Below are 72,089 nucleotides of genomic sequence, written 5' to 3' on the forward strand. Positions count from 1 at the left end.
TCATCTCACACTCATGGGACAGAATACTGAAGGTCCTTCCACTCATGCCAGCCTCTAGTCCAAGGCCGAGTCAGCTGACAGTAGGAGATGAGGTGCTGAGGTGTAGCGGGGGCTAGCAGTGCAGCACAGCAAAGCCTCAAGGTGTGGCGATGCAAAGCGGCTGGTGGGAGGGGTGGCGTCTGAAGCGGTGGCAAGATGAGCAGATTCAGTCCGCAGGAAGCAGACACGGCAAGGTGGAGCAGCACCATGGCGGTGTGGAAGAGCAGGGTACAGCAACGGGTTTCACCAAGGTCCACGGGTTGGCTCGGCCCATGGGTAGCACACTACACGTGTAGAGACAGGCCAGGTCACTCAGGCAGCACTCTCGTCTGACCACCAGGGAAAAAGTGGAAGGGGCTGGCCCCAAAGAGCCATTTATCTCATTCGTACCTCCAAAAGAGGTCATCAAGCTGCAACTTGATTGACAGACTAGATTCCACCCATATATTCCTATGTGTGCCATGTTGGCACAAGAAAACTAACCATCCCAGAAGTTTCCCTGCCCTTGCTTTGGTATCTCGAGTTACCAAAGAACCCTGCTTCTGTCCAGGTGAGAGACCCTGCTGCTGGTGCACAGGTAGAAGTCCAAACCCACCAGTTGTTCCATGCGGAAAGGTCTGGCATTCTGCCTCACTGAAGGTGTAGCCCCTCTGGGGCAGTTCCAGCCAGCCGTGTGGAGTGGCCGCATGGTATTGACTTGACAATATCTAACAACAGTACTAAGGACACACCTCGCCTCCATCAATGCCCCGGGTACCTGGCCAGCCCAATGGTTATACCTTCTGGCTGGTGGTATTTGGATTCATGATCTCAACAGGTGGACTCATGAAGTGGGGGGGGGGGGTAGGTGTGGAGGCCTTGAGTACAACCTGTCTCCAGCAGAGCACGGCCCCTTATTGGACACTCATGACGAGTGGTCAACCAACAGGGAGGCATCCTCTGAGGCGGCATTGATTTGGGGCCACATGTTCCGGGGTCATCAAGCTCGGGCCCACTCTGGGCTGGGGACCACACAGCCACTCAGTGAACAGACCATGTGTGACAGCTCTGGTTGCTAGATAGTTCTCTCTGTAGGTACCCAGATGTGTGACCCTGTGGATTCCAGTGAGTGGTGGCCGGTTCGATCTCTGTAGCTCCTGGATCAGCCTGCTTCCTCTTCAACTTGACGCACTTCCTGATGCTCAGCCTCACCTCCCTTGCTTTTGCGACAGTTCCTCCTTTGCTTTTGCGACAGTTCCTATGCATTGGTTTAGAGACCGACGCTCTTCTTGCCAGTCCCAGATGTCCTTAAACAGAATAAAGTTTAGACTGGTGAGCTGGTAGTCTTCAGATCTCTTGCAGGTCAGTCCTGTGGATTACATAAATTTCACTTCGTTCTATTTGTGCCCCATGTCCCTGTGTATACGTGGGCGTGTGGGGGTGTATGACAGCCTCTGATGTCACAAAGGAGATGGAGACGCAAGCTCCCATCCACTCCTCCCCCCAGGTAGGCCGATTCCTATGAGGCTGAGCTCAGACCTGCTTGCTTCCACTCTCCAACCTTCCAGCCAGCCTTGCACCAACCACCCTCCCGCAGCACGCTCTCCAGCCTCAAGAATTCATTGCGATGGTCATGCCGAACTCACAGACAGTACTTGAGATTATGGGGTTTATTAGGGAAGTTGACAGATTAACTTGTTCACAATCAGATATGCTTAGCACATGTTTTAATTAGGACAGCTTCTTTTCACCCAAGCCCCTCAGCTCTGACTGTACCCCCAAAACAAACAAACAAACAAACAAACAAGCAAACAAACACAAACCCGTGGCCATTACTTTGATGCTGACTCGAGGTGATCCTAGAAGGACAAGGTAGAACAGCCTTTGTGGGTTTCAGAGACTGTCACAGCTGACAGCCCCTTATTTCCCGAGACTAACACACTAGTTCATAGTTCAAGCCCAGAACATGAATGTCCCTCAGAAACTGGGGTGTCAATGAAGACCCTATCAATCCAGGGGCCAGCTCTTTCCTGACTCTCATCTCTTGGAGACACAGAGACCAGATGGCCAGGTCAGCTTCTTGGGCTGTGCCAGTCCCACCCAGCAGGGACTCCCTGAGGAAGAGAGAGGTGGGATTGGTTGCTAAGAGTCCCTGAAGACCCCCCTCTCACCTACAGGCACCTGGGCTTGCATCACCAATAAAGATGAGGTCAGACCAACCATGTGTACCTGTGGGAACACAAAACCAGTGTTCAAAGGCTTAATGGAGGATGATGCGATGTGTCCCTTCCCACCCAAGATACCAGACTCGTTTTCACTGGTGCAAAATATCTCCACTAAACTTTGGTCACAGTTTTATTCAAGCCATAAGCGACAGTTGGAAAGTAAACAGCTGCCATTTATGTACAAATATAACCCAATGAAGGACTGTAGTCGGCGAGGGAGTGAAATAGTTTAACAACGGGGTCGTGGCCCTAATGACCCTGTTAAGCATAAAGAAGACAAACTGAAAAGTAGTTTATTGTTTCATACATCTCATGCTTAAATAAGGACAATCAAAGAAGCACACAATACTAGACCACTGAGGTAGTTTATTGTGCCAGTCTGGCCGATAAACACAAGTGGGATTAATTGAAGGGCGGAGAGATAAATGGCTTGGTAGCCTCACCTTTCTTGTCTCTCACTCTTAATCATCGGACCATGTGCAGCTGCCTTGCTTGTTCTGTGCCTCAATTTAAAGCCACACTACCTGTGGGTCGCCAAGCCTGTGGACTGTGTCGCTGTAAGTTGAAGTCCCTTTAAGGCCACTCAAATGAAATTTACATCTCGGGAGCTGAGGACTGACAGTAGGTGACCTGGATGATGGTTGGGTGACCTGCCTTGCTGTTTGCTGCCTGGGCTGGGACAGCATAGCTCTCTCTCGACAGAGGACTACCTGACGGCCCTTAAGACAAGAAGGACTGCCAGTGTCTCACAACTCTCTCACGGGAGTGAATTGCACTGAGCCACTTTTACTGCTTTATAATTTAACTGCTCATTTCTTGTATATATATCTATCTATATGTTTATAATTTAACTTAATTTCTTGTATTATATATCTATCTATCTGTATATAATTTAACAGTTCATACCCTGTGTTATATATCTTTATATATATATATAAAATTATCAGCAATCTGGTTTTATCTCTCTAGAGAACCCTATCTAATGCAATTACATTGTAAGAGGGTGGGGGAGGGTGGGGGGGAATGAGGAGCTGATCTCAAGGGCTCAAGTGCTGTTGGGGGGGCAGCCCCCCACCACTAATTGTGGGTTTAATTAGCACAATTGTACCATTGAGATTTATAAATATTATATTGAAGTCATCAAAAGCATTAGAGATAAAAGAGATATTAAAATAATGGAGTTAGACACATTTCATGGTAGCATGCTCACCTCAGCCTCACTTGGTGGTCCATGTGGAGAGAGGGGGAAGGGAAGGAGGACAAGGGGAAAGGGAGCAGGGGAGCGAGGACAGGAGAGGAGAGGGGGAGCCAACGAGGGGTCAAGGGAGGAGCCGAGAGCCAGGGGGCTCTCTCTATTGCTAACCCAGGCCTATGTACCTTTTGGGGCGTGCAAGCCCACTAATTACAGGTAAAGACATACGCCACAGGAGGGGGTTGCCCTATAGGTGCAATGAGAGGGGGACAATCTAGGGGCATACATGCAATAGGAAGAGGAGGGGTTGGGGGTACACATGTGACAAGATGGGCGAATCCTAGAGTCAGGATGGCAGCTTAACTTTGGATGTGCGGGAGTGAGTTTGATCTGTTCTCAGGATCTCCATAGGAAACATTATCAGTAGGGTGTACACCCCACCTACAGGAACCAAATCAATGACCTCAGGCCTGTCCATTGTCCTTAACAGCAGGGAACGGGGCCTACCATAGTCTGGTGACTGGCTGTCTTCAGAGAGGAGGTCTGTAAGCATCTGATCTCCCCCCACACTCAAGTAGAAAGAAAACGCTTTGAAAATGATGGCAGCATACGTGCAAATGTGCTTGACACACTGGATGGATGTCTGGATTGTGATAGATGTAAGAGCCCCCAATAAAAGCATTTAATAAGTTCTAAAATATTAACAAAAAATGTTAAATAATACCTGACAAAAAGCAATAAAGCTGTCATTTAAGTTATTTCTGCGTTCCTTCTTGGTTGGCGTCCTCACTTGCTATATTCTCCCCTCTTATCTGGGCACCATGGGCTGTGTGATTGGTCCCTCATGGTCTTCTCCCTGTTGCAGGAGGCTCCCCGCCCTTTAGCAGTCAGCCAGCTGGACCACAGTCATCGGGCTTGATATCTTAGAGGCAGTTAGGCAACTTCTCTCCTCTCAGCATATTATGTTCATCTTTGAAAAACCCCTTTCTGCTTCTGCTGAACTTACAAAAGCTGTGCTGACACTATTTTTTAGCTCTTAAGCACTTTCAGGAATTTCATAATTCGCTTATAATATCTCGTGGGAATTGGGGGCTTTACAGACATCTGAAACGAATGACAGCCTGTCACCCTCTGGTTGTTTGGAGTTTTTTCTCCTTACGTTTTATGCTTATTAACTGAAGTCACCAACAGAAGGGAATAAACATGCAGTATGCCGTCAAAGTGTCATGCGTTTGATGGAATGAATAAGCAAATATACCACGTGGTTCTGTCTAACCTACAGACTTGTGAATGGAATGAGCATCACAACTGCACGCACTTAGAATAAATACACCGCTGAGCGGAGGGGCACTGAAAAAGAGTAAGGAATACACATTTGTCATTTCCACATTGGGTGGCCGCCCAGCCTCCCACTTTAGAGAGAACCCTGATTCCAAGAGCCACGTTAACCACCTGTTTCCTGAACTCAACATAAACTCAGGTATCGGTTCTACCGAACCTGTGGGAACCAGCTGAATCCCACCACTGATTACAGCTCTTGGAAAGAAGAGCGAGGCAGCCGGTCTTCAAGAGAGGGGTTGATGGGAGACTCCTGTAGCTAAGCTCCTACCTTCTCAATTGGAGGACTGGTGGTGGCAGGCTCCAGAGGTACCTTGGCGCAAACTCCTGGTGACCTGCTTCCCAAAGGTCACAGCCTGGGAAACCCTGTGGAGCAGTCCTAGCTGCACACAGGTACAGGGTCACACTGGTGACCCAGAGCAACCACACTGCAGACAATGAGCCAACCTCAGTCTTCCTCCTGGATCTTCAGCCAGCACGGCCTGAACCGATTCCCCTTCTGACCCCATCCCCCTCTGCTCTCCCAGTGGTGTTCTCTGCAGACGACTGTATACTCTTCTCCACTCTCCCTCATTCACCTGCCTTGACTTGAAATTCTGCAGCATGGCTTTGAACCCTGGTTTCCGCACTAGTTGGGCGGCCTCTGGAAAATGACTCAGCCCCTGTTGGCCTCCGACGACTCATTCAATGAGTTTGGGGAAGACACAGCACCTTGCGCTCTGATCACCTCCTCTTTGTCCTGTTGGTGGAGGAAAGACCCCATCCCCCACAACCACCACCAGGTGTACTGGGAGATGGCCACACAGAGCACCTGATGGTGGATGATGAGATGGACAGCACCTGTATTCACACCAGTGGGGCACTGGTGGCTTAATGGGGATGGATTGAATGGATAAGCACAAGGTCAGTGGTTCAGGCTCACCAGCTGCCCTACAGAGGGCAGATGAGGCTGTGCATTCCCCTAAAGATTTCAAGCCTTGGAAACTCAAGGCAGGCAACTGTCCTGTCTTACACTGTCCCCCTGAGTGGGTCCTGACTCAATGGCAGTAAATGGGCATCCACAGCTGACTTCACGCTAGTTTCAGTTACTCTTCAATTGCTCCTCTTCTCCTCTGAACAGAGGACCTTTGCAGCAGGGAATGAATCTGACGTTTCTGTCCACTAAGCCTTGGGCTTCTGATGACACGCTCAGGTGTTCGAACCCCCAGCTGCTCTCAGGAGAAAGAGGTGGCTATCTGCTCTTGATTTCAGGAGAGACCCAGAGAAGCAGATGGTGCATGGTCAAGCAGAGGAGCAGTGAGAAAGAGGAGAGCTCCGACAAGATGGATGGACACGTGACTGCAACCATGGGCTCTGACACCGGCACAACTGTGAGGGTGGTGCAGGACCAGGCAGTGTTTCATTCTCTTGTGTATCAGGGCACTATGAGTCCAAACTTACTGGATGGCCCTTAAAAACATCTGCTCCTGTAAAGACTTACAGCTCCAAAAATACGATAGAGCTGGAGAGGGTCCCTGTGAGTGGCAATGGCCTTAGTGGCCGTGGTTTTTTGGCAGAGAAGCAAAGGCACACGATGCATTCATTATCTGATAGGAGGCTTCAAAGGGAGGGTGGTGGATGCAGGGATCCCTTGGCCTGAAAGCTCCCTGCTAGGTGCCTACAGGGTCTCAGTGTCTCCTGAGCACCACCTAGTGTTGAGCGTCAACATTGCAGTAGCACTAATTAAAACACCTGTATGGAGCCCGCCCGGAACTGGCCACAGCTGTACTTCTTGGCATCCACCAGATGGATGCATTGCATCCACGATGTAATAATTAAGTATGATATTATGTCATTAAATTGGATAGTTATTAAATCTAATGGTCTAACAGTCAAGTATAAGTTATATATCTTTCAGCCTTTGCAGTGAATGAAATATTTGACCATCAGAGATTCCCAGAGGGTTTTGCAAGCTCCACCAGGCCCCTCCCCAGAGCAGGCGCACTTTCTCTGGCCTGTCTTGCTGGTGCCCTGTCTCCATAGACTGAAACATCTTTCCCCTAGCTCTCACAGCTCACAGACCCCCGGTGGGGCCAGAGCGGCCTGGCTATCACAGGGGTCACTCTCTCGATTGTAACGGCCCTCCCCCAGTTTCCTGATCAAACCTCCCTCTGTGCCAGCCACTGGAGAAAGGTGAGGTTTTCTCCTCCTGAAAAGACTTGCAGCCAAAATCCAACGGGGGACTTGGTATCCGAGTTGGAATTGTGAACGCCTTTGTTGCAGAAGGCGAAGGATGGCAATGGGTGACGGCGGAAAACCACAAGCCATTTGCAGCGTCCGCACACGGAGCACAGTCGAAGGGTGTGGGCAGTCTTGCTAGCAGACAGCGAGCACTGCACAGGTGAGCATGGCAGGCATCGTTAGGTTAAGATACCATCCCTTTTCATTTTGTCTGCCTCTTAACCCATTTTAAAGTTGCCTCTGTTTTTTATATTTTCTGCTTCAGTTTTGATTGAGGTTGTGCTCTTTTGTCTGGTCATTGTTGTTTTGTTTGTTTATTAGCTTCCTGTTTGTGTTTTGTTTTCTGAGATGAAATGCAGGATAGGTAGACCTATAGAGATGGTGACCTGGCGCCAGGCGGGGGGGATGGGAATGGGAGCTAATGACAGTGACTTTGAGGAGAACATGAGTCGCATTCTGAAATTGGTTGTGGTGGTGATGGCACAATGCTTCTTAATACAAGTGAGCGATAGAATTGTATGACCTGTGAAGTCTATGCCAATACACCTTTTTAAGAAAGAGTTACAGTCTCAGAAATCCACTGGGGCGGTTCTAGCTTCCCTGTATGGTCACGGTGAGTCGGAATGGACCCGATGGCAGTGAGTTTGGTTTCGGTTTTGTTTAGGAGAGCCAACAGCAGCCTTGGTGGCACAGTGACTAAGGCCTAGGCTGCTAGCGGAAAGGTTGGTAGTTCAAACCCAGTAGTCACTCTGGGAAAAAGATGTGGAGTCTGCTCCCATAAAAAATCCCATCCCGGGGAAGCTGTGGGGCAGCTCTGTCCTGTCCGAGAGACTCACTGTGTGTCAGAGTCCACTCTACAGCTGAGGAGGGGCGGCTCTGTCCTCTGGTCACTCTGACTCCATACCGACTCCCTCACAGAGAATTGGGCACAATTCTACAAGGAGTCTGGGTGGTGCACGGGTATAAGTGCCAGCAGCTCAGGCCAAGGCCAGTGGTCTGAGAACCCCCACCATTCCAAAGGACAGTGAGTTCCCCTAATGTTTCCAGTCTTGGGAAATGTTTGGGGTCCATTTTGCTCTGTTCCATGCAGTCACTCTGTGCTGGAATCAACTCCAGAGGAGTGAGTCTGGGCTTGCTTTTCCAGGTAAGCCTGAAATGGCTTTTGTGCTTCAGACAACAGGTCCTGTCTTGATCCACATGAGCAAAAACAAGCCATATACAAACCCAATAGGTGGAAGTTACATAATCTACTGTCAACTTAAATGAAGGGGTGAGTCTAGCCTGTTAACCAGGTCATAGACAATGAGGTCTTTGGGTGGGCATGCCCTTCTCCTGAGGATTCTGGGAAATCCTGTCTTCCTCCCTGGAGTCAGGACACACTCTTTCCCTGCAAGGCATTCTTGTTGACAAGCCACGTGGAGCTATGTGGATGACAGCCGGAGCACTGGAGCTGAAGGAGCCACATGGAGAGCCTTGCCAGTGCTGAGATTCTTCCTCTGCCACTGGATCCACCACTGGCCAGTGACCATCCTGCATTCAGCATCATTGCATGTGTTGTGTGAGTCTAAAGAGGAATTTATGGACTAGTATTGGATTTATTGGCTAATACTGAACTTATGGACTTGATCTGGACTGGACTGGGATGTTTTATTGATGCATAATTGCTTCTTGATATAAAGTTCTCTCTTATACATATATGTCTCTGGATTTGTTTCTCTAGTCAACCCGGACAAACACAGCATACAAGCCTCCTACAAGCACCATGCACAGTCCCCATACAAACATCATACAAGTCCCATAAAGGCCCAATTCAAGGCGTGGGCCAATGGACCCCCACATTTACCTCCCTAGCTGCAGACTTGGAAAACTGCAGGTTCGGGGTGTTAGGCATATCCTTCTTAACCAGGACTTTGCTTTACCAAAAAGACTGCTTCCTCCTGGTCCAGAAGCCCTGGGCTGGCTTCTTGTAATTGTTAGCCAAACATAAAACCAAGCTCCCTGTCAATTCTGACTCAGAGCAAACCTATAGGACAGGGTAGAACTGCCCCTGGGGGTTTCTGAGACTGTAATTCTTTGTGGGAGTTCAAAGCCCTATCTGTCTCATGTGGAGGGGCTGGTGGTTTTGAACTGCTGAACTTATGTCTTGCAGCTTAGCATGTAACCCTCTAAGCCACCACCCAGAGAAGCCCCTCATGAATCTCTGAAGGTGATGGTATAGCCCTCCACTTACTCCCCTGCTTTGGTGTCCCTGGTCATGCGGCATTTTCCTGTTCACGTTTCCAGGCGGGGCTACCCGAAACCCAGGGCCATCGATTTGGACTCATGTCGACCCCACAGGACAGAGCAGAGCTGCTGCGTAGGGTTTGGGGAGGCTGTGCATCTGTGGGGAGGCAGGAGATTGCATCCATATTCTCTTGCAGTGTGGCCGTAGGCTACAACCATCAGCCTCTCAGTTATCCGCCCCAGCGCTCGTTCCAAATGGCTGAGAGATCTAAAATGCCAGACGGACATAACTCATGGACCCCTGGTCTGGCCTCTTCCCCAGGTGGAGTTTCAAAGACATTTGACTGTTAGCAAGACACTGTCCTGCCACTTTGAGGCTTCCCAAAGGCCAGCCTTCAAAGGTATCTGAAGACCCCCATGGACAGGCCACCATCTTGACAGGCACAATCAGAGTCAGAATCGACGGGAGGGCAGCGAGTTTGGATTGTCCAGTTTCCCTGCCATGGCTGGGTGACCAGCGTCCTCTGTGGACTTTGCCTCCTGCTGACCTGCTGTGGGCAGAGCAGACCGGCATTCCATGTGGTTTGTTGTCATGGTTTCTTTGGTTGATTGTTCTCAGGATGATGTCCTACCCTGGTGGTCTGGTTCCCCTTACAGACCCATCCAGTGACAGACTGGAAATTGAGTCACGGTGGGTACTCAGAGACAGACCTGAAAGGCGGGTAAGGGTCATGGTCTTGGCATTTCCACCAGTCTCCCTCCACCTACTAAGCCTGGTAGCTTTGCTCCACAACTCCACAGGGTTTACAACGGCTGCTTTTTCTGTCCCTCCAAGGGGACTGGGAACCTGCAGCCCGTCAGCTAGTGGTGCAGCACACGCCTGGCCTGATTTATGATGTTGGGCTTGGCTCCACAACTGCACGGAGTTCTCACGGCTGATTTTCCCGGGGTCCCTCTAGTCTAAGTGGACTTGAACCTGCAGTCTGTCAGCTAGCAGTGGAGCACATTAACCATCTGTGTCTCCTGTGGCCTCCCATAAATCTGTGGAGTGGGTGCCATCATTGTTTTCCACTTAGCATCAGTGCGTGCCCAAGGCTGGCATTAGAGTCCTGCCTCCTGAGAGGAAGCGTCCATGACGGCCTCACGCAGGCTGGCTGGAAGAACCTGTAGAGAGGGAGACAGGAATGTAGCCATCAGAAACTACAAGGTGGCCGTGAGAAGAGGCACAGACTTTGGTGTCAAACAAACCCACGTCTCCTCTTTCTTTCACTTCCTGATAATGACCTTGGGCTAGGGGCTTTGCCTCACAGGGTTTCCATGAAAGTGACTAAGGGATCATTGAGGACCTGCCACCTCATCGCAGCTGTACGGGTGGTGGGATTCAGCTGGTTCACACTGTTTCGACAGAACCGATACTTAACTTGTTGAGTTCTGGAAGCTGGTGGTTAAAATGGCACTTGCAACAAGGTTAATTTGTTTCAGCTTCGTGCAATGCCCTAAGTTCCTATGGGATATTATGAGTGAATTATGCAATTCCAGAAAGTGTTTAAAAAGCTAAAAATAGAACCAAACCCTTGTTAGAACAATGACTGTAAGTCAAGCAGAAGCAGAAAGGGGTTTTTCAACATTGAATCTAATTTGTTAAGAGAAGAGCAGTCGCCTAGCTCTTTCTGATCTATCAAGGACGATGACCCTTGTCTAATTGGCCGACCTCTAAAGGACTGGATCCCACTCCTGCAGTGAAACGATGGCGTGGGCTAAACCTCGCAGCCCATGAGGCTCGGAGGCAAGAGGGAATACTGGCAGCGAGGGTCTGAGCAAGAAGCAATATGGAAATAACAGTTTTATTGATTTACTTCAGGTATTATGAACATTTTTCCCCATTACTATTTTAAAACTCTTATAACAGAATCTAGTTTTGTGTACCTCTTTTATTGCTCTTCTTTAAGCATCAGCTGTATGAAATAACGCCCTTCCTTTCAGCATGTTGGTTTTTAATCATTCAACCAGTCACTAGGGCTGTGGACAGCCTGTGAGATACTCCGAATCCCACTACTGCCCAGCCCACCAGCTACAGGGGCTAACAGGCACGTCACTCCAGAACAGGGATCCTCAAACTACCGCCCGTGGGCCACATGCAGCCCACTGAGGACATTTATCTGGCCTCCCCGTGTGTTTTTGCAGCCCCTGCCTGTCCTGCTTAGCAGCTGCCTCGACCCGGGCCTACAGTGCGCATGTGTGGAATATGTGCCCTACTCTCCGACTCCCCTCCTTCGCTCTGTCCCCTGGCTCCTCCTCTCAGTCTCCAGTGTGACAGGGCGAGTCATGAGCTTGCCTGTGCAGAACCTGCTGCTGCCTGAGGACCGAGGTAAAAACAAGTTAGAATTTATTATTTTTTCTGGAGTTAGGAGGTCTTCTTTTAATGTTGGTTAGTGGGTTGGGGGTGGTTTCAAGGGGGCTTGCATCACAGAGATAAAGCAAATAGACAGTGCTCAGTGCTAATGCAAATGGTCAGTGCTCAGAAGTAATGCAAATGGTCAGCGCTCAGTGGTCATGATAATTGTCAGTGCTCAGTGTCATCGCAAATGGTCAGCGGTCAGTGTTATCGCATGGGGGCCCCAAACTGGTCCTCTGTCGAGGGCCCATGGGAACTTAATCTGGCTCTGCAGACAGCCGAGGAGTAGGAAACCCGATTTAATGGACAGTAAGTGCATTTATGTTCTGATTGCTACTCAGTTGCATCTGATGTTGTATGTTGTGTGCTGTGAAGCCCCGGTTCACACTGTTGTGATCTCTGAGCAGTGCAAGTTCGGCCATATGCTTGCATGGCTGCACTCGCATTAGATTCGGAAGAAGAAAGGCCCACGTGCCCTCTTTTCTCCTGCAGTGGAAGCCGATCGCATGGGTCTTCTCACCCTTGCAATCAGATTCCTGTGCGAGTTCACAGATGGTAGTGCGGTTAGCACAGGGTAGTGTGAACTGGAAAGGTGGTGGAGGAACTGGCGCTGTAGCCATGCTGGTTTCCATACCGCACCAGTGTGAGCCTGCAGTAAAAGCGGAGTTCCACCAATATGGGCACTGGGGAGGCTGAAATGATGTGGACTGGCAAGGCTGCATTGATGGACACTGATCAGACTGCATTGATCAGACTGCATTAATTAATGGGCAGTGCAGTCTGTATGTCTCTGTGTGGGCAAAGTTATTGCTGGTATATTGTTTTTGTAGCATTGTATATATATATACATATATGTATGTATGTATATATATGTATATGTATATATGTATGTATTTTAGTAATAGCAATTTGGAATCCCTAGGAAGCAATGATATCAAGAAAGAAAAATTGACTCGGAGTGTAGAATATTCAAAGAACAGTGGACTTATGATTACTTTTTCATGCGGTACAAGGAAAGAGCTGTGTGTTTGATATGCCAGAATATAATGTCTGTGTTCACAGAATACAATTATCATTGACACTATCAAACTCAACATAAAGATAAATATGATTGTTTGGTCAGAGAAGTGAGAAAAGGTAGAATATTAAAACTAAAAAGTACATTGACAACTCAGGGAAACACTTGTGAATCAGGAGCAGCTAAATATTTCATCCCTGCGAGCAAGTTTTCAAGTTGCCAAGCTGATAGCGTGCACTGGCAGACCATTCGTGGAGGGAGCATTTGTTAAAGAATGCCTTCTTTCTGTTACCAAAGAGATGTGTCCAGAGAAGGTTGATTTATTTAGTACAGTGAGCCTTTCAGAACCTACAATTACACGAAGGATTAAAGAAATGGGAGACAATTTGCATCGTTATTTGCAAAATTCCACAAAAAACTTTCCTATTTTTCCGTGGCACTTGACGCAGGTAATGATGTTCATGATTCTACACAACTTCTAATTTTTATTCGTGGGACGAATGACTATTTTGAAGTCACAGAGGAGCTTGCTGCACTGCAAAGCGTCACAGGAACAACTGCAGGAGAGGATGTCTATGAAAAGGTTTGCCAAACTGGGAATGGTTTGGAGCTGGATTGGGCTAAACTAGCCAGTGTGACACCCGTCGGTGCTCCCAGCATGGTGGGGTCTCAGAAAGGAGAAGTTGCTCTCATTAACCAAGAGATGGACAAACATAACGAATCTCATCCAAAAGCCCCCCACTGCCTCATCCACCAACAAGCGCTGTGTAGTAAACGGCTGAAGTGGGACTCTGTTATGAAAATTGTGGAATCTTATGTTAACTTCATTAGAACTGATGCACTAAACCACAGGCAATTTCAGGAATTTCTGTCTGAGCTAAATGTTGCCTGTGAAGATGTTCTGTCCCACACAGAAGTCCGTTGGCTGAGTTGAGGGAGAGTTTTGAAACATTTCTATGAGTTACTTCCACAGATTACAGCTTTTCTGCTTTCAAAAAGCGAAGAAGCACCAGGGCTCAATGATGCAGAATGGAAATGGCACCTGGCCTTTCTGACAGACGTAACAGAGCTACTCGACAGTCTCAATGCGCAGCTTCAAGGAGAGGGGAAGCTCATCTGTGATACACAATCACCTGTGAAAACATTTGAAGTAAAACTAGGCTCCTCATCGAACAAGTGAAGGAGGAACATGTCTGCCATCTCCCCACAACTCAAAATCTGTTAGCGGGAAAACCATTGGTGGCATTCCCAAACAGAACATGTGTGGATTCTCTGGAGAAGTTGTGAAAGGAATTCCAATTTAGACTTAAAGGGCTTCCTCTCCATGAACAGACGTACAGCTTTTCCACAACCCATTTTCTGTTGACATTGAAAGTGTGGATGCCATTTACCAACTGGAACGGGCTGAGCTGCAGAACCGTGGCTCTCTGAGAGACGCATTCACGTCAAGCAGTTTCCTAATGTCTATGCAGCCCCCCCTGAGACATGGCCTCATCTCAGGAACCCTGCACTCAGAATGGCAGCCATCTTTGGCAGTGCTTATGCTGGGAACAGACTTCTTCCAGAAGGAAACATCGGAAATCTCCAACCAGATCGAGCCTAACTGAGGCACACTTGCAGCACTTGTTACAACTAGCAGTGACAAATATGCAACTGGACACTGACCATCTCATTAGCCAGAAGCAGGCCCATAGTTGCCATTGAAATATTGGTAAACTTACTGATTTGACTTTACTTGCTCTTCATTTTAAATATTGTATTTGTTCCCATTTTGTTTTTTTACATCAAAATAAGATATGTGCAGTGTGCACAGGAATTTGTTCACAGTTTTTTTTTTAGACTGTAGTCTGGCCCTCCGCTGGTCTAAGGGACAGTGAAGTGGCCCCCTGTTTAAAAGTTTGGGACCCCCGCTCCAGAAGCTCAACCAGGAACTGGCTGGCTTTCACACCCAGGCACTGGGGAAGGCTTAGGGAACACAAGGACTTCTTTCTATAGTTCAAATCGCACAGCCAGGGCTTTGCTTCAGAAAGGGCCACAAAGGCGCCAACAGCAGAACTTCCGCTTGAGGAGCAGGTGCAGGGCTGGGACATTCTGAGCGGGGGAGGGGAGTTGTGCCTGGTTGCCTGGCAGCGGGAATGTTGATCTGTCTCTGCAGCAGACACCCCTCAGCCAGGGCAGACGTCTGACAGTGGCCATGGCGGAGGACCTGGAGCCTGAATGTGAGCAGAGAGGGTGCGGGTGGCAGGGCCTGGGGCTGACGCTTGTCTGACCCCGTGGCAGGGAGCCGACTTCTCGGAGGCGCCTGGAGAGTCAGAACCTGGCTGGTGGCAGATCAGCTACAAGATCTTGGGGCTGAGGGTGATTGGAGGTGACTGACGTCTCAGAGAAAACGAAACCAGAGGGCCAAAATGAGGGGCGGGGCAACTGTGTGAGCATGTGTATTCATGTGTGTAGGTGTGTGTGTACGTAAGTATATTTATATGTGTGGGAGTGTATCTGTATGTTTGTATGTGTGTGAGTATATTTGTATGTGTGGGAGTGTGTGTGTTTGAGTGTTCATGCTAGAGTGTGTTTGACATCTGGCAGTGTGTCCGTGTGCTGCATGTGTCTGGGTCTGTGAGTCAGTATGTGTGTATTTGTGTGTGTCTGGGTCTATGTGTGAGTAGGGGACTCTGTGTGATGTGGTATCAGTCTAGGTGTGTCCTGGTGTTTGTGCATGTCTATAAACATGAGTGCATATGTGTCACTGTGTAAGCTGGGGAGTGAGTGTGTTTTGGGAAGAGTGTGTGCGGGGGGGTGTCAGTGTGTGGATGTCAGTGTAGGTGTGTGCTTGGCATGTGTGTGTGAGTGTCTGTGTTGGTGAGTGTGTTGCTGTCTGTAGATGTGTGCTGTGTCAGTGTGTGTGTTTGTACCTGTGTGTGAGTGCATGCATAGGTGCGGCGTGGCTGCCGTGGATGAGTGTGAGGTCTATTTGGGGATACCTTATGCTAATTCACCCTGGTGGCGCAGTGGTTCAAACAGTGAGGCTGTTAATCTCCATGGGGAGGTTGGAGCCCCAACCCCTGCATGGTGAAAGTTATGTGCTTCTGGAAGACTGACAGGCTTGGAGCCCCCTTGGGGACATTCCTCACGCTCCTACAGGGCTGCTATGCGCGAGAATGAATATGAAGGCAGGAGGTTTGGGTTTTGATTTTGGACCAATTATTCAGAAAGATGTGTGTGTGTGTGTGTGTCTGTGCCTCTGTGTGTGTATGTGTCTGTGTGTGTTTCTCTGTGTGTGTGTCTGTGTGTTTCTCTGTGTGTGTGTCTGTATGCGTGTCTGTGTCTGTGTGTGTGTCTGTGTGTGTCTGTGTCTGTGTGTGTGTCTGTGTCTGTGTGTGTGTCTGTGTGTTTCTCTGTGTGTGTGTCTGTGTGTGTCTCTCTGTGTGTGTGTCTGTGTGTTTCTCTGTGTGTGTGTCTGTATGCGTGTCTGTGTCTGTGTGTGTCTGTGTCTGTGTCTGTGTGTGTGTCTGTGTGTTTCTCTGTGTGTGTGTCTGTGTGTGTCTCTGTGTGTGTGTGTGTGTCTGTGTGTGTCTGTGTGTGTTTCTCTGTGTGTGTGTGTGTTTCTCTGTGTGTGTGTCTGTATGTGTGTCTGTATGTGTGTGTGTGTCTGTGTGTGTGTCCGTGTCTGTGTGTGTCTCTGTGTGTGTGTTTCTCTGTGTGTGTGTTTCTCTGTGTGTGCATCTGTGTGTGTGTGTTTCTCTCTCTATGTGTGTGTGTGTGTGTGTGTGTGTGGTGGGGCAGTGGGGTATCCTCATAGATGAGCTTTCACTGCTCCAGGCAGAAGGAGCTTCCGGCCAGGCGGTTGGCTCTCGGTTCCTTTACCCTCCCTGCTCTCTGGGTCAGAGCACTGGGCCCCCAGATGGGCTTTGCTCAGAGCTGAAGCCAATGGGTGAGCAACTGTCCTCCCCTCAGGAGGTCTGGAAGGGTTTGCTCCCTGGCTTAACCCCGTGGGACACATTCCTGCTCTTGTGCTTGTGGGACTGACATCTTGTGCCATTGTTGGCTGTCCAAAGGCCTTCTGGCTGTCCCAGTCCCCCTGGGTGGCCGCTCCTTCGAATAGCCAGCCAGTCTTCCTCAGACTCCCACAGGCAGGCTCGCTGCTCTGTCTCCAGCCAAAGAAAGTCTCTGATTCTAAGGACCCGTAATGATCAGCCACCCCGGGTGACCCCGGATGCCACACCTTGCTTGCTAAAAGCTGAGAGGACTTGAAGCACATACTGATGAAGATCGGAGATGTCGGGCTGCCCTACTGATGCCATCTCAATTTAGAACAGAGATTCTCACTCTGGACCAATAAGCAATACCGTGCTAAATGGAGGGCAGCTGGAAGCTGCGGAAGCCTCTTGAGTGTTAAAACGGGTAGCTCTCTCCTTGAGGACGACGCTGCTGGGGACCCAAACCCTGATATTTCAGTCGCCCTCTGTCCATGAGCGGAGCTAGCTTCCCAGCAGCTGGAAAGAATTTTTCTGTAGGATGCTTGCTAACTTGATATGGCATAGTGGTTTTGGTGTTGGGCAAAACCTCAAAGTCAGCAGTTTGAAACCACCAGCTGCTCTGAGAGAGAAAGACAAGGCTTTCTACTCCTGTAATGTTTCACAGTCTGGGAAGCCCACGGGGACCATTCTACTCTGCTCTGTAGGGTTCCTATTAGTCAAGACCGACCTCATGGCTGTAAGTTAAAAAAAATGCTTGGTGAGTGTAGCAGAGACATACAAGAATATTCTAGAAAGGGACCAGGTAGAATCCTCCCAGACTCCCAGAGATGAGAAACATGGGCTAGTGATGTCTACTAATTTTGGCATTAAAGGTCTGCTGCGTGTATCTTGGAGAAGACCATTTCGTAATGAACAACATTGTCCATTTGGAAATGCTCAGCGATGAATGAGTTGTAGTCAGTTCATCGGGCCCTTCTGACCAGAACCCCTGACAGTGATGATTTCGGACTCTGTGCCTGTGGGCAGAACCCCATTTAGAGGGTGTTCTCTACTCTCGGCAGGATTTGGGTGGTGTTCAGGGCTGTCTTTAGCACGGGGTGTCAGCCAACCTATACCCTGTTTCCCCGGGGGCGTCTTTGAGCCGTCTTTATCAGAGGGGACTTAACGCTCCCCCTTTGCTTTCCCTGATGGGTGTGTGTGCTGGTGCTGGTACCACAGCACAGCTCCAACGGACATCGCCTCACCTGCACTGCAAAGCCAGACCCCCACTTCCTGGCTCAGCTTTGGTAGAAGCACGAAGACCTACTGGCTCTGGGCCATGCATGTGGCTCACCTCTGCCAACCTTGGGATTTAGGACTGAACAGCAGCCACTTAGCACCCTCGAGACACATCCTCAGGGTTTTGTGAATGTCCGTGGGACCCAGGGACGTGAGGGGAGGTACTCAAGGGAGGAATTAGAGGAAATGGAGCAGAATAACATCATGGAAGAGTTAGACTTTAGGGACGTCTTCAATCTCCGGTGCCTGGGGCCTGGTCTGGTGTGAATTCTTCTAAAAGAAATTGTTACCGCAATGAAAGTGGCCTATTAATGCAAATCTGGTGTGAAACTTAAAAGCTTTCTTTATCAGTATATATCCAGAGAGTGAATGTGGTTATACTTACAGCCAAGTTTGTTTGAAGGTCATTTTTTGCAATGAGTTATTTTAACATTTTTTTCAGGGTGACATGGTAATATATGCAAAAAGCAATCTGTACATTAGGTATATTTTGGTTTCTGGAGTAGGACCCTTGGTCTGTATTATGAGAATGTGGCAGAGAACAGGAGCATAGATTCCTGGGACCCAGTGAAGCAAGACTTATTACATCGAGGGAAAAATTAAAGGGAAGATTATCATTCTCAGTGGGAAAATGCTGGTGCTAATTAATTGGCTTCACATTCTTTTTCTATTTTTTTGAAACATGGGATAACACAACACCAATTAAGTTGCCTTCTGCCAATTTTCCAAAGAGTGTTGGCATAAAATGCCTCTGAATAGCTATTTGTTAATGCCTATGATGAATTACAATGATTAATTGCCTTGAAAAACTGTTCTATCGTGGTTTTAATAGTTCACAAATGCGTTCCTTGAAGTGCTCAGATAATCCGTGGGAGGTATTCTCAGAAACCCTACTGTGGAAACACTTTGCTCCAATGCTGTCAGTGGATCCCAGCAGGACGGCGTGGCTGGTTTTCACACTGGACGGGTCAACAGGAGCCAGGGCTCTCGGCTTGGCACTGTCCTTAGGCAATGCCCAAACAAGCACCTCACTGCTAGGGAGTTGATTCTGATTTGTAGTGACCCAGTAGGATGGGGTAGAACTGCCTGTATGGTTTCCCAAGACTGTAACTCTTTGTGGGAGTAGAAAGCTTCGTCTTTCTCCCTCAGAGGGACCGATGCTTTCAAACTACTGACACTGAGGAGCAGTTCCGGCACCGCAGGGTTCTCTGGCCCCTGGTGGACACACCCCTCACAAACAGGACACAGTCGCCCCGCACTGACTGTGCTGTGGGGTGCTCCCGGTGGGCTTCACAGTGGGAGACTGTCAGAGTGGGCCAGACCACTCACACATGCTCTCTAAGAACAGAGGTTTCTGTGGGGGGTACAGAGGAGGAAGCCAGAGACTTGGGGCATGAAAAGGACTTTAGTGACACTTCTAGCTAGGTGTGAAGGACCCCCTAGGACACTGCGATTCAGGTGGCCTCTTGGAGCCAAAAGTGACTCCAGCTGATGGTTGGGACTAAAACACGTGCATGTCACTGGGTTTGCCAGTGACACCCTTGATCCTGGATAATTCCTTCCCAAAGCCCTCAAATGAAAACTCAGCCTCGATTTCACCGTGGGCACCCTCCAACAGAGAACAAGTCTGAATGTGCTGTGCCCTTGTCCACACAGCGGTGAGCTGACACATGGGGTGGCAAAGTCGTTTAAGCACTCACCTGTGACCCCTAAGGTTGGGGGTCCCAGTCCACCACGAGCCACAGTGCAAGCAAGATTTGGCGGTCGGTCTGTTGCAGTCATCATCAGGTGTTATTGAGTCTGCTCTGAACCTAGTAACCCTATGCACAGCAGGTGCGGCACTGCTTCGAGTCCTGGGCCATCCTCACAGGTGGTCTTGTGTTTTGCAGCCGCTGTATCAGGCCATCTCAAAATGATCTTCCTCTTTTTCTTTGTCGCTGTGCTTTACCCAGCATGCTTCCCTGTGGTCTGTCCTTCTCCAGGGACTGGTCACTCCTAATATCATGCCCAAAGTCCTTTAGACAAAGTCTCACCATGCTTGCTTCTAAAGACCCTCTGTCCTTGTCAAACGGATGTTTGTTCATTGACAGTGCGTCGCATTCACAAGATTTTTTCTCCAGCAAAATAATTCAAGTGCATTGATTCTTCTCTGGTCTTCCTTAGTCCACACCCAACTTTCATGTGCATAGATGTGATTGGAAATACCAGGATACGGGGATCAATCTACTTCTGAAAAGAACCAATCCTTAGACACCCGAGGGAGGAACAGTTTTCAGACATAAATGGTTGCCCTGAGTTGGAATCAACTGTGGGACAATTGGTTAGTTGCTGCTATGTATCTTTTAGGTATCTTTTATGTTGCTACTCAGAAGCAGAAGTCATCTGGGTTGACTAGAGAAACAAATTCATGGACAACTCATATGTGTAAGAAAAAGCTTTATATACAAGAGCAATTGAACATTGAGAAAACATCCCAGCCCAGTCAATAGCAAGTCCACAAGTCCAATTGTAGCCCATATGTCTGATACCAATCTATAAAGTCCTCTTCAGACTCATGAAACATATGCAATGATGCTGAATGCAGGAAGATCACAGGCCAGTGGATGCAAAGTCTTGTGGACCCAATGGCAGTAGAAGCATCTCAGCGCTGGCAGGGGTCTCCACCTGGCTTTTCCAGTTCCTAGGACATGAGGTCTATCAGCATGGTGCCATGTGTCTTGTCAGTAGAGTGTCTTTCAGGGAGAGTGCAGAAAGAGAGAGTCTACCACCTCCAAGAAGAAAATACCAGAGTTCCCAGAATCTTCAGGTGAAGGCCATGTCCGCACAGAGGCCTCATTGGCTATATCTTTATTGACAGGCTAGACTCTAGCCCCATACTCTTAATCCTCAAATTGACACCAGATTATGGAACTACCACACTGTCAGCCCCTTATCTCTCTGGGCCTGGTGTTTTGTCTCCTGGGTGAACATGGGGGCCTATGTGTCTTGGTGTTATTGTTAATACTATTAGCCCATATGAGCGGTCCCAGAAATGTGTGTGGTCCCAGAGAGCCTGCTCCTGCTGCTCCTGCTCCTATTGCTCAGGGGGTTGAAGAGCAAGGTAATCATCCCACAAGTAGGGTGACGTCTCTCTGACATTTGTCACCCATGAGAGTTGAATGGCCCCAGCATCTCTCAGCCAACCTTGGCTTTTAAACAGGGGTGGACTCATTGCAGAGCAAATGGATGAGGTGCTACAAGGATCCACAGGTGTATGGCTGCAGATAAATCCTCGGCCTGGTTTTGCGCAACCAGGTGTCCTTGAGTGTAGCTGGGACTTAGGTGTTGCTGAGTGTGAATGGGCTGTCCACTCCCAGCAGTTCTCTGAGTCTGTTGTGCTGGTGGCTGGCTGTTTCTGTCTGGGACGGTTGCAACAGAGACCCAGAAAGAGACTTTCTTTGTCCAGTGGAGAAATAGCCAATGGATGGGGAGGAGCTGGGCCTGTGAGTGCTCCATGTGATGTTCAGGCATGTTCCCTCCTCCCTCCCTCCCTGCCACCCAGCCAACTCTGGCCCACAGTGACCCTATGGGACAGGGTTGAATTGCCCCTGTGGGTTTCTGAGGCTATACGTTTTTAGGGGAGTAGGAAGCCTGGTCTTTCTCCCACAGAATGGCTGGTGGTTTCGGACTGCTGGCCTGGTGGTTAGCAGCCCGGTGTCTGCTCACTAGGGCCTTTCCCCTCAGGGCACTCCTGTAACATGCTAGTGAGCATCTTTTTATGGTGAGTGTGCCTGTGCCTCAAATACTTCCATTTGGCCGTCACTCACTTCTTCAGGGCGGGCAGTGGAGGAAAGTCAGGTGCAGCACACCGCCTTTGAGCTTGGAGATTAGGAAACTCATTACTTTACGTCTTGGGCCATCTGCCCATGTGGTGTCTATGTGTGGGCATGGGCACCTTCAAGGATGGTAATAGAGTTCCTGCCAACATTTCTGGGGCCCTGGTGGCTTAGTGGGTTCTGAACTGGGCTACTAACTACAAGGTCAAGAATTCGAAACTAAGAGCCATATGAAAAAGATGAGGCTTGCTACTCCTGTCATGAGTTACAGCCGTGGAAACACACAGGGCAGTTCTCTGTCCTATAGAGCACTTATAGGGTCGTTATGGACCCCATGGCGGTGCATTTGGTGTCGGAATCCACATGTCCTTAGGTTCACTCTGTCTCTGGTAGAGACAGAGGGAGAGAAGTGGATGGCCTGTCCACGACTGAGGGGTTTGGGACTCTGGAGAAATTTTAGTATTAAGGCAGGAAAAACTCCAAACAACAGAATCTTTATTTCACCCCATCATCTTGCTTCCGAAAGAACTCCCCTTTCAAAGACGCCACCTGTGTCCCCAGGCTGTTGTGTGACGTGCTTTATTGTTAGTTGCTGTCCAGTGGGTGCTGACCCGTGGAGACCCAGGCACAGCGGGGCGAACCTGGCCAGGCCCCGCCCCGTCTCCATGGAGGTGGGCGTGTCTGAGTCCACGGTCTCGGCTGTGTGCCCATCCAGCTCACTGAAGGTTTCCCTTGTTTGTGGCGCCCTTCGGCTTCTCCCCAGATGAAGCCCTTTTCTAGCAGTTAAGTATGCAGAGGTCTTTCCACATCACCACTGGGAATGATGGGTGGATTTTGCTTCTTTCGCTCCAGAGCCTTTTCTAAAGCTGTCAGAAATCATCCACTGTGCTCCGGCCTTAGTGATGGTGAACCCAGTCTCCTGTCGCCTGGACCGTGGGGCCCTCTCTTTTCCGGTGGGGTGACACATTGTGTATGCACCCTGATGCCCACATGGGCGTTTTCACCTGCAATGGCTGGTTTAGGGATGACCTTCGAGTTTGGGACACGTCCCCTCAGCAAGCGTGCACACACATACTTTTGGTGGCACTGATTGGTCTCCTTGATCTTTCCTGACCAGTTTACCTGAAGTGGAAACACTGTGAAACGCGAGGCATCAAGACCCTATGCAACCTCACCAAGCTTCTCAATCGGCTTCAAAAAGACCACAGAGATGACCTGTACCTTTATATCTCTGGGCACCTAAACCCCAACAAGCTCTACAGGCCTCTGGAAACCATCTTAAACCACTGGCCCAATGCCAAGTGGCCGAGAGAGACAAAAGCCCCCAGAGAGAAAAAGCAGCTGGACCAGAAGGTTGCCCACATGAAGGATGCCTGGGCTCATTTCACCATCAACACCGCTCTGGTTCCAGACGATGCTGCCAGCTCCCGACTCTTCAGGTTCTTGAACCCCAAGCCTCCTGCTGCTCGTCTGGGCATGGCCCGAGGGGAAGCTCTGCGAGAAGAGAGGCAGGAGGTGCCCACGGTGCTCTCTCAGCAGCTTGCGAGAGAGGAGCCGAGACTGACCGAGCTGAGAGTGCTCAAGTACCGGCCCTCAGAGTCGAGCCGCCAGTGTGCGCTGTCTCCCCCGGGCAGGGAGGAGTACTGGTTCGTCGACTCCTATTTAGGAGGCGTAACGAAAGCAGACAGATACAGGAAGTTCCTGTGCTTCCAAAAGGAAATTGTTGCAAAGCAAGATCTTCTGAAGACTGACTTTTTGGGGCACAAGGCAGTGGAGCGCCATCAGCAGAAGTTGGAGCAGGTAAGGATCATTTTGCTCCAGGCCCAGCGTGTGGGCAGCAGGTGCGGAGAATAACTGCGGTGAGAGCTCTCGCGTGGAACACGGGAGGGTCCGCTCCCACGTAGAAGACAGGAAGTGCTGCGCTGTGTTCGCCTGTGTGGACCAGAGAAACAGACCCATAGACACTCATACGTGCATAAGAGAGAGTTTTATATAAAGGATAATTGTACATTAAGAAAGTATCCCAACCCAGTCCAGCCAGAAGTCCGATATTAGCCCATATGTCTGATACTGATCTATAACGTCTTCTTCAGACTCATGAAACACATGCAATGATCCTGAATGCAGGATGATCACAGGCCGGTGGGTAGACAGTCTTTGGATCCAGTGGCAGTGTAAGCATCTCAGCACAGGCAGGGGTCCCCAGGTGGCTTCTCCAGCATCCAGGGCTGTATCAGAGTAGGCCCACGTGGCTTCTCCTCAGTGATGTCTCACTAGGAGTCAGCCTTGTCAGTAGAGAGTCTCCAAGGGAGTGAGTTGAGCGACAAGTGTCTTCCGCCTCCATGGTAGAAAATCCAGGAGTTCCCAGAATCCTCAGGAGAAGGCCACGCCCACACAGAGGCCTCATTGGCTATGACCCGATTGCCAGACTAGACTCCACCTCTTCACTTTTAATTCTCTCAACTTGATACCAGGTGAGGTAACTACCACACATGGGCAGTGGATGATGGGCTACGCAGCCACCCAACCCAAGGCCTTGGGTAGACTCTGATCTACAGTGGCCTTACATGAGAGGGTTCCCACAATCGTCGATCTTTACTGGACCAGGCAGCAGTGGGGAGTAGGGACAGGCTGAAAATTGAGAATGCTGTGTGGTAGCTGGGACGTGGAAGTGGATATTGGGGTCTGTAACGGAGAGCCCTTGCTGCAGTGAATGCAGTTTTTGGGGGATCAGAGATGAAATTGGCCTGACTCATGGTGCTCATTGTTGCGGGTTGCCGTCAAGTTGATGCCTATATATGCCGGCCCCATAGGGTTTTCAAGACCTTGACTTTCAGGAAGTGATTACCATAGCTCTGAATGGTTTTGAACTCACAACCTTTTGGTTTGGAGTGAAACAGGTCACGCTTTGTGTCACCCAGGGGCTCTAATGGAATGCTAACGACAGGTGAGGAGAGTGTTGGTGAGTTACATAATAGACCTGACTGGTCTGCCTCGAATCTCAGATGTGCCTAGAAAAGACATTAAGTGTGGCACAAAGGAGGGTTTGGGACACAACTGGGGAGTTCTCCACTAGGCCTCTCACCAGAAGGTGGGTGGTGTGAACCTCCTGTAAGCTCGGCTGGAGCCAAGACCCAGCTGTCTGCTCCTGCGATGCTGACAGCCTAGAAACTTCCTGGGCCAGTTCTCTTCTGTCCCACGGGAGCACCGTGAGTAGTAATCCACTTGACAAGACGCAATTACAAGTTGTACCTAAAGTCTACCGTGCTCCAGCCGAGTGAAGGCAGCGATGATCTAAATCCAGGGAAGAGAAGAAAACAATAGTCCACGTTTGAGAAGGAGCTAAACTTTGATGATAACTTTGGCTGGAGGGGACAGAGGAAAAGGTGGGGCATGGAAGGCAAAGGGGACTCTAAACAGATAGCGGGTGGTGATGAATGAAGAGGGAAAAAGACCAACAGAAAATACAACTGGGTGAATACGTCAACAGTATCCTCAACCTCTGGAAGGCATCTAGATTTTCCACGGACTCCGCTCACGCAATGTCTTGGGCTTTCGGAGGGAACCTTTCTTTGAAAGTCATGCCTCAGCTTGAGGGCCTGGGCCCTGAGCAGGAGTGAAGGACCCCCAACGTAGGCTGTTTCTCTCTTCCCTGTAGGAGCTCCAGAAAATATGCACGTGCGACACTCCGCAGTTCAGCCGGCTGCAGATCTTTGCAAACGTCTTTGAAGATATCTGTAACAGTTCCTTGATCTTTGGTGATCTCTTGAAAGAAATTAAGGTAAAACATGTGTTTTCCACACAACCAGTGAGAACTCTGCACAACGTTGCAGCCCTTGTCACAGCCCTCACAGAAACTCCGCTAAATGTCGGGGACCCTGGTCCACAGACAGGGACAAGGATGCAACGGGACTCCAAGGAGCCTGCTTAAAGCCACGCGAGTCCTAGAATAGAAGAACCAGCTAGCTCAGGCCTACATCCCATCTTTTCCCAATAACGCTTGTTCTAATTAATATATTAGTTCATGCCTATGTAGTATGTGACCATTTATAATTATACATAAATAGATTTACAGGAAACCTTTGAAGTCGTGAGCTAAGAGAACAGCTTGTTAATAATTTCATGACAAAAGTGACAGTCCTAATTCCTTAATGCTACTACAGTAAATGATAGCCACAGTGGATAGATTCTAAGAGAAATGTACTTTCTCACCATTCAGGAGGCCGAATGTCCACGTTAGTCTCCTCCTTTTGGTTCCTCCTACCCTCCTCTTTCCACATCTTGGTGACTGTTGGCCATCCGTGGTACCCATCTGCCCCTGGACGTACGGGAGTCTATGAGACACTACTTAGAGGGATTAGGTTCAGGATTCACCCTGTACTGCTCCGGTCTAATGAGCATAACCCCTAAGACCTGGGTTAGCCCTTTTATATTTCTGTTCTTTCTTTCTGGTCCTTGTGGTGGGGAGGGTGTGTTTGTCTGGGTGGAGAAAAACAAATTCACAGAGACACTCATGTGTATAAGAAAGAGGTTTACATACAAGAGCAATTGAACATTGAGAAAACATCACATCCCAGTCCAGATCAAGTCCATATGTCGGATGTTAGCCCATATGTCTGATACCAATCTCTAAAGTCCTCTTCAAACTCATGAAACATATGATATGATGTCAAATGCAGGAAGATCACAGGCCAGTGCTTGGAAAGTCTTGTGGATCCAGTGGTGGTGTGAGCATCTCAGTGCTGGCAGGGCTCCTCCAGCTCCAGGGCTCTAACGTTCTTCATGTGTCATGTATCCCAGGGAGTGAGCATGTGTCCCACCTCCTATGAGGTATTTATTTCCTTAGTGCCTCCACATGAGGTCCTCAAGCTGGGACCTTATTGACAGGCTAAATCCACCCCTTCACTCTTAAGTCTCAAATGGACAACAAATTATGTACCTACCATAGAGGGGGTGCCCCCCTTCAAGACTGTCCTGAGTCCTCAGGGCCAATGACTCATTCTCCTGAGGTGTCTCCTTGTGGCTATGAAGCTTTCATAACGTTGCCCCTCTCTGTTCCACCACATCCATGGGTATATTTGCATTAAAAATCAAAACACATGTACAAATATCCCCTGTCAGAGACACAACTCTTCATGTCCAGGCACCCACTCTCTCTCAGCAAGGTTTAATTTCATTTTTAAAAAAATTAGTTTTACTTTGTGTGTGAAAATAAGCACAGCAAATGGGTCATTGCTTCCACTGTTGAAGATACAGTTTGGTGACATTGTTTGTATCCACATTGCATAACCAGTCCTCACTGTTATCTCCCAAATTATTCCATTCCGATGGATGCAAACTCAGTGCCACCTCCAAGGTTCTCATTTAGTCCCTTGAGGAGCTGCTGTCAGTTGGACCTTGTACAGAAACATCTTTGGGAAAGCATGATTCTCAAGGTAGACATACTTCACGAATTAGGGTGCCTTGCTGTTTGGTTCAAAGCAGATCGAAGGCAAAGGGGTTGGACCGTAGTTGTGGAGGTTGAACCGTCCTTGATCGAAGGCTACAGAATACATGGATTCCATTTACAGTGGGATTTCTATTATGTGCTAGGCCTACTCCTTTTACACCAAGATTCTTCTGTAAACTCTTAGATAAAACATGTCTGGTGATGGAAGCTGGGCAAACCCAGTTGTAATCAGGTGGCTTGCAGGCAGGTCCTGCTTCCTCCATGGTCCTAATGACAAGGACAAAGAATGTACAGATGTGCTTTATACAATTGATGTATGTATATGTATGGACTGTGATAAGAGTTGTATGAGCCCCTAATAAATTGTTAAAAAAAAGGAAAAACATAAAATTAAAAAAAAAATGACAGATGGTCTCCAGAGAAGGGGTCGTCATGGCTAGATGACTCCATCACCCACCCCAACCGTCCCTGCAGCTTCCCCTACAGCATTGGTCGTGTCTATTTGTATGCCACGATATCATGTATTGATCTTCTGAGGGATTCCAGAGTTAGTGCTCAGACACAGTTCCCAGATAGTGAGATGTTCACTTTTTTTCTCATTTATATTGCTGAATGCATTGTAGTAACATTTATATATTTGGAAACTAGCTGTACGTCATGTTGCTTAGACACACACCCGCTCAAAACAGCACTTACACGATTGAGTTTTATCTCACAACACTTGTCTCACTGCACTTCCTTTCTCTGATTCAGAACGAATATGAAGCCTACATGGCCATCCTCCTGGACTCCCAGCCAGTGGCCCAGTACGAGGTAACGGCTCATCGTGGAATCTTATCTCTCCACTAGCATTTTCAATTCAATTATATTTAAACTGTCTGTCTCATAGATTAGGATGCAGGGTTTCTTAGTCAATGACAAGGCCTGGGCATGACAAGGAGGTTGGTTCCATATTCCTTCTCAGTGCACCCTGGTTGGGTTTGGTTTTGAGTTGCTCCTGATGCAGACAAGTCAGCTTCCTGTTTGGCACCAATAAACAAAGACTCCAGTTGGGGTCTACCACCCTCCCTTTGAGGCTGAGACCCAAAGGGACACATGGACCAAAATCTTGATCAGGGGTCATGACGAGAAGGAATTTCCCAGCTAAGCTGACTCTGAGTTCCTTCTTTCTAAGAAAAAAACCTGAAAGCTGGACAGTGTCCACCCCTCAACTCAGGCAAGCAGATGGTTGCCCCACATTCAGTAGGATATCATGTTCCTTCTTGCGTAGAGTATAATAACTCACATAATTTAATTGAGGAGAATTGATTGTGATGATGATCAATCATTACCAGGAGCAATGTATTCAGCACCGCCTTTCCAACAACAACGAAACCCATGAAGCTTCCCACCATTTGAGAAGGTTTTTTTGGAAAAGAACTCACTCCTATGGAGTCAATACCAACTCAGAGCAACCCTTCAGGCCAGAGTAGAACTGCTGCGGGGCGTTTCTGAGACCATGAAGCATGATGGGAACACGGTGTCATCTTTCTCGCATGGAACAGCTGATGGGTTCTTACTGCCAAGCATCTCACCACACATTTCTGTTGACTAGCTTTCCTCCCTTCCAGGTCTCCCCCTCCTTTCAGGGGCTCCTCTTGGCTCCTTCAGCCCCAACTTCCACGTTAGCCCAGGATGTTTGAATGCACTATAGTGGCAACATGCACGTAGCTCCCTGCCGGGTTTTCTCTTGTTCTATGTGCCTTGTCTCGTCTAGACTTTGCTGGCTCACATCAAGGGACTAGAGCACAGACCTGTGAAGACGGCCGATGTGGACCAGGCCAAGGAGGACTTGAAAGTGACCGTGAGGGCCACCAAAGCTGCCCTGGAGCTCAATGAAAAGTAAGGTGGCAAGATCTGATCAGGTCGATGTTTCCACACCTGCGTGTTCTCCCGCGGAGAGTCACGTGGCACAGGCGTCCTGAGCATTTCCCAGCATTTGGTGTGTGTGCTGTGTTACCCCTGCCAGTGTCACTCACATCACTGGCCTTTCCCACGGGCCATCACACGGGTGCCTAGGCCATTCTCCGCCCTCGGGCTCTCCTACGAGGGGCGGGAGCTGGAGAGCTCGCTGTGAAGCAGCCCTGCTTCTCTCCTGGCACGTCCACAAAGACCTAGTGTTGGGTTAGAGGGCTAATGAGTCAATATGAGTCTTACGAATGCCACCATTGAGTTCTTTAACCTAAAAGAAATCATGCAAATTATAGAACCTACTAGGGCCAAATCATGTTGTATAGGGTGCGTTGTTTATAAATGATTTTTTCCCTCAAAAATAAAGCCAAATAACAAAAATTGGAAGGCCTTTAACATGAGTAAGAAGAGATGAAATGGTAAGGTGATGTAGTTTAACCTAACCGCACCTGCCATCACTGACTGTACAGTACTGTCTGACTGACAGCAAGGCTAGCAGTGTGCCGGGATCACAGTCAGAGGGGATCACCAGAAGCTTAATCTATGGGGGGCCTGCCGGTGGATTTGGGGCTTCCATTGTCATCCATCGCTCTCTGCCAACCGGTGTTCCGAATTTAAGTTTTGACACCACTCCCTCTTCCTGATTTGGATATTATTATTTATTATTCTTAGGTCACACTGACTGGTGGGCTTCTTCCATTTGTAGTTAGTTGATTTTTCACTAAGATAACTGCTTGTTTTAAGACATTCCTTGAAAACGCCATCTACTATTCTTCCTGAGAAGTGGGCACCATCTGATTTTCTTTACCATGCTTTGCTATCGTATCTATATCTTCAGTGATCTCTTCATGAGGGCAAGTATACAGAAGGACCGTGTCACATGGAAAATAATCCTTAAATCAAGGCTATGATTAAGCGCAAGCCCCAAACCATTCATTTATCTATGCTTTATATATGTCTTTGTCCACTTTATAGACAACATTGTTATTTTTTTACTAGAGAATATTATGCATTTTCCTCATGAGCCATAAAGTAATTCTATTGATGTCATCATGAATTTAGCCAATGTTGCAGGTTTTAAGGACTGTTGAGAAAAAGGAAAGAAGAATAAAGATTGAAATAGAGGAACGACAGTCCTGAAAGTCAGAAGCACCCAGACATCCCCAAGAAATTTCAAAAGTAAAATCAAACTTATGTTCTTCATGGGGAGTGTGTCAACGTTTGAGACACCTGCAAACATGAAGAATAAAACTAAAACCCCACAAACCCATCATATTATATCAGTTGACATTTACATTCTTGCTACAAATGTTGGTGAGAACAAGGCAGCTTGGTGGAATGTTCCAGGGAGACCCAAGCACGGAGCTGGTGGAAGGCCTATCACCTCTGCAATCGAGAGAACCCACTCTCTGCCACACACTGCCTGGATGGACGGATGGATCAAGGAGAACAGGGACTCTACAGAGGGGAGGCAAATTGGGTGGAGGCGAAGAGGTCATTTTCAAACGATAGTGCTCTGGGAGATGCAGGGTAAGAAGAAGTGGGTGTCCTCTTCAGAGTGAGCAGGGAAGGGAAAAAGAACCTAGAAAGGGAAATTTATAATCCTGAAAAAGAAAAGAAAGTCAAAGGGCACACGGATTTTCCTCAGACACCTCCTTCTTCCCTCCAAACAAAAGCTATCCAGTAAAAAGAAGTCAAGTGAAATAAAAAAATAAAGTCAGATGACAACTCAAACCAGGATTTACTTCACTGGCCAAAAAAGGTGCTCTTGAATTTGGAGTCTCACTACTACCCTACAGCACTAGGCTTGTCCCCAAAAATGCAGCGATATAGACCTGCTTAGTCCCTGCAGCAAAACAGAAAACGACAACCCAAACAATCTAGCTGATGAAAATACCTACCATTCCTCTCCCCCACCAAAAAACCAAACAAACAAGGATTAAAACTATGACAGAACACTCAAACTAAGTTAAGCATCATCAAAGGAGTAGCAGGATTTGGAAACAATCTTGGATCAGAAACCAAAAACAACAAAAGGGTAGAAATGAAACAGACTTGACAGTTAAAGGAAGTAGTCGCTTCGTCAAAACGTCACAGCACACATCAAGACTAAATGACAGCAGGCTCAGTTTGACAGGTGTTGTCAAGGAGCCTGGTGGTGCTATGGGATAGGCTTTGGTCAGCCATAGGGTCAGCAGTTCAAACCCACCAGGCACTATGCTAGAGAAAGATGAGGCAGTAGGCTCCTCTAAAGATTTATGGTCTTGAGGAAACTATACAGGGTTGTAATGAGTTGAAATGACTTGAAAGTAGTGGTATATGGGCTTATCCATCAGTGTCTCGTGCTGTGGGGCTTACATGGTGCTGTGACAGTGGAAACTACGCCAGCAGTATTTCAAACACCAGCAGAGCCACCGAGGGTGGGTAAGTTTCAAAGGAGCTTCAGACTAAGACAGGATAGGAAGGAGTGCCTGGCTAATCATTCCTGAAGATATTGACCACTGAAAACTTCATGAATAGCAGAGGGACGTTGTTGTATAGAGTGCCTGAAGATGAGCCGCTCAGATTGGAAGGCACTCAAAATTGATCAGGGGAGAGCTGCCACCTCGTGATAGAACTAACCTTAATAAGATGGCGTGGCAGTGACATCATCTCCCGTCAACTTGAGTGAAGGTGTGGAGTCTAGTCTGTCAATCAGGTCATAGCCAATATGCCTGTGTTGGCATGGCCTTCTTCCGAGGATTCTGGGAACAACTGTCTTCCTTCCTGGAGGCAGGAGACACCCACAGTGCTTCACATTCTTGTTGACAAGCCAGATGGAGCTATGCTGATGGCAGCCAGAGCCTTGGAGCTGGAGGACCCACGTGGAGACCCACGCCAGTGCTGAGATGCTTCCATCACCACCTTATCCACAAGACTCTCCACCCACTGGCCTGTGATCTTCCTGCATTCAGCATCATTGCATGTGTATGTGAGTTTGAAGAGGAATTTATAGACTGGTATTGGACTTATGGGCTAATATTGGATGTATCAACTTGATCTGGACTGGGCTGGGATGTTTTCTTAATGTACAATTACTCTTTGATATAAAGTTCTTTCTTACACATAAATGAGTGTCTCTGGATTTGTTTTTCTAGTCAACCCAGGTTAACCCTCATGGACATTATAATAAATGAAGAAAAAATAGTGAAGGTGTCTTGGATTTAATTTTATTTGAATCTACAATCAATGCCCATTGGAAGCAGCAGAAATTTAAGGACACATTGCCCTGCATAAATCTGGTGTGAAAGACCTGTTTAAAGTGTTAAAAATCAAGTGTGTCAGTTTGAGCACTGGTGGATTTCAATTCCTTCACATACTTGTGAAAATTGAACAATAAGTAAGAGGACCAAAGATGAATGGATGCCTTTGAATAATAAATACACCGTGGACTTCCAGGAGAACAAACAAAGAGATCTCTGCTGAGAGAAGTACCATCAGAATGCTCTATAGACGTGAGGATGGCAAGATTGTGCCTCATGTACTTTGACCCTCTTATCTGGAGGGAGCAGAATTCAGAAAAGGGCACCATAAAGAGTCATTGGGGAAAAAAAGAGAGACTCTTTGGTAATACAGAGAGTCATTGAAAAAAAAAAAAGCGAGACTCTGACTGAGATGGATTGAGACAGTGACAGCCGCAATGTTCTCCAACATAGGAACATGGTGAGGATGGGGCAGGACCAGGTGGCATTTTGTTCCATGGTCCAGGGGATGACAATGTGTAGGAAGGGACTCATGATGCCTAAGAACAAAAAAGGAAGAGTAATTTTGTTTTAAGTGAAGATATAATAAGAGGCATGGGTGACAAGCAGGAAAACTACCAAGAGAATAAGAAATGAGAGAGGACATCAAGAGAGTGAGAAAGTGGTCAGCAGAAGATCCAATTCACATCTAAGTCCCTGGAGAAGAAAAACAATGAAACATGATATTTACAACTCCAATATACAAACATTTTCTGGAAGCCATGCCCTCTGTACACATTAAAAAGGCTGTGGTCATTATCATTCATCTATCATTCCCTCGGTTCCTTAAAATGGAAGGTCTTTTATACCTTTCTCTCTTAACCTGTGAAAAGTGAGCTAATGTATATGCATTTCTTCTGCAACCATTAGACCCATGATAGATATGTGGTGCTAATTGATTGGTGATGGTTGGGCTTTTTCTGGTTCAAACACACACAGCACTTACCTCAGTAGGTGCAATACCTTGTTGTTGTTGTCAAGTGACATCAACCCAAATTCCAGGCAGCCAGGTAGTCCTGCCCCATAGTTTTCTAGGCTATAGTCTTTATGCGAAAACATGGGCCAGTTCTTCCCTCTGTAGAGCCCTTGGTTGGATTTGAACCACCAACCTGTTGATGAGCAGCTCTACCAGAACTCCTTAATACCTCATTAGATCCTGATTTTATTCTCTAACTCTATTAAAAATAGTATCAAAAAACCAAAACCAACCCAGAATGGAGTCAATTCTGACTTCTAATGACCCCGAGGGAAGGCTTAGTTTCACACACTTCGGACATGGTGTCAGGAGGGACCGGTCCCTGGAGAAGGACATCATGCCTGGTAAAGTGGAGGGGCATACGGTCGCTGTGGCTTGGAACCCACTCGGTGACACCTAAGAACAGCAACAAGGACAGAGTAGACCTGCTCCTATGGGCTTCCAGGACGGTAACTCTTTATGGAGGCAGATAGCCTCATCTTCTTCCTGTAGAGCAGCTGGTGGGTTTGAACTGCTGATCTTATAGCTAGCAGCGGAACACATGTAGCCCACTAAGCCACCAAAGCTCTTACATATACGATTAGTCTACTTAACTGTTTTTGAGTCAAGAAGATACAAAAGTTTACAATTTTTCTCACTTCAAATTTTTGCATATTGTCTTTAGTCCAAAAATGGTGGAATTTGTAAGTTATACCTATGGGAAGGAGCCACAAAGCTCAGGGGAAAATAGCACAGTGTGTTTCAAAATCAGGGGTTTAACACGGTCCTGCCATTTTATTTTTGGTCTTCAGGTTATAAAACACTGGCTTCTTCGCCTTCTTCTTCTTATAGATTTGAATCATAAAATAACATCAGTAAACACTAGAGGAATAGATTATTTTGGATTAGACTGCTCTTTTAACTAGTGGTCCATGCAGTCTTGGTAAGAAACGATCCTTTTGTTTATTTTATTGGCTCACTTGGGCTCCTGATTGATACATATCTTTAGGTTTCTTCCTCCTTGACTGGGGACTCAACTGATCAGGTTTTATCTCTCTTTAAAAAAACAACAACAAAGGGATTTGTGAAAAAGAATAAAGGTACAAACAGAGGTCTGAAGTCTCACTATGTTTTCTGCCATCTGGTTGTAGACTCAGGAGTGAATTAGAGACAGAGCGTTTGCTGCTGCAATCTGCTAAGGAAAAATCAGGCAAGTATTTTGCTGGGGCTCTGGGTGGAATGTGCCATGCCTGGCTTTGGATACATGGTCCCTGCTACTATTTATTTGAAAGGGGGTTGTTTTTTTCCCTCAAGGTGTATTACATTTTATTAGTTCATCCAGGTATTTATTAAATTTTGCCGCAAGGTAAGTTTTCATTTTATCAGCCATCATTTCAGTAAAAGTCTTTGCAGGCATGAGGATGGGGTTCATGTCTTTAAGAATCCTCCCGGTTTGAGATTCTGGTTTCTTTTTCTGCTGCAGTGTGTCTGTCCTGGTAGACTAGAGAAACAAATCCGGGAAGATATTCATGTGTATAAGAAAGAGCTTTATCTACAAGAGCAATTGAATATTGAAAAAACATCCCAACCCAGTCCAGAACAAGTCCATAAGTCCAATATTAGCCCATATATCTGATACCAATCTACAAAGTCATCTTTAAACTCATGAAACACATGCAATGATGCCGAATGCAGGAAGATCACAGGCCAGTGGGTGGTAAGTCTTGTGGATCCAGTGGCGGTAGAGGCAGTGCTGGCAGGGATCTCCATGTGACTGCTTCAGCTCCAGGGCTCTAGCATAGCTCCATGTGCCTTGTCCATAGGAATGTCTCACAGGGAGTGTCTCTGTGTCCCGCCTCCAGCGAGTTATTTATCTTCCTAGCACCTTCAAATGAGGTCATCAAACTGCGACCTGATTTACAGGCTAAACTCCACCCCTTCACTCTTAAGTTGCAAATGGGTAACAGATTATGTACCTACCACACGCAGCCAGAGATTTCTGGCCATCTCCAGTTATGTTGACTCTGTGTTGTCAGAGGCAACCTGGGCACTGCTTCACTGTTGTTTCAGATATTCATTTGTTTTATTTTTAATGGGCCAGTGAATTAATTCAAGGCCTTCTAAAGGGAGGGCCATGACAAGTTTTGATCACAAAACTTTGGAATCAGTGCTAAGAAAATTGGACCCTCCCGTCCTCCTGCCTTGCCTCTGTCCCTTTTTTCTATCTATCTATCTATCTATCTATCTATCTATCTATCTATCTATCTATCTATCTATCTGCCTAAGTTAAAAAGCATTGTTAGAAACTCCTTTATTAAACATGAGTATAAAGCTGTGGGGGCAGGTATTGCCTAGATGCTCCATGACAAAACTTTTTCCCTGGCTTCTTAAATGTTGATGGGGATCTTATCCTTCTCAGGGACTATTTGTATTTTTGCCTTTATACTAATATGATCTTGTCCTCACAACCTGAGTGTGGTTTGTTTTTCATTATTTTCTGCGGGGCTTCCCAGCTATGAAGCATGGATGAACAATGATAAGAATGGATACACAGTGTTACAGGGAAGGTCATGGAAGGGGCTGGGCCATCGGGAGGGGCAGGGGAGGTTGGGGGTAATGTTGAAAGCGGGAGGGCACAGGGAGTAGTGGAGCTGACCATGATTGAACAGCTCAGTTTGGGGGTGAATCCACTATGGGGCAGGGAAGGCTCTAGGGTGGCTGTGATGGTACAATCACCCCTTGATATGCTTGAACGATTAAACTATTCAATTTTATGATAAGTAAATTATGTGTCAGTAAAGCTTTTGGGGGGAAAGCCCCTAAGGAGAACACGCCTACTCTGAAGCAATTAATCATCATAAATAAAAGTTGGCTAGAAGACAGCAAACAGCAGCAAAAATGGTGGTCAGTATATATTGGAATCTCACAAAAACAAACAAACAAACAAACAGACAAACAGAGAAAAACAGTGACACTACTGTTCCTTGACTTATCTACTCCATCCAGGATGATACACTTCCATCTCTCTGACTCTTTGCTTATGAATCCATCCCCTTTTTATTTAAACAATATCAAAAGGATAGCCTTTCCTCCCTACAAGGACTTCAATCGTGCTCTTCTGACTTTTGGGAACAAAAATAAATCTGAAAGGACAGCAAAAGGAGGGAGTACAATTTCCTGAGGAAATTCCTGCAGGACAGCCCTTGCTTCCCTTAAAGAATGAACAAGTGCATTGTCCCGATGGAGAGAGAAATGAGTTTCACCACACGTTTCCTAGTGGGAAAGGTAATGCACCAAACGTTGTCTGCCCGAGAGAGCCTACCGTCAAGCGTGTAAGGGCATTTACAGGGGTTTATGTTCATTCCTACCGCCAAGAAGTCAGCTTACCCATTGCAGGCACGCTCTCCTTTGCAAAGATCTGGCCATTTCCCACCCAGGTCAGTTCTCTGCTTCACCATGGCAAGTGATGGTGGAGCTGATGGCAGGGAGGCAGGTGGGCTTCCTGGCAGGTCATGTGACCCAAGGTCATCAGAGAGACTCTGCTTCCTTCTGTGCTGTGGGTGCCACTGTTTAAAATGTCTTCATCCTCAGTGCTTTGTCTTTGGGAAGGGGGAAGAATGGGAGGCCCCATCCTCTGACGTTTGTACTTTTGACTCACCCCAAAACCCCAAACCAAACTGGCTGCTATCGAGTCAATGCTAACTCCTAGCGACCTCTGAGGATAGAGTAGACTGCCTCCATGAGTTCCTGAGACTGAGAAAGCCCTGTTCTTCTCCCATGGAGTGGCGGATGCCTTTGAACTGCTGACCTTGTGGATCACAGCCCAACACGTAACCACGACGCCACCAGGGCTCCTTTGGCTTCTACCCACTTCCAGTCAGTCCTCCATCCCTGTTTCTTTGATTGCCCACCTGACCCTCACCAGGGATTTTGGTTCCATGGCAGAATGCTCACCTGCCGGTGCACCTCCAGCGCAGCTGCTACCTGTCTACCAGGTGTCTCATGCGGGTGAATTGTTGTGATGCTCAAGAGGTTTGAGGAGTGAGCAGACTCAGTCATACTTGAAGATCTACTTCTGAGAATCAGTCACTGCGATCCATCTGGATCCTAATTCCAGAAGAGGGGTGTGGGACCAGGCAGACTGCCTCATGTTGTCCACATGATTGACTCAAAGGCAGAGAGCAATGGCACTCGATAGTGTTTGCTTTTCTCCGCTTCCCTTGGTGTGCTGGGTGTCCTGCCTTGGGGGTGTCCCTTGGTGCGCTGGGTGTCCTGCCTTGGGGGTGTCCCTTGGTGCACTGGGTGTCCTGCCTTGGGGGTGCTCATAGTTCTCATTCCATTCCTCCTTGTGCCTTGCCCATCTCAGCCCCTCGCTGCCTGCAGATGGAGGGGCCATCATCTGCTCCCTTGCTCTCCAGAGGAAAAACCATCAGCAGTGTCAATGAATAGCTTTGCAGAGGCTGGAAACCCTCCAGAGAGCAAGCCCTCCAGAGAGCAAACCCTCCAGAAAGCAAACCCTCCAGAGGGCAAACCTTCCAGAGGGCAAACCCTCCAGAGAACAAACCCTCCAGAGGGAAAACCTTCACAGGCCTGCCGTCACCCCTTCCTGCTGCGCACATGGACCTCAGTGACCTAATTTTACTGCAGAGTGTGCCGCTCTGAGTCTGCAGCCTCTCCCCACCTCCTTCCACGTGTCCACCACCTCCCAGGCATGCTTACCTGTCAATTTAGCCATCCGTCTCTGGCAAGCCTCTCTGGAGCCCTCCCCCACCTCGCCACGAGTGTGCTTCCTTTTTCTCCACCTTTTCTCGTCAGCCCCCTTCCACCTCCTTCCCACCATTTCTGGTTTGTCTGTGCCGCTAGACTATACATTCTGGAACGGGATCTTCGTCCTGCTCCCTGCTGATTCTACACACCGGGTCCAGTGTCTGCACACATGGAGTCATCAATTAAGACTTGCCGACATGTGAATGAATTCAAGGAGGAATGCTTCCATTGGCAGATGAATTCATTTTATTCTACTCTTTGAGTTAGAAGTACATTATAGTATATGGTACTATATACTATATATAATGTATGGTACAAAATGAACAAACCAAAGAACACAGTGCCATCAAGTTGATTCCAACTCATAGTGACCGCGCAGGACAGAGCAGAACTCCCCCAATGTGTTTCCAAGGCTGTAAGTCTGTATGGAAATAGAAAGCCTCATCCTTTTCCTGTGGAGCGGCTGGTGGTTTTGAACTCCTGACCTTGGGGTTTGCGATGCAGTGCATAACCTGGCATTCCCACACCATGCAGACCCTGGGTGAGACAGAAGCCTGACAGAAAAGGGGAATCATGTGTTTTCCATGAATAGACAATAGTAGATTGGCAAGTGGTAAGACTACACCCTTTTGATGGCGGAAAACCTGGAGAAGCAGACAAACAGGGAAGCCCCGTGGAATCCTAGCTCGTGCAACGTTCCCTGTGTATATTCTAACATGACAGCTAGTGTGACTAATATTTGAGCCTGTTAATAAAAGCACGTTAATACATGCTTTACATGTACGCAATGTTTCCAGAATCGTCTGAGAAAAATGCGGCTAAAGAGGAGGACCTGACACTTACTGAGAGGATTGAGAAGAAGAGGTGTGAAGTGCTCAAAAAATGGGATGAAATCCAAGCTCTTGAAAAGGAAATCAAGGGCACGTTGGTCCACTCGAGAATTTCAGACATTACTGAGAGCAGCCTGAAGAGCCTAGAGGTATTGCGGTGTGGTGATGGCCTGTGTGGGTGGTCCTTGGGACTGTGGATCTCGCAGAGTTACTTTTGTTAACATGTTTGGGGATTGGAGGTACCTTATATGATGCAGTAGAACCGGCAGATTAAAGAAATGAGCAATTTATTTTTGAAACGGCAAATATATATATTAAATAAATTTAAATGCAGTCCCAATCTATTTATTTTTCAGTAAGTGTGTACATATAATTAGAATTAGGTTAGAAGTAAATTAGAGAGGTCTAACCAACCCTTGAAAAAATGAAGATTTTTTAAAGTTCTGTAGAATTCTGTTAAAGTGTTTAGACTCAATCCCTTTCAGGCTCAATGCTCAAATTGTATATCTCCCAGCTTAATCCATGTCACTTAAAAGTTAATGTTTTTGAACATAAATGTTTGTAATAAAAAGTAATGGCTTCCACCATGAACTGCCTCCGACATACCTAGCATGATATGCGCTAAGTAGTTGAAGTACAGCTCAGAAAGCTTAGGGAGCTTCCCAAGGTGACACAGTAGGGAAGTGGCAACACTGGGATGCCCGTCTGAGTTATGTTTGACCCCAAGTCCCTTTTCATTTCTGCCACTGCCACACGGACAGTGCACTTGGCTTCTTGCTGAGCTGGGCACCTACCCTGAAAGTGGGGCTTAGCTTCTGCCCTTGGAGGAAGAGTTGACTGCGTGACAAGTTGCTTTTAATTCAGCTTTTTGTGGATGGTTTTCTGGATGAAGATGGTAAATATAAATGATAGTCTACAATTTTGAAATCCTGCATTTTGTCTGCCAGCACCTGCTTCTTCTATGTCCTGACCTCAGTTTTCTGTGTCCACGGGCTTGCTGTGGCATTTGTGAGCGATCAGCCTGTGTCCCTGTCCCCCCTGGCTACATAAGAACGTTAATTCTTCTGAGCAGTGCCCCTCATTTCCAACAACCACATCGTGCTTTCTGGTTCTTTCCATGGGAAAACAATGAGCAGATCTCCCTAACCAAGCCTCTTGCCTTTAAAACCATTTCTCTTTCAGAGTGAGATCACAAAACTGGACACATCGAATCGAATTTTAAAGAATAAAATAAGTGTGAGTATTTGCCAGCCCGTGTGTAGCAGCGGCAGCACTTCCCCTCACACCTGCTAGCTTTGTGCCACCGAACAGAGAAGCCCACACACGTGCTCCACTTCAGTGATGTTCTTCTGGAATGTGGGGATTCTTTCACTGTACAGACAGTACTTTGGAACTGCCCATGTTTGAGAAAGCAAATAAATAAAAATAGATGTACATTCTTCTGGATGGCTTAGGAGATATGTCAAGCAGAAGTGACCAGGTCCCTGAATCCTCCACATTATGATGAACTATGTTGTCATGCTGTGTTGGGTGACAAAGAGTATAATGAACTGACCAGTTCCTTTAGCAACTTCTAGGATACTCTTCGGGTACATTGCAGTTCTGCTTCCATCCATATGTACATCTGACTGGACTCTTGTTGCTGTTAGGTGCCATTGAGTCAGTTCCAACCTCCGAAACCTGATGCACCATGGAGTGAATCACTACCGGGTCCTGCCCCATCCTCACAGTTGTTCTTAGGCTCGACCTTATTGATGCAGCCACTGTGTCGATCCAGCTCATCAACGGCCTTTTTCTTTTTCGCTGCCCCTCCACTTTATCAAACATGATGTCCTTCTCCAGGGGCTGGTCTCTCCCGGCAATATGCTCAAAATAAGTAAGACAAAGCCGTGCCATCCCTGCTTTTATGGAGAGCACTTGGCCATCAGTTTTCGAAGTCAGATCGGTCTGTCCATTTAGCAGTCCATGCTGCTTACAGTACTCTTCCCCAGCACCACCGTTCAGATGCATGGATCCTTCTTCGGGGTCATTATTCAGTGGACAACGTTCACATGCAGATGAGGCGATGCAGAATACCAGGGTCTGACCCAAGCCGACTGCCCAAGCTAGCTACTCTAGGTGGAATGATTCTGTGCGCATTGTCTGAGTCTTATCCGTGATCAGTTTATCGTTTGTTGGTAGGCCATTGAAGTCCAAGTGAAGGAGACCATGGAGAAGAGTAAGTTGAATGAGAAGATGCAGCGGTAAGTATGGGTACCATCATTTTATGACTTGAAATTTAAACTCCTAAGTGAAAAAATCATTAAAATAAACACACATAAACACACTTTTCCTCACCCCCCAAAAGAATCCAGACAAGACCAGGCTGTAATCAAAGTGAGTCAGATACAAGTAGGCATTACCCCATTGCCTTCAAATCACAGAAGAGTAAAGGCTTACCATATGCATGTCTCATCTTTTTGTGTGTGTGGTTAACCATGCCTAGCCCAAGATTGGAACTCAACATGGATGCATCATTTGGTGACATAGAAATACATCTTTCAGAAAATGTAACACGATTGAAACCTGGTGGCATCATGGTTACACATTGGACTGCCAACCACAAGGTGCCAGCAGTTTGGAGCTACCAGGCATTCCTCGGGAGAAAGATGGGGCTTTCTATTCCTATAAAGTTACAGTCTCAAACCCCCCGGGGCAGGTCCATGTTGTTCCATAGGGTCATTATGAGTCGGCACAGAATCCCGGGCGGTGAGTGTGGTTGACTCTTCATGACCTGTAGCAGGCCTCACTCCGGAGGGCTTTGAATAACATAAGTGAGCTGTCTCAGGCACCTGGAAGCCAGACGTTCAGACTCAGGGTTTCAACAGAGCTATGCTTCTCTGTCTGAAAAGTCAGCAGACACTTCCCCATCTTTTCCAAATCCCGACAGCCCTGTGTGTGTCCTAGTACTCCTTGGCTTGCTTGGGGAATTAACTTTTCATGCCTGGAGTCCCTAGTGCCAGGGCCCAGTGGCTAAACATTAAGATGGAAAAATGAGAAGTTGGCAGTTCAAACACATTTGCTGCTTTATGGGAGGGGGCTGTGGCAGTCCCCTTTTTGCTTCCTGAAATGTACAGCCTTGGAAGCCCAGTGGAACCAATCCACTGTCCTAGAGGGTGGCTAGGGGTGGGGATAGATTGGATGGCTCTGGGCGTGGCATGGGTTTGGTCTCTTTGTGACTCATCCCTAGGACATTAGTCATAGGAGCCCTGGTGGCAAGGTGGTTACCTGTTGGGCTGCCAATCTCAAGGTCAGCAGTTTGAATCCACCAGTCACTTCTAGGGAGAAGGATGATACTCTCTACTCCCATAAAGAGTTTCAGACTCAGGATCTCACAGGGTCTATTCATTGGCTACGAGTTTTGCATCATGAATGATTAATGGCCACCCTATAATGGTATGGTTTATAATAACTTCAAGGAAAGACCTTAATTTGTCAAACAAGGTCATATTCACAAATACAGGGGTTATGATTCCAACATGTCTTTAGGGGGGAGCCCAACTCAATAATAGGCAGTGTCGGTGAGAAATATTTTAGGTGTGAGGGGCCTGTCTATCACAGAAACACCACAGGTCGTCAGCTTTAATAAACAGATGTTTATCCTCCTAGTTGAGTGGACTGCAAGTCCACATTCTCACATGTCTCTCAAGCGGTCATGCTGTGGTGGCGGGTGAGTTGCTGGGATGCTGGAAGCGATGCCACTGGTATTTCAAATATCACCAGTGTTCAGCAGCATTTCCAGACCAAGAACAGACTTCCCAGAAAGAGTTGGCTGCCCACTTCGGAGGAATCAGCCAATGCACACCTCGTGACTAGCGGCAGAGTCCCGTCAGATACTGAGAGTCTCATGAGCAACGGCAGCCTACTGTTAGGTGCAGTGTAAGCAGGTGAGGCCCACAGGTCAGAAAGCAGTCCACGTATGATGGAAGAAGAGCTGCCCTCTCAAAGGAGGCCCGCCCATAATGATATGGAGGCACGAAAGCTGCTGGCCTTGTCTTCAGTTTCCAATAAGGCATGACTCCAAATGAGGCGAAACAGCTGAGAGCAGATATTAATAATTAGAACTTGGAATGTATGAAGTGTGAATGTAGGGTTTTGGGGGGGCATTAAAATGAAGTGGAATGCATAAGAATGATGTCCTAGGCCATTGTTGTTGGTAGGTGTCATCGAGTCGGTTCAACCCACAGAGACCGTACACACAACAGAAGACACCACGCAGCCTTGTGCCATCTTTCCTATTGCCTTGGCCCTAGGCTCTGAAGAGGACAGACATTAGCCATTTTGAATCCTGTGGTCACAGGGCTCACTGCTGGGAATGACAAGGTCAAGTGGAATGCCATCACACTCATTGTCAGAAAGGGCATTTTAAGATCATTCTTGAAGGGCAAATCTGTCCATGATATAAAAACATGTGAACACACAAGGAAATCCAAACAACACAAAAATGATTCAAATGGACACATTAGCCACTAAAGCTAGTGAGGAAGAAATGATGCCCAACTTCTCCTGTCTGGAGCTGATCAAACATGCAATCAAGATGCATTGATCATGACTGGAAATGGAATGCAAATTTGGAAACAGAAGAAGGAACCAATCATTGGAAAATATGGCCTTGGTGATAGAAATGATGCTGGTGATCACATGATAGAATCTTGCAAGATTTCCCTAGAGCTGTTGCCTTAAACCTGAACTTTCCTGCTTCCAGAGATGTAAAAAAATAAATCTCTGTTCTGTGAAGCCACTCACTTGTGACATAGAGTTACTGCAGCAACCAGGACAGGTTACTCTTCCAATGGAGTCCTTTGTTACCCTAACTTCTCTTAATATTTCTAGGTGTGGAAGCACTCTTAATGGGGACACACCCATCTTTGCTACATTGAAAGCAACTATATATATAATGTGCCCGTTAACACAAAAGTAGATTGCAAAGCCTTACCTTGTCTGTTTTTGGATATCTTATCTGTGTCTTAAAAATTTATTTTGATGTTTGGGATGCTTTACTAATCTACTCTGTGTGTTATGTATTCTTAGGGACCTTTGGGAGTTTATCCACACATTTGTAAAATTAGAAGAAACACAAAATAACTCTCAAGTAACTGAAGAAACGACCCCAGAAATTTCCAGTCCCCTGAGTACATAGCATGGATCGCAGATGCGTACATGGGTGAAGTGCATTTCATTTTGCTATGCTTGATTCCTGATGACGTGCTATGGCATCTTGTTCAAGAGACCGCAGTAAACACATGGAGCCATGAGAGTCATTTTTTTGTGTGTCTGTGTCCATCCATGACAAAGGGCTCAGAGTATTTTCTGTTTTCAAGAAATAAATAACTTTCTTCTGGGAATAAAGATGTTTTCTATTTTATGAAGGAAATGGGGGTTTGGGCACCGCTACAATATAGAACCAACGACTGTGGTGGGGAAAACAGTTTGCACGTGACTATTAAGCTGAAAGGACCAGGGGGGACCAGTGGGTTGAGTGCTGGACTGCTCACTGAAAGGCCTACAGCTCAAATCACCAGCTGCTCCCAGGAACAGAGGAAGGACTCTGCTGCCATATGGACTGACAGGCTCAGAAAGCTTGTGGGGCAGATCTACTCCCCCCCGTAGGGTAGTTAATGAGCCACAGCCCACTCAACCTTGGTGGCCAACCAAATGCAGCCCTACTGGGAAGCTAGAGGAGCTACTTGAAGAAAAGGTAGGAGGGGTTTCATTCTCACGTGGGATCTTAGGTTTCAGGGTGGTGAGCCAGAGACCATTGCCAAGCTGTCTGGAGCAGGAGGACAGGGTCCGAGAGGTGAGCTCCAGGGCTCTCTTCAAGGTGTGCTCGCTCTTCCTAGGAGTGGAGTCGGCCAGTTCTTAGAGCTAGGAGGCTGGCAGCTACTGAAACAGGTCACGGTATCTGGGTCAGTTGGACTTGATAAATGTTCTGGAGTGCTCTATGCATGAGGGGCTTTCTCTGGACTGTTGATGTCCACAAAGAAGATGTTCTGATGAGGGGCCATTCAGTCCCTTCTGACTCACAGGGGCACATGCCTCATGGAACGAAACCCAGGCTGGCCCTCCGTCATTGTCACCATCATTACTGGGTTTGAGGTCCTTCTTGCAACTACTGTGTCGATTCATCTTGCCGAGTGTCTTCTTTTTTCGAGACCCCACCTACTTTACCAGCATGATGTCCATCTTGATAACATGTCCAAAGTACAGGAGATGAGACCTTGCCATCTTTGTTTCTAAGGAGCCCTCTGACCAGAATGAATGAGACGTCATCCTCATTGCTAGCAAACTGGGAAGAACTCTGGGATGGGGGAGTACACGTAATCTGTAGCATAGGATCTGAGGTCACATTTGGCCAAGGAAATCCCCCATCTGTGATGATGACATTATGCATATTGCTCCTATACATCATTAGGAGAGAGAGAGGAAAGTGAATTTATACACTGTCCAAGAGGGACACAGAGATACCTAGCATTAAGACCAAACAAAGCTACGTTTGTCAAATGAGGGAGAATCACTTTAGTCAAATGCCATAGTCTTTTGAGAAATAGTTCTATGAACTAGATTAATTTGAATTTAGAGTTAGTGAACTTATTTTCAAGAAGGTCCTCATCTTTAAAGTCCTGGATAAAGACTATCTGAATGAGGATGGAGTCCCATCATCTAATTAGCTCTTCAGTCCATCAATAAATTTAAAAAGTCTCAAGAGAGAGATTGCTTTTGAAACTGTAAGCTGTAAACCTTTCCCCTTCCTTTCGTTACTGCTTCTGCAGAGACCTGCCCTAAAGTAATTACTTTTTCTTTATCATCAGTATGTTCTCAACTTTGGCCCCTTGACACGAGCTTTTAATTAGTGCATTTAGATGCATGGTTTGCTTTACATTTTGTGGTAGTTACACAATCTGTTGTCAATTTGAGACTATGAACAGTGGAGGGGTGGAGGTTAGCCTGTCAGTCAGATTTGGAGGTGTGAAGGAGATGACTAGCCCACTGGAGGTAGGACACACACACTCTCTACTTTGTCTTCCTGTGGACAAGACACACGGAGTTATGCTAGTTCCCTGGAACTGGAGGAGCCATGTGGAGACCCCTGCCAGCCATGAGATGCTTCTACTGCCAGTGGATCCATAAGGCTTTCCACCCACTGGCCTGCGAGCATCCTGCATTTGACATCATTATTTGTGTTGTGTGAGTCTGCAGAAGAATTTATGAATTAGTATCAGACAGATGAGCTAATATTGGATTTATGTGATAATATCAAACTGACGGGCATAATCTGGACTGGGCTGGGACGTTTCCTCAATATGCAATTGCCCTTTCACATAAAGTTCTCTCTTACACACATATGAGTCTCCCTGGATTTGTTTCTCTAGTCTCCCCAGACTAACACACCTTCCAATATATCTTAATTGCTTGGATAGAATTCATTTAAAAGGTGTACAACCTCAAGAACTAGCCTGGTCATTTATTTCTACCATACTTATTTTTTTCAAAATATAACAGGAAATTTGGATTCCAAGATCAATCTCTAAAGTCAGGTTTTCTGTTCTTTCTTGTTAGGGATTTTGGGAGTCAAGGAATCTGAATGACTCTCTCATCTTCCAATGAAGCAAGAACGTCACAGGCTGGACAGAACCATCAGGTGAAAGAATACCACTTGGGGATGGGGACCAGGAGAAGAGAGGAACAGAATATTATGGAGGGAGGAGGCTGAAGGTGGGAGGAAATTAGAATCGCATGTATGGAGGATTTTAAAGGATAGTGTGGTATTTACATAATCTGTTGTTCATTTGAGACCTAAGGGTGAAGGGGTGGAGTTTAGCCTGTCAATCAGGTCGCAGCTTGATGATCTCATTTGGAGCTGCTAAGGAGATAAATAATTTGCTGGAGGCGAGACATAGAGATACTTCCTGTGAGACATTCCTGCAGAGAAGACATGGTGCTATGCTAGAGCCCTGGAGCTGGAGAAGCCAGATGGAGACCCCTGCCAGTGCTAAGATGCTTCCACTGCCACTGGAGCCACAAGATTTTACACCCACTGACCTGTGATCTTCCTGCATTCGGCATCATTGCATGTGTTGTGTGAATCTGAAGAGGAATTTGTAGATTGGTATTGGACATATGGGCTAATATCACACTTCTGAACTTGACTGGGATGTTTTCTCAATATTCAGTTGCTCTCGTATATAAAGCTTTTTGTTATTCACATATGAGAACCTAAGAATTTGTTTCTCTAGTCAACCTGGACTAACACAGATACTATTACTGACTTCATTGATGAGATAGGCTGAGTAACTGCACAGAATATGTGTTTCTTTAAAAACCAAATCAATAAGTAAATTAAGTTAAAATAAAAATTAAAAAACCCAAGGCTCACAGGCCTCAACCCAGCCCTCACAGACTTCTTACTGCTCAGATCTGAGTGGCTGTACAAGGAGAACGAGTAAAACTGAAGTGGACTTTAATTCTTTAGTGATACACAATTTCTTTTCCAACAAACGGAAACAATAATCACAATAAATACCCCCCATCTCTGTGTGGGTCCTCTCTCCTTCAAGCTTCTGGGACATAGCTCTGTTTGGGCAAGGAAGAAGGTTGTCGGTGGTGAGAAAGTGGGGTGGGATGGGATAAAGGGAGGCAGGTGAGAGTGAAAGCCAGATAATGAGGGACACACCCAAACAGTGGTTCCCCCTGATCCCAGTGCACTCTGGCGGACTTGTCTTGGCAAACATCTGCGGCCCATAAGCAGTTGGCCCGGTAAGCAGTTGTCTACGAATGTTTCTTTCTGAGCCAAAGCCTTGGGGCGATTGATATACAACTCCATTTCCACTCACGAGTAATGTCTTAAAATGTAGCTAATCAATGCTTACCCTGAGGAGAGAAAAAGACGAGAAGGGTCCTACTCTCCCCAGAGGGACAGGAAGGACATCTGTTGGGTGAAGTCCACTGCCATGGAGTCGATTATAGTTCATGGCCATCCCAAAGCACAGGGCAGAACTGCCACCGTGGGCTGGTCAGACTGCCACCTTTACATGAAGTAGAAAGCCTTCTTCCAGTCCCTCTGAGCAGCTGGTAGCTTTGAACTGCTGTCCTTGAGCCTAACAGCCCAACTCGTAACCACTATACCACCAGGGACACGCAGGCAGGGAATTAAGCCTCCCTTGCCTGGATTCTTCTACTGTTGTCTGGCAGCATCCATGGCCCAGTCAGTCTGCATTTCTAGAAGAATCTGTGGTTTCAAATGATTTTCTAATCTTGATTGTTTCAAAAATTCCCACCCCTTCCCATCCTAGGCACTGAATCATAGCACACCCGATCTTCTCTTAAGTTTAAGAGTGAATCCCACATGAGGCTAAGTTGGTGACTCTCAATTTTACCTGCTCATAAAACTCACTTTGAGAGGTATTTTGGAAACCAAAGACTGGTTGAGCCTCAATCTAGGCCAAACAGATCATGAGATTGGTGGTGTGACTTGTCCTGAGCCGCTAAAGTCATGCTAATGAACTATGTTGGTAGATGAAGGAGTCCTGGTGGGGTCGTGGTCAGTACTTCAAACTGACCACCCACTCCTTGGGAGAAAGATGAGAATGTCTGATCCCATAAAACTTTGACATCTGGGAAAACCAGAGGGCCCATCCTAATCTGTCCTGTGGGCTTGCTATGAGTCTGATTCAACCGGATTGCAGAATATATTTTTTAAAGCTTCTTTATTAAGGTAGTGTCTTCTCAGCTTACCAGTAGGTGGTCAGGAGCCCAAGCTCAAGCCAGTGACTCGGAGTGATGGGAATAAGCTGTGACATGACCCAAGAAGTCAGTGCAGGTGGAGGCGGCAGTGGTCTGCTTCTGGGTGGAGGCGGCAGTGGTCTTTAGTCCACTGAAGGGGAGGAGGAAACTCCTTGCTTCGTTGCCCCTGGGCAGCTCTCCTACAGCTGGAAGGAAGAGGTCTGAAGAGCCAGCCCAGGCTGACGGCACAGAGCAGAATGGTGATGAGGATGGCGAAGCTCTCCTAGACCTCCCCAATGCCAGTCTTCCGGATACGTGAGAAAATATTTTCTTACAATGAAACAGGCTAAGTCTATTTGCCTGTTATTAGAAGTCTAAGTCATCTTGAGGGGACAATGGTTGTTCTGTGGTAGAATCCTCACCTTTTAGCTCAATTCTTCCCAAAGGACAAACCGATCTGTCTTAGAAGAAGTACAGCCAGAGTGCTCCTTAAAAGCAAGGATGATACGAGGTCATTTTATATGCCTTGGACATGTTGTCAGGAGAGACCAGTCCCTGGAAACGGACATTGTGCTTGGTAACATGAAGGGGAAGTGGTGAAGAGGAAGGCCCTAGGGGAGGTGGATGGACACAGTGGCTGCATCCATGGACTCAAGCACAGACACCACTATGAGGACGATGCAGGGCTGTGCAGTGCCTCTTTCTGTTGTGCACCGGGTCGCTATGGGTTGGAACCAACTTGCCGGCACCTAACCACAGGCTCCACAGTGGAAGTTTGCGTGTGACCAGGACACTGAACACATTTCAATGGAGCTTCCAGACTAAGAAGGACTGGGAAGAAAGGCCAGATAGCTCCTTCAGAAAATTGCCCGGTTTAAACCTTCTGGATCTCAGTGGTCTGACTTCCTAACAAACGATGGGATGGTGCAGGGTGGTGTTTTGTTCTGTCCGACATTGGCCGTCATAAGTCAGTGGCCTTGGAGGCCGCTAACACCCCCACTCACAGCACAAGCTTCCCAGAGCATCTTTCCTTTATTGGCTTCCTCTTCACTGGCAAACATCTAATTAAAAAAAAAAAACTGTTTCTAGTCAGTGCTTTCCAACTCCCTCTTTCTCATGTGTTTCCTCACTTCCTATTTACATGTGGAAGGGTTGCCATCTGGAAGCAGCTGCCAGGAAATTAAAGGACAGATTGCATTGGGCAACTTTGCTGCACAAGGCCTCTGGAAAAGCAAAGATGCCCGTGTGAAGGCTGAGGTGTGCCTGGTCCAAGCCATGGTTCCTTTGATTGCTTCATGTGCACGTGGAAGCTGTACCTGTGAATAAGGAAGACCAAAGGTAACCGACACCTTTGAATGGTGGTGCTGGAGGACAATATTGGGAGTCTCGCGGACTGCCAGGAGAACAAGTCATTCTGCCCTGGAGGAAACAGCCAGAATGCTCTCAAGAACCTTCTCTCAAATACCGTGGGTTGGATAGGAGGAACAGTCCCTGTAACAAGACGTCCTGCTGGGGAAAAGAGAGGGTCATAGTACAAGAGGAAGACTCTCAATGGAACAGATCAACACTGGGGCTGCAACAATGGGTTCCAACATAGAAACTATGGGGAGGACGGTGCAAGTCCGGCAGCATTTCGTCTGCTGCACACGGGTCCAACCTGATGGGATCTACTATCGCCAACAACTGCCCTGGTCTCGGTCCTCAGCGCTTGCTGGGCATTATTCTTGCTACTGGGCTTGATAATCTGTATGGTTAGGTTTCTGGAATGGTTCCCCCCCCCCCACCCCCACCCAGTTCTTGCTTCTCAATGCAGAGAGAATTCACTCGGCAGAAGCACCTTTGTCAATCCAAGTAACGTTCATGAGAGAAAGGGGCGTTTTGGGTGCTACGGTCTCAGCACATATTGCATGTGGAAAGCGTGTGAGGCTGTGGGGAGAGTTTGTGACTGAAAATGGCTGCTTCGGAGGCACATGCAAAACCACGTGGAAGATGGCCAGAAAGAGGAGTCCCGGAACGGAAAAAGGAAGCCGAGAGAGACCGAGAGGGCACATGGGTGCATGCCAAGCACATGGGCGATCCCACCCTCCACCTGAAAAAGAGAGAGGCCTTCCCCCAGTCTCTGTACTTAACCCCTCCTTCCTTCCTTTACCCACCCTTACATGTGAGCGGGGCATGGTTGAGGGTATTGGCCCATCTCAGTGGCTGAGTTTAGGCATTTATGTGACATAGTGTTGCTAGTGTCTAGTGCGTGTGCTCAGCTTGACCTCTACCTGCACATAGGTGACCTTAGTCTGCACATGCCTAGCTTTGGGTTGTCCCAATATGTGTCTAACCTGTGCCTGATTCCTTTCAAATTCCTTTATTTTTCAAATTCCTTTATTGAGGCATGGCTAGCTAATATTCATTTAGGGTAGGCATTCAGTGGAGACGATCCTCTTTATCCCTAATATTCCTACCTGTCGCTATCACTCGAGTCTACTTTTCCATCCTTGTAACTAAATGGGTTCCAAGAACCCATTGTCCTGGTTACCTACACCACCCCCTCAGTCTGGAACAGCCTTTTCCTCTTCCCCTTCTCCTCCTTGACAGATGGCATTAGAAGTGGACCTTCACTAATCAGGGTGGGTGCTCACCTCCTTCATTAATCTTCCTAGGATGAAGTTAGGACCCCTCCTGGACATGTGTCCTCAAACTTCCCATCGATGTGTCTCTGACCCCTCTGCCCTCCCAGAGCTCCTGGGGGGCATAGCTCTATCACATTTGCACCTGCAGCAACTTCAAAATGCTTGGTGCCTCTTAGTGAGCAATATGTGCGTGTAGACGGCACTTTTGATAAATGAAGGAGCCCAGATCTGAACCCCCAGGCAAATATGCTCAACCCCTTTCTCCAATTACACCCGCAGGGCAGGGTCTGCTCTGAGGAATAAATCCAGGCGCCCTTGCTCAGAAATGCAGTACCTGACGGAGGCCCTTGCTGTACAGAGCATTCCGATGCTTCTTTTTTGGTTAAACTACTCTCTTTGAACCCAAGGTTCTATATAGCTATCTTACTATCTGTCCTTTTAACAATCTGTCTTGGACTTTCATGAAACACCAAGACTCTTAAAAGCAATTGCATATTTAAGATCTATTTCAGGGTAATTATTCGCTTCACTGTATTTTCTATTTCCAATCCTCCCAGTTCATTGAACATAATTCACCTTCTCCCCCTGCTCCAATTGGCATCGTGTGGCACATTTCCCTGCATTTTCAACACGGCGCACACTTGGAGTCCTTGGACGGAATGATAGGAGAGTAGCAAAATGCTCTTCAGATGGTGGTAAACTGACCTCAACCATGTCCCCAAACCCCCAGGATCTGGCAGGCGTGTAGGATTGGTTCACCCTCTGTAATCCGGTAGCGGAACAGTGATGACCCGAGGCTTCCGAAGTGTGACTATTAGCCGACTCTCCCTCAGAGCGCTGCCCTTTGCTTGTCAAATAGGCCCAGTGGACCATTGTGTTTCCCTTGGGAAGCTCCCCGGGGGCTAAGCATTAGGCTGTTAACTGCAGGGCCGGTGGTTCAGACCCACTAGTCACATCACAAGACAGAGATGAGTCTGTCTGCGTCCGTGAACATTCACCATCTCAGAAACCCAAGATGAAGCCGATGTGGGCCATTGTGAGGCCACCGACCTGTCTTGGTGTGACCCTGTCTGAGTGGTTTCTTCGTGGGAGAGGAGGCCCTTTCTTGAGGCCTGCCACATGGTGGGGAAAGAGGAGACTGCTGGGGCTCAGTGGAAGGACATGGGTTCATGACTTCTGAAAACTAGATTCAAAGCCACTGACACGGAGCTTGTGCCGACTCATAAAGCCCATCGAGGGCAGAGCAGAACTGCCAATTGTGACAGAAGCCAACGGCCTCGTCATTCTCCCTCCGGGCCACTGACGGACTAGAACTGCTGACTTCCTGTTCACAGTTCAAGGCTGCTGTGGAGTGAATTCCTCATCTGGCTCTTCTAGCCAGGTCTCTCTAACTTTCACCACATGATGGGGCGAGATGATGGCCGCAGAGCATGGGGAGCGCTAGCAGAGGGCTGGGGGGGGGGGTGTCAGTGTTCATGACCAGCCCTTGGCTTTAAGGATGAGCCACCTTTGACGCAGGAGCAGAGAGAGAAAGCCCAGCATCAATGGAAGAGTGTTGAGAACAGATCTCAGTCTCACGTGGGGGAGGCTGAGAGCAGAGGCCTCAGAGACTGCGGCAGAGCACAGGTGACGATGGGACTGAGGGGCCGAAGCTAAGGAACCACGTGGTGGAGAGACTGAGGAAAAGCTTGGCTGCTGACTAAGGAGAGGCGGTGCTGTGGCCCAGCGACCGCATCTTTGCTGTTTACTGATCCCGACAAGTGCTGAACTATGAACCTCCTTAATGAACTCCTCTGTTCGGCTGGATTGACTAGAGAAACAAATCTATGCGTAAGAAATAACTTTATATCAAGAGGTAATTATATACAAAGAAGGCATCTCAGCCCAGTCCAACTCAAGTCCATAAATCCGTCTGTCCTTAGCCACATGTCACGCTGCAGAATGTCGGGAGATCACATGTGGGTGTTCGCAGAGTCCTGTGGACCCGATGCCCGTGGAAACATGGCGGGGCACTGGCTGCTCTCAGGGTCAGTAACAGAAAATCCCAGCAAGCGGGAAGGCCAAGGGACAGAGGGAGGCTCCCAGGCTCCCAGCTTGTAAGAAGGCCACTTCCCCAAGGAGGCATCATCAGCCTGTGACCAGAGTGACAGGTTGGATTCCATCCATACCCTTTCATACAAATTCAAGTAGACATAAATCATCTAAGTACCACAATCCCCATAATAGTGAGTCTTTTCTGTGGGTTATGTGTGCGATTGCAGTGTCTTTTGGAGTCCCGCATAAGAGTCCAGTGGTGTGGGAGGAGTGGTTGGTGTCAGTTGGTAAAGGAGGCTGGAGGGTGGAGGCATGTCTAACCCCTACCACTTGGGAACAGGAAAGCCCGAGAGGGTCCCCTATGGCCACCTCGCAGTATTTACTGCAAATGCTTAACCCCCATCCTCCTGGGACTCCTTCTAGGGTTCTCAGAAGCTTTATCTTCTTGTGTTGGTCCACATCTGGTCTTTAGAGATCTTCAGGAAAGTTTTTGGAAGGCTACGTATCAGCAGGTGTGGCCATCAGTATATTTCCCCTGACAGATGGTGAAGGTCATCTAGTCAATTCTGACTCAGAGCAACCTCTACAAAACAGAGCAAAACCTTCAAGCTAGGGAAAAGATGAAAGAAAAACTCAATCTCCCAGGGAAATTGGAAGGAAAACTCCTGAGTTCAGGATCCTAACCCAGTGCATTACAGGGCTGATGCTCTCCGCCCACTGGGGGTGGGGGTGAAAAAATCTCTTCCACCCAAGAACTGTCAACTGGCAGAATTCCCAACTTCCATGTAGAAGACCTGGCTGAACCCGGGCCCCGCCACCGCCCATCTGTCAGCGGAGGCTTGTGAGTTGCTACTACACTGAGCAGGTTTCAGTCGAACTTCCAGTAAGAGAAGCCTTGGTGATCTTCTTCCCCAAAGCAGCCAAGGAAAACGCTTTGGATCACAAAAGTCCAGCATGCATCTGACCATGGGGGTACTGCAGGACTGGTCAATGTCCATGGGTTCTCCTCCCCTTCCTCCTCTTCTTCCTCCTTCTCCTTTGTCAACACAGCAACTGGCATTTACAAAAATCATTCTGAGGGTGTCGGAAAATTTGAATCAATCATCAGCTTAAATATCGTCTGGCCTTGTGTTGCTGTGATATTGTCCCATGCATTTCTAACTTTCTGTGGGCTGGCAGGCTCTGTTCTTCATGACTATCCTAACTCCAGACCCATTTCCCTGTTTGCTATAGGAGCCCTTAGAAATGGAAGGGCGAGATCACCGTGGCCAACACAGCAGGCCTCAGAGTCAATGGATTGGGTTGAGCTGCTCCTGAACATCTTGGTCTCTGAACACCACAGCTTGGACCTGTTGCTGCACTTGCTTTGGGGCCTCTTCTTCTCCGTCATTTGATCAGGTCTGATTATCACCCTCCCCACATCGAGGACATCACATTGAGGACTGAGGTGCCCCTGACCCAGGTCATGGCCTATTCCATCGCTTCACAAGCACATGCAGGTTGGACGTCGAATTAGAAGACCAAAAAAGAATTGGTGCTTTTGAGTCGTGATGGTGACAAAGAATATTGAATGTACCATGGATTTCCCAAAGAACAAACAAATCTGTCTTGGAAGAAGTGTGGCCAGAGTGCTCCTTGGGCAAGTATGGCGGGCGAGACATCATCTTTGGACATGGGGGGGAGTGTTTTCATTCTAGTAGCTGTTGAGGTCATCTATCTACCCTAACCCTCGGGCGCAGTGGTCCCCTGTCCTAGAAGACTGCAGCGAGTCACAGTCGATGGATGGCAGTGAGTTTGGTTTGGGTCTAAAAATATTTTATATTATCATTACTCTTACACCTCTCATTTTTCACTCAAGATTTTCTTGGGTGGGTGGGTGGGTGGGTGGGGCACTTCACTTAAGGCCACAAAGATGGAGTAGTCTCCTCAGACCTCACTTTTTAGCCAGTATTGTGTATGATACTATGGGAACCACCTCTTGTACTGCCACTACCAGGCAGATGGAGAACAAGCCAACTACATGGGGCGGATGGCATAAAGCCGACTGTCTAACATTTTTGTGAACCACTTGAAAGAGTTCCTCGAGGTCTCCCCTTAGGCAACTGCTTATTTTTGAAAAGCAATTTTAAAAATTCAAATTGGTTTAAGTCTCCTGTGTAAGTGAAATATATTATCTAGACATACGAATGAGCAGGTATGGTTATTGCTACTTAGTTTTATTGGTTTAGGAGTTTCGAGAATTCAACACAAAGAAATACCAAATTGTGCTCAGCAGCTAATTTCAGTATATATCTCAAATCTCTCTCTCTATATTTAACATATATTAAATCTTTGTGTACATCTGTACAATATTGATCTCTGTTGATTGCTTAAAATAGAACCCGATTCTCTACTACAGCATTGCCTAAGTCAATCAGCCCCACGACAGAGAGTCTCAGCTTTACAGATTGGCCAAGAACCCTCTACAGCATTTTAAGTAGTTATTCTGAAATTGGTACAGCAATCTAATCCCTGCTTCTCCCTAGAGTTATTGCTCACAGGAATTGAACTGAGGCAGGGGGACCTTTAGGGATGCTGTGGGACACCCACAAGCTCACTCTACAGAAGAGTGGCCATGGAGGTTTATTTGGGAAGGGGGAATTCTTTTTCCCAGACATTTCAAGTGACCATCCCGGGGAGCAAAGGCAAGAGGCCCCCTGAAAGCACACATGGCTGATGGGCACCTGCAAACATTGTGACCACTTCTCCAGAAAAATGCCTTCTCTTCAGCAGTTCATGCACCCCTTGTACATCACTTTAAGCCCCGCCCCTATTGCTTTGGAATGGCTTCAAGAATAGGTGAATTGATTGAATTCAGTTCATTCCATTGAATTCTTTGTGCGGCTCACTCCCCCCCCCCTCCGTCCCTGCTCTTGAAGGAACCCTGGAGCATTTGGAAATGCTCTTTGGGAAGTCCAGGGTCAGAATCCACCCGGAGGGCAGTCGGTAGTTGTCATCAGCAGGGAGCCCAGGATTGGGTTCATCAATAGTCTAACACTGGGGGCTGGCAGTGGCTTGATGTGCACTCTGTGCTTTCCTCTCTCCCTGGAGAAGAGCCACTCACATGCTCTGGCTAACACCCTGGTGCCTCAGGCTTTGGGGGAACAGGAGACTTGGTTTCAGAGGGAGTGGCAGGCAGCACACACATTTTGTGAGGATCTCAGGGAGACCATAGTTACGCATCACCAGTGACTCTTTCTCTGGTCCTGCTATTTGAGTCAACTGGAGGCAGCACTGGCCAGTAGAGCAGGGCTGAGGTTGCACAGCCTAAGCTGCCCCCTCTGCCATTGGATCATGTCTCTGGGTCAGGTGGACTTTGCAGCGGTCCTTACCTTCTGACCAAGAGAGAACTCAAATGCTGAGTCCCAGAGGATGGTCCTCTGCACTGGAATCCTTTTGGATGCAGGATTTTTGTAGACCCTCTTCTTCTAGTTCAAAGCCACCAAATCAGAATCTCTGACAGGAGGTGTGGGGTCAGTCTGCTCATTGTATCTACTTTGGATATGAGAACGTGGCTCTATCTTTCGGGCGTTCAGTGTCTGCATCTTTAACTGAAGGCGTTTGGAGTGGGATCTAGCTTTCCAAACTTTGTCCGTGGTTATCCACAGTCAGTTAGTGTGTTAGTCTAGGTACTTTAAAGAAACAAATCCACAGAAACTCATGTGTAAGAGAGTGTTTTATATAAAGGTTAAGTGCGCATTAAGAAAACATCCCAACCCACTGCTGCCCAAGTCTACAAGTCCCACATTAACCCCTATGTCCAACACCAATCCACAAAGTCCTCCTCCGTCTCACAAAACACACACTATGACAGTGACTGCAGGAGGAAAGCTGAGTCAGTGATCATGTAAGCATCTCAGCGCTGGCAGGGGTCTCCACACGGCTGCTCCAGCACCCAGGACTGCATCAGGGTAGGTCCATGTAGCTTCTCCTCAGGGATATCTTACAGGCAGTCAACCTTTCCAGCTAACACAGGGAATTTGCTAAGGTAGTTGCACCCTGATCCAGCCATCACAAAGCAAATTCATCCCACATGTGTTTATTGGCCAGGTTGGCACAATCAACTCAGTTAGGATCTACAGAGTTGAATGCTTTTACACAATCAGTAAAACACAAATAGATACCTTTCTTGTATTTCCTGTTTGGAGCCAAGGTCCATCTGACATCAGCAATGATATCCCTGGTATTTTGTGATAAATGGGGAGAAGGTTGAAGTTGTCAAGGACTTTGTCTTGCTCAGATCCACAATTAATGCTCATAGAAGCACCAGTCAAAAAAAGAAAAAGAAAGAAAGAAAGAAAGGACTCATGGCATTGGGTAAACCTGTTTCAGAAAATCTCTTTAAAATATTGAAGAGCAAGATGTCATTTTGAAGATGAAGGCACTCCTGACCCAAGCCATGGCATTTTGAATCACCTCATGTGCATGCAAAAGTTGGACTTGAATAAGATAGACTGAAGAAGAATCGATACATTTGAATTATACTGTGGGTGAAGAATATTGAAGTACCACAGGCCGATAAACCTGCAAACCCATCTGTGGTGGAAGAAGTACAGTCAGAATGCCTCTTTGCAGTGAGAATGGTGAGATCTCATTTTGTGTACTTTTGACCTGTTGTCAGGAGAGTCCCTGGCATCAGAGCTCGTGTTTGGTAAAATCGAAGGGCAGAGAGAAAAAGAGGAAGGTCCTCAACACGATGGGTTGGCATAGTAACTGTCACAATGGGCTCAAACATAACGACAGTGGTCAGGATGGCGGGGGCTGTTCGATAGGGGCCACTGAGAACCGAGCTGGCTTGACAGCACCTAACACCAACAACACCCAAAGGAATGATGACCAATAGAAAGGGAGAATGTTTGCTTAAATAATTATTTAAAAAATTTCTTTAAAGGATAATCGTTTAAAGTGGAAATTAAATTTCATCGGGGAGCATGGCTCCTATGAAGAAATTAAAAATCACAAAGAAACAAAGGCCAAGAGGGGAGAAATAGAGGTAGATGGATCTGAGGTCCTGCCATTCCCAGTGAAGTGGCAGAATGATATTTAGAGGTAGACGGGCCAGCTAAAGATGTATAATTCGAACCTTATAGTAATGGCTAAAAATGTAAAGCATAGAAACTTGATCGGGCAGTTACATAATCTCCTGTCAACTTGTGAAGAGGTGGAGACTAGCCTGTCAATCAGGTCACAGCTTGATGACTTCATTTGGAGGTGTGAAGGAGATAAAAGCTCACAGGATACCACACACACCCTCTGCTTCATTGTCCTGCTGACAAGACACAGGGAGCTACCCTAGAGCCCTGGATCTGGAGAAGCCACATGGAGACCCCTGCCAATGCTGAGATACTTCCACCCACTGGCCTGTGATCTTCCTGCATTCGGCATCATCACATGCTTTGCATGAGTCTGAAGAGGAATTTATGGACTAATATCAGACATATGGGCTAATATCAGACTTATGTACTTGATATGGAACGGGCTAGGACGTTTTCTCAATAAAATATTGCACTTTTATATAAAGCTATGTCTTGTACACATATGAGTGTCTGTTAATGTCTAGTCAACTCAGATTAACACAAAGCTAAAATTCAGAATGTAAAAATTAAAAAAATACACATATGGATCCCAAGAAATATGTGGAAAATATCAAATCCAGGACAAAGAATATGTAGGACAATTATAAAACATGCTTTGATTAGAGATCTAAGTTGACTCTATAAATAAATAAATTGCAATGAACATGAAATAGTTTCAATATGCCAGTTGAAATGCACACCAGATACAGGCAAGTCATCAGAAAACACTGTCCACCCCGACTCCCCTTTGAGAACAGAGTTGGGAGACTTCAAACTCTGTGAAACTGAAACTTGCACTGTCATATTCATATCACCAAAAGTAGCTCGTGGAGTTTAAAACAAGGTGTATTACTAAGAGTGAAGACAGGTATTTGACAAAAAGAGGCCCGTTCATCAAGAGGACATAACAATCCCACATCTTTAAGACAAAGTGGCAAGTCACAGGCCGAGAGAACAGTAGTCACCACACTTAGAAGCGTATCTGACCAGGGCCTAGTATGTAGAATATGTCAGTCGTATGGCTCAATAATAGTAAGGACTTGTTTCGAATTAAATAACAGGCAAACACTGGAACAGCCACTGGCAGGGTGACAGAGAAACAGCGAAGACATTTGGTCCATGAGTGAGCAACACACGTTAGTCAATAGGGAAATGCGAGTGAAAACCATATAGCTCATCTAGTGGCGTCGTGGGTACACATTGGGCTGCAGTCAAACCACCAGTCACCCCTTGGGAGGAAGGCGGGTCTTGCAAGCTCACAGGTGCAGTTCTTCCATGTCCTACAGGGTTGCTATGAGTTGGCATTGACTCGATGGCACTGTTTGTTTTTTTTTTAGTAGACAGACTAAAATGGTAAAGAATGGCATTATCCTAGGTTGGTATCGATAGTGGTTCATCACTGGTGCAGGTATCCAATTGATAAATACTTTTGGGAAAAGACCTGGTAGCTTCTTATATGTGTATCATGCATCACAATAGGATTGTGTGAACTTACCCTATGTATTTACCCAGATAACAGAAACATACATCCAGAGATAGATTTGTTTACAAATGCTCAGAGCTGATTTATTTATAGTTGCCCAAACTGGAACGACCCAATTGAATGAGTTCCCCTTTCACAGTTATGAAAGGATAAGGAAATTGTGGTGTAGCCATGCAATGAGATTCCACCTGGCAATAACAAGAACCAGGTTACTGATACGTGCAATGTCACAGGTGAACCTCTAAGTCACTAGGGAAGCTTGTTGAAAACCCCGTGGGACTCCGCTGGTGGAAGTTCTAGAGCAGGCAAAATTGCTCTAGACGAGAAGGTGAACTGGTGCTTAGGACTGGCATGAAGGGGCAGCAGAGTTTTCTGGGGGAAAAGCCCAAGAAGAATTTTTGGAGAGATGGGATTTTTTTTGTGTGTGGTCATGGTACCAGTTTTATTTAGGCTTGTCTAAACGTGTTTAACTTGCGCTTTCCTTAGTTTTACAGGGTTTTTGTAACAAAATACCACACACCAAGGGGCTCAGAACAACCAAAATAGATCCTTTCACCTTTCTGATGGCAAGGAGTTCAAAAGCAGGGTGCAGGCCAAACCTCGAGGGCAATGTAACCACATGGAACTAGTCATGAACAGAGTGGGCTACTGTCCCGGCCCCAATCAGAGCCAAACTCAGCCCCTCCCTAGAGTCTATGCTACAAAGGATAGCACTATACCTACAGCTGGGGAGTGGGACCAGCAGGCCATGCCCACACAGAAGTAGACCAAGAAGGAGAAAGAGAGAGTGAGGGTCTAGACCTCATATCGGCACACTGAGCCCTGAGGACCATGTCCCTGCACGCAGCTGCTAAGGCACTGAGAGGCCTTTAGGGCCAACAACAGCTGGAGACACGCTGTCCCCTCGCTGGAACACACCGTGACAGAGGACAATACTGGTGACACATGGCAGGGACTTGGTCTGTTCTGAGCCTTCCACAGCAAGACAAACCAAATGGGAACATAAAGGATCAGCAACCAGAACAAAGCCAAGCCACAAGGGCCCCAAGGAGCCCCCAAATAGACTCTAGGCTAGGAGGGGCAGTTCCGAGAACCCCCCTGGACCAGTGGGGAGATAGTCATAAAGGTCAGCAAACAGAACTGGAATTATAGATGCTTTTATGTTTTGGGGTTTTTTTTTTGCTAGTTTTTCCCCATTTTTTAATTCGAAATTTTCTTTTGTCTCCATTATTGTTGGGTTGTCTACCTATATAAGTTAGGCATGGGAAGCAAGTTGGAGGAGAAAGCATTGGGACCAATGGTTCCAGAGAGACTTGGGGAAAGGGAGCGATGAACAAGGACACCACAGACAGGGAAACAACTAGGGAATTAAAATCAACAATAGGACACAGAGATCCTGGGGGTGTTGGAGCAACAGCAATCTAGCTGAGAGGAATTACTCAGAGGCAGAAGTTGGGTGAACGTGATAGTGGGGCAGGAGGAAGGTAAAAGGAAACAGAGGAAGGGTCTAGGGAGCAAAGCTATGGATAGAGGCATAAACATATGTATATGCATATGTAAACATGTTAATTCATAAAGGCAGAGATATTGACATATGTGCATATATTATATGGCAATAGATTGAGGTAGTGGATGGACTTCGGGCCTCTGCCCAAGCCCTCCCTCAACACAAGAACACTTTGTTCTAACAACCTGGCATTCTGTGATGCTCACCCTCCTTGCATGATCACTGAAGACAAAAAGGGTGCACAAGCAAATGTATTGAAGAAAGATGATGGTGCCCAGCAATCAAAATATATAGTGTCCTGGGTCTTAAAGGTTTGAAGTTAAACAAGTGAGTATCTAACAGAGAAGCAACAAGCGCACTTGGAAGAAGCACACCAGCCAATGTGATCATGAGGTATTGATGGGCTTGGGTAACAGGCATTAGAAGACCCCAAAACAAACACACACAAAACCATGTTGTTGAGAACCAGGTGGTTTGGAGCAGGGACCCCAAACCCATCTGTAGACAATGAGATATCCCCTCACAGAAAGGGGATGAACATGAACTGGGATAATCATAGCGGGGGGGGGGGGGGTGAGGAAACCTCAAGGAGTCAGCCAGGGTGCTGTATAGCACTGATAAAACACACAATATTCATCTGACTCACCCCCCACTATCATCCCAGTCCTGCCCCTCATTGTGGGCTAGACTGGAGCATGTACACAGGTACAGAGCAGAGCTCATGTTCATGACGCATGGAATCCAGGTCAGATAAACCCCTCAGGAATAGAAATGGGAGTAGTGATACAAGGAGGGTAGGGAGAAGATGGGAGAGGAGGGGAAGAAGGAGGAACCAGTTAAAATGATTGACACATCCCACATCCCCAGGGATGGTGGTGGGGAACAACCAAAACTGTTGGGGAAGGGAGACAATGGTTGGTGTCAGATATGAAAATAATTTATCAAGGGATGATGAGGAGGGGAGGGTGAGAGGGAGGAAAAAAAGAGGAGCTGATACCAAAGGCTCAAGTAGAAAGCAAATGTTTAGAAAATATTTGATTTATGACAACATATGCACAAATATGCTTGATACAATTGATGTATGGGGCTGGCAGGATGGAGGCCTTTTGAGAGCTCTGAGACAGAAATTGCTCCTTGCTTCCTAGCTTTTTGTGGTTTCTGGGAGTCCTCACTTGAATTTGTCGAATCTGTCTCCACTGACATATAACCACCCGTATTTTGTCCGCCTCTCCGTGTCTGTTCTTGTCTTTATTAAGGCCTCCATTCAAGTGGGATTAAGACCCACCTACTGTGGTGTGACCTCCTGGTAACCAGTATATTTTCAAAGACCCCGTTTCCAAATCAGGTCACATTCATAGTTACCAGGAGTTAGGATTTTTGACGTTTTTTCTAAAAGGGAGATAGCATTCAATGAACAACACTCAAACTATATGAGTGAAAGGGTTGAAACACACGGCACGAGGAAGAGATCGTCTCTTTAACAGACGGTTCTTGCAAAACTAGGTATTTGCAGGAAAATGAAACATTTCATGATAAACAAACTCAAGATAAATCAATGACCAAATCTAGAATTATAAAGATTATCAACAAAAAATATAGGGACACACTCAGAGGTCCTAATGCATGGCACATATACACCATCAAATGTCCCTGAGAACCCGCATGGAGCAGAAGACAAATTCAGTGACCGAGACCTCCTAAAAATGACACATAGGAGCCTCAGCAGATTTCCAGGAGGGAGTAAAAGGAGAGCCCGCCCACGGAGAACACAATTATCAGTGGCGTATGGCACACCGGGCTAGCCGCGAGGAGGACGTAGAAAAATGCTTCCACAAGAAAAAGACCAATGATCCAAATAAAAATTGATCAGAGGACATGAACAGACACTTTACCCAAAAAGAAACTCAAGTGGGTAACGGACGCACGAAGAAAGATGTAAATTTAAACAGCAAGGAAGCATCACCTCAGCCAAGCGTGAGAAACAGAGTTAACAAAACGAAACCATAACATACCCAATGGTGGCGAGGCCGGGAAGAGAGTGGAACCTTCATGCATGACCAGCAAGAGTCTGAAATGTTTCATCCTCTGTGGAAAAGCTATGGAACTTCCTAAAAAGCTGATACTCGATGTACATTATGACCCTCTACTAGGTACAAGGGAGGGTGGCGCGGGGCCTTGGGGTGTTTTGTTCTGCGTGCAGAGGCTTGCTCTGGGTCACAGCCCACTCCCTGACACCTAACACCAACACTTGGTATGCATCCTTTCGAAGGAAGAGCCACAACACAGGTATGTGGACACCCATGTTCTGCACAGCACTAGTCACTACTGCAAAAAGAAAAAAAAAAGGAAACAACCTAAATGCCTGTCAATGGCAGGATCGACAAACCCACTTTGCTACCCACATACAACTGCATAGTGTGCGATGCTGAAGCCCGACGAAGAGCGTCTGGGAAGCACTTGGTTAGATTGCTGCACCTGCAGGGCAGCGTGCACAGTGATCGGTCGGTCATGGGAACACAGGTGTTGCATGAGCATCCGATGATGAGATGATGCTAGAGGTGCTGCCCAATCTGCCCGAAACTTGTACACCATTCTTTCCAGCAACGGACATCAAACCGGATATGTCCATTTCAACAGCTTCTCTCTTTCTGAGCCACAAGATGGCAGAAGAGCCTGGTTTATTGCATTATACACAAAACCCTGTTTGTGTTTTATATGGTTTTCTGTATGTGAAAACCCAGGAGAGGTCAGTCTACCGGGACAGTGACTGACAATGGCTGGGGAGGACGGGGGAAATAAAGAGCCACCAGCAATGAGGACAAGAAGAAAAGGTCCCGAAACTGATTGTGTTGATGACTGCACAACTCTTCTTCGTATGACGGCCTGATTTAGTAGGATGACACGGGAAGTATATGCCAATAAGCTGTCACACACGCACACCCCCCCCCCCACACACACCCCACACCCCCCCCCCACACCCCACACCCACACACACCACACACCACACACACCACACACACCACACACACCACACACACCACACACCACACACCACACACACCACACACACACACCCCACACACCCCCCCACACACACCACACACACACACACACCCCACACACCACACACCCACACACCACACACCACACACACCACACACACCACACACCACACACACACCACACACACCACACACACACACCACACACACACACACACCACACACACACACACCCAACACACACCACACACCACACACACCACACACCCACACACACAACACACCCACACACACCACACACACACACACACACACACACCACACACACCACACACACCACACACACACACCACACACACCACACACACACAACACACACACACCACACACACACACCACACACACCACACACACCACACACACCACACACACACACACCACACACACCACACACCACACACCACACACACCACACACACCACACACACCACACACACACCACACACACCACACACACACACCACACACACACCACACACACACACCACACACACCACACACACCACACACACCACACACACACACACCACACACACCACACACCACACACCACACACACCACACACACCACACACACACCACACACCCACACACACCACACACACCACACACACCACACACACACACACACACCACACACACACACACACCACACACCACACACATCACACACACACACACACCACACACCACACACACACACACACACACACCACACACACACACACCCCAAATGGCCAACATTGCTCCCTAGATTGAGTTAAGCTTTGAGAATATTACCATCATGATTCTAAAAATGATTATCAGACACTTTGGATGACAGGAATCTGTCTCTATGCGGCTGCTTTTGACCTAGAAGCCTTCCATTCCAAGTAAAGTCTCCAGACAGACCTGGATCCTTGGTAATTCTATGAACAAAAACATGAGTTATTTACACTGTTCACCTCCGGTGACAAGAATAACCCTCGTAAGCATCCATGCAGGGACAAACAGACACAGACTGCTGGTTATAGCAGGGCAGCACCATTGCAGATGTTTTTCTCTTTCAAAACACAGAGGTTTGGTCGTGCAAATAATATATGTATTATACATAAACACATATGTATGTGTGTAGATATGTCCATGTGCATCAATAGGTATATTTAAATACCGAGCTTCTAATATGGTCCTTAGCAGGCACATTGAGAGGATGCTGTATAATCGGAACTCTGTCTTGGACTCCTGGTGCCACACGTAGGAAGAGGGGAGAGACACAGAATGGAGGTGACCAATGGCTACCCATTCCAGTCAAACTCATTGTCCCTGACCAGTGCTTTCCGACTCATAATGCCCCTACCAGACAGACTAGAACTGTCCCATTGGGTCCCAAGGTTGAGATTTTTTTTCCTTTTCTTTCATTCTTATTTTACTTTTTCTTATGATCTGGATGAAAGTGTGCAGAGCACTTTGGCTTTTCCATCCACAATTCAGACATGTTTTGATCGATGACGGGGGTGCTCCTTGCCGTGTCAGACAGCAGTATGCCCACTTCCTGCCTTCCTTCTTCCCTCCCCTTCCCTGCTTCCGTGGTGGCTGCTTTGTCCCGGGGAAAATGCTGCCCTGTGGGCTCATGCAGGTGCTTGTTCTAAGGAGCACACGCCTTCCCATAGCCCTATCTTTTGAGCCACAGGGGTGAAGGGAGCCCAGCAACAGGATACCAGGAAGAACAAACACAGGACTCGACCATCAGCCACATGGTCACCACTCTCGATCACGGTGTTACCACAAGGCCCTGCAGCTGGGGAGTGAGGACGTTGGGTGGGGTAAGGTATTGGGAAAGACTGGTGAGAGAGAATTCAGCTTAAAAGGAATTCTTTATGTTTCCTTGAATCAAAGAGATTTTTATAAAAGCTATTCTCAAAGGAGCTCGGCAGTAACCCTCTAAAGTACAACTATTGATCTCGCCCTGTGTGGAAGAAAGGAGAGGAGTGAAAATTGGAAACCCATGGAAACAATTAGGCTGATAACTGCTAATAAATCCCTCCATGTCAGACTGCACAGCCCTGAGCCCAGAACTAGATGGTGCCTGGCTGCCATCACCAGCCGTGCTGAAAGTGATCCCACCAGAAGGTCCGGCATAGAGTGGGAGAAAAACCATGAAACACAATGCAAACATATAAAACAGAGTAGACTAATGAGTCATAGCGATGGTTGGAATGGCCATGGCAATGACCTTAGCTAACCGTCAGCTCTGGACCTGAATTCACCCCCTTGGGTCAATTTTCCAAAAATAAAAACAATTAAATCTCTATTGAAATACAGAAATGCCCATCCCCAAACCACATTCATATTTTTCTCTTATTTTTGAGAGAACACGAGGTCTTTGCTAGAAAGCCTAAAGTGGAATCATCTGAGACTTGTGAGATGTGCTTGTTGTTAGATGCTGTTGTGGGGCCGCCAGGTCCTGCGCCTTCTTCACAATGTTCTCATGTTTGAGTCTATTGTTTCAGCCACTGTGTCCATCCACCTTGTCTTCCTCTTTTCCATGTTCCTCTACTTTACTAAGCATGGTGTCCATCTCCAGGGCCTGGCCTCTCCTGACAACATGTCCAAAGTTCGGGAGATAAATCTCACCATCCTGGATGCTAAGGAGCATTCTGGCTATCCTTCTTCCAAGGCAGATTTATTTGTTCTTTTGGGAGTCTATGGCACTTCAATATTCCTCAACAGGCATCAAACTCAAATGCAGCTACTCTTCTTCAGTATTCCTCACTCACCGTCCGACTTCCACATGCCTGTGGGGCAATGGAGAACACCATGGTTTGGGTCAAGTGCATCTTAGTCCTCTAGGTAACATCCTCGATTACTCTTTCAGTAGACACTTGTCCATTCTGATGATGATTCCCTTCACAGTCCACATTAGGTAACATGGAGGACTAATGACCTAATGTATTCATGTTCTCGCTGAGGACTCCAGACACTCTTGAAATCAGTAACGAGCCACCAGACCTTTAATTCTGAGGTCATTCATGTGCTGACAGAACACTAGACCACCCAGAAGATGAGCACGTTAGCCAGTTCTTTGTCTGACTTAGGGACCATCCCCTAAGGGTTTGGCCTGCTGTCCACTCTGAACTTTACATCAATCGCTGTTTATGTTTCCTTAGTTTAGCTAGACAAATAGACAGATAGAAGTATTGTATATCCAGATAGGTAGTTAGATAGACATATGTATATATTACTATATATTTATATATATATACAGACCTATATGTTGATGTCAATATGTACATATACTATCAATATGTAGGTCTGTATACATATTGATATAATAGATACAAATGATAGAAAAACATATATACATATGTTTTTAATGTATCTACAAATAGACTGATGTATATGGAGACAGGTAGCTAGATAGACATACATATCATAGTTTGATAGAGGGACATGTTTATGTATTCATGTATGTTAAGATGCATGTGTACATATTACTATTCATCCTGATATATATAGTATGCTATCAATATGCATGTCTGTATTCATGTGTGTATCTATTGCTATCATGCATATGTATGAGAGGTAGATATACAAGGTGTGTCTATCCTACTATCTCACATTATCTATCTGTCTGTCTGTCTGTCTATCTATCTAACTCATGTTGGAGGTGTTGGGAAAGAACCAAACCTCAGTGACAACTAACTCACGGCCTCGTTCCTTTGAGTGTCAACTCTGATCAGGCAGAGTGGCAGCCAGCAGAGCTACTGCAGGAAGATAGTGAAGGCAAATCCAACTTCAACAGCAAAAAATAAAATCTGTGCTTGATTAGAAAGCCCCACTTTGAGGAAAGGAGGGAGGTTGGCAATAACACACACCTGACTATTTGTCATTTTAAGTATGTATCAGTGTGTGTGTGTGTGTGTGTAGTTAGTGTGGAACCATTGCAGACATAAATATATTAGGAAAGATATTAAGACATATGTAAGGTGTTGTAAAAGCGTATGCGCTAGTGCTACCGGTGACAATGCCAATTTGTTCAGTTTTTCTGGAAAGCATATTGGCAATACATATTCAAAGCTTAAAAAGTGTGAATAGCTTTCATTCTGTAAAATCACTTCCAGGGATTTCTCTTAGGAAAGGGATCAGAAATGGATTTGCTTACATTGCAAGGGTGATGTTGAAATATCATGCATGTTTTTAAAGAGATCCATTAAATTGATCCTGGTCACTCAGTCATATGTCTTAAAAAGCTATAAAAGTGATGCTTTAGGAGACTATTGCAATAATTATATAAATAAGACCCCAACTTCCAAGTTATGGCTTATGGATGAGTTATTTTTTCATTTTTATTTTCTATCTTTCTCAAATTTAGTGCAATTAAAAAAAGACTGTCAAAAATCTAAATGAGAAGTGAAGAGAAACACTTTTGTTGACTAGGTCAGGAAATCAAGACTTTCACGTTGTTCTTTAGTTGAACCCCAAAGAGAAAAACCTTGAGGAAAGCAAAGAGGTCGAGGAAAACGGAGCCCCACTGCTTAAAAATAAGTGTTTAAGGACAAAGGACAGATTTAACTTCCTGTCGATCTTCATGGAGTATGTGTGTTAAAGCAATGGTCTAACTCGCCAAATAAATAGTTATCTGTGTCCTTAACCGGGCAAGTTGTAATTGTCTGCAAAATTATTTAACATGTATGAAAGAAAGCACATATTGAATAATACCATCTCAAGCATTTTTTCAATGATTCCCATGTTCATTTCCATCTAATGAATATTTAGTAGCTGCTGCGTCCTATGCATATCTTATCTGTTTCTCTTTTGGAGAACTACCCCGCTCTGGTCATTTCTAGAGCAGAATCAGTTCATTAAATGCCACCAAGGTTTCAGCTCTGTGACGGCAAAGCAGAAGTTGAGAGTTGACTTCTAAAGACTTGTCTTAACAAGATGGCAAACAGTTTGTAGCAGGGATTGTCCTGACCTGAGAATTGCTAGCTGTTGTTGACTTTCCCAGACTCACGTTGACCTCAAGGACAAGTGGACAGAGCAGCGTCTCTCCGGTGCCATCCCATGATTGGGTGAGGAATGGGTTATTGTGATCCAGGGGGCTTACTTAGATCAATTGACTTTCTGTCATAGACTACCAGGTCTTTCTTTTTAATCCAATGTACTCCGGAATCTCAATCGAACACAGTTCAGTATCACAGTGATGTGCTAACCTCGGTTGGCCAATATAAGGTGCTTTGGCCAGAAATCAAACTCAAGCTTCCCATGTGTTGCTGTGCTTAAGTGCCATTAGGTCAGCTCCCTCTCATTCATGACCTTGCGTACAACACAAAGTAGCACGTGGTCCTTTGCCATCCTCACAATTGTTCTTATGCTTCAACCTATGTTGTAACCATGGCGTCCATCCATCTCGTTGAGGACCGTCCTCTTTTTCACTGCCTCTCCACTTTCCCAGGATGCCGTCCTTCTCCAGGGACTGGTCTCTTCTGACAACATGTCCAAAGTACCTTCGAGGAAGTCTGGCCATCTTCACTTCTAAAGTCGTCCATATGAAAGAAGAGAATTCTCCCACACGGGGACCACAATCTCACAGCCTACATATTGGGCGATGGAACTTCTCTTTACTCTTCGCTGTGTGCCTAGTTTGAACAATCCATCTGAACCCTTCTTCCTCTGTCTGTCTTCCTTCTTGCTCTCACCAGCTCCCCCTCTGCTTCCATTCCCTCCACCTTGCTCGCTCTTCACCTTGGTCTTATGCTCTTGGACTTGTTCTTTGACTGCCTCAATACTTTACTATAAAGGTGTCTTCAACTTATTTCATGTGTGTACAACCCATTTCTCTATTGTGTCAGCACATTTTGCATTGCCAGAATTCAAAATATTATCATGACACACCTTTATTTAGCTCCAATAGGTGGCCATCTGAAGTACTCCCATTTTTATACTTCTGCTGATGAGCAGCATGTTCAGAAGAGGACGACTGTGACAGCTGATGGATACGTAGTCACAAGGCACATCACAGAGATGGCCATGACTGTTGTCTGTGAAATTACTGGGGCACCTGAGAGTTCTGCCCTTATGAATGGTTACTTGACTTGTATGCACAGCTGGAGACAATGTCTATCGTGTGGGGTGTTAGTGGTTGTTTTTGCGAAGTGTCATCGAGTTGGTTCTGACTCATAGTGTCCCTTGAACATCAAATGAAACACTGCCTGGTCCTGCAACAGCCTCACAATCATTCTTATATCTGAGCCCACTATTGCAGTCATTGTGTGTGCAAGTCTGGGTACTTTAGAGAAACACATCCACAGAAACTTATGTATAAAAGAGAGTTTTATATGAAGGGTAAGTGCACATCAAGAAAACATCCCAACCCAGGGCTGCCCAAGCCCACAAGTCCAACATTAACCCATTAAACCGTATGTCCGACACCAATCCACAAATTCCTCCTCCATCTCACAAAACAGACGCAGTGATGCTGACTGGAGGAGGAAAGCCAAATCAGTGAACATGTAATCATCTCAGCATTGGCAGAGGTCTCCACACGGCTGCTCCAGCACCCAAGGATGCCTCAGTGCAGGTCCATGTGGCTTCTCCTCAGGATGTCCTGCAGGAAGTGAGCCTTGCCAGCTGAAGTAGGGAACTGGCTAAGGCAGCTGCACCCTGGTCCGACCACCACAAAGCAAGAGACCCAAGAACTAGAAAGGTGAGGCTCACTGAGCCATATATCCCTCCACCCTTCAATTAACCCCACATGTGTTTATCGGTCAGGTTGGCACAATAAACTAACTACCTCATTGTGTTGATCTATATTGTTGCCCCTTACTTTACATGATGTCCTTCTTCAGGGACTGATCTCTCCTGACAACATGTCCAAAGTATGTGAGACAAAGTCTCAACATCCTTACCTCTTGGGAGCATTCTGGCTGTACTTCTTCCAAGACAGCTTTGTTTGTTCTTTTGACAGTCCACAATACTTTCAAGATTTTATGCCAGCAACTGAATTCAAATACATAAATTCCTCTTCAGTCTTACTTATTCAATATCCAACATTTATATCAGACAATTTAAAATACCATGGCTTGGGTCAGGCACACCTTAGTCCTAAAAGGAACACTTTTGCTTTTAAACACTGTAAGAGGTCTTGTGCAGCAGATCTACCCAATGAAATACATCGTTTGATCATCTGACTGCTGCCTCCGTGAGCATTAATTGTGGATCCCAGCAAGATGAAACCCTTGTCAGCTTCAATCTGTTATCCACTTATCATGTTCCTCACCCACTGGTCCCATTGTGAGGGGTCTGGTCTTCTTTGTATTGCATCATTATGCAACGTGAAGGCTATAATCCTGGATATTCATCACCAAATGCTTCAAGTTCTCCTCACGTTCAGCAGCAAGATTGCATCATGTGCATGTGGAAGGTTGTTATAAGATCTCCCTCCAATCCTGCTCAGAACAGTTGTGAAGATGGCCCAGGACCAGGCAGTGTGTCCTTCTGCTGTGCAAAGGGTCTCTCTGTGCAGGAACCAACTCAATGGCACTGAAAAACAACAACAACAACGGCAACCACCAGTCTTCTTCACGTAATCCCTCT

The 72,089-nt window shown here is 46.9% G+C and overlaps 1 protein-coding gene across 1 annotated transcript; it reads left to right on the forward strand.

Moving 5' to 3' along the window:
- Positions 1 to 14,823: 14,823 nt before the first annotated feature.
- C7H6orf118 (chromosome 7 C6orf118 homolog) lies at positions 14,824 to 41,178 on the forward strand. The gene is made up of 8 exons (XM_075554210.1): positions 14,824 to 14,848; positions 22,817 to 23,499; positions 25,358 to 25,480; positions 27,902 to 27,961; positions 28,905 to 29,029; positions 34,486 to 34,544; positions 38,899 to 39,080; positions 41,113 to 41,178. The coding sequence occupies exons 1-8, from the start codon at positions 14,824 to 14,826 to the stop codon at positions 41,176 to 41,178; spliced, it is 1,323 nt and encodes a 440-aa protein (XP_075410325.1).
- The last annotated feature ends 30,911 nt before the right edge of the window (positions 41,179 to 72,089 follow it).

This window comes from Tenrec ecaudatus, chromosome 7, assembly GCF_050624435.1.
Source record: "Tenrec ecaudatus isolate mTenEca1 chromosome 7, mTenEca1.hap1, whole genome shotgun sequence".
Taxonomy (NCBI): Eukaryota; Metazoa; Chordata; class Mammalia; order Afrosoricida; family Tenrecidae; genus Tenrec; species Tenrec ecaudatus.

Coding starts and splice junctions, on each gene's coding strand:
- C7H6orf118 (XM_075554210.1), top strand. CDS start 14,824: ATGGCGGAGGACCTGGAGCCTGAAT. Junction 23,500..25,357: donor ATCAGCAGAAGTTGGAGCAG/GTAAGGATCATT, acceptor TCTTCCCTGTAG/GAGCTCCAGAAAATATGCAC. Junction 34,545..38,898: donor ATCTGCTAAGGAAAAATCAG/GCAAGTATTTTG, acceptor CAATGTTTCCAG/AATCGTCTGAGAAAAATGCG.